The sequence below is a fragment of the Microtus oregoni genome, unplaced genomic scaffold (genome assembly GCF_018167655.1).
Source record: "Microtus oregoni isolate MIOR12 unplaced genomic scaffold, Mior012 000040F_ref0000088, whole genome shotgun sequence".
Classification (NCBI taxonomy): Eukaryota; Metazoa; Chordata; class Mammalia; order Rodentia; family Cricetidae; genus Microtus; species Microtus oregoni.
In genome coordinates, this window is record NW_024543207.1 from 20,391,919 (window position 1) to 20,464,007 (window position 72,089).

Genomic DNA, 72,089 nt, shown 5'->3' on the forward strand with positions numbered 1-72,089 from the left:
CAAGCAGGGACTTGCAGAGCATTGAAATTCTGTCAGCACAAAAACAACAGGATAGGCCTTTATTGTATTCATTAGCGGATGCACGGGGCTTCCAGCCAGTCCCAGCCTTCAAAACATTGTTTTTCAAAAAGCTATTATTTGGAAATGAGGATACCAAATTGCTCAAATGAAAACCACTACTGCTCCGTGCACAAGGTCATGTGAAGGAGTAAATTGTGTCCAGAGTACTGGTTCTGGTTTTCATGCTCAGAGACGACAATGTGAGTTTCCTGAGGGTCTCTGACAAATTAAAACAGTTGCTTTTGTAAATGTTCTGGGTTACAGTTTCCCCATTTCTTTTATTGAACAAGTAATACATAACAGGTTCGCATTTCATCCGAGCCGTGCTCACGGTCAGCATTTTAGCAGAGGCTTTAGACTTGGCCCCCTAGGAAAGGCTTTCAAAGCAAATTCTTTCATTGTGCCCTCATTGTACCCTTGCCCGCTTAGCTACTCATTTCTTTCCTTAGTTCATAAAGTGCTTTGGGCTTAAATAGACAAATTGTATTACACAATTTGAGCTGTGAGGAAAGCCTGAAGTTTAAAAATGCTTTTAGCCTTTCTAGAATGGTGCTGGAGACTCCAGACCCTGGGCTTGCACCTGCCTGCACCCCAGCCTCACCTTAGGTCCGTGAGCTAGACCATAATCAGGGAGGAAGGTCAATAATGGACCTATGAGAGACAGAATCAACCTCACAGAACACACATTTGGTTCCCCAATGTGTGGGTTACCCAACATTCCATACTGGTTTCCTTTTTTAGTCAGTGGCCAGGAAATAGTTGTTGCTTATCCCTGATGCCATTCTTGAAGTTGCGACTCAAAACCACAGCACTCGATAAAGAACACAGTATGGAAGAAATGTGGTTTCTATGCTGTCACTAAAGCTAGAAGCATATCCTTGAGGCACCTGGGGCTAGCTGGCCTCAGTGAGCCACCTCACTTACATCCACCAGCAACCAGGGAAGGCACAGGCAACACGGATCAATGAACCGTCAACAGACATGACGAGTCTGCCCAGGAAACGTGAGCCTTCCTCTTCTGTCACTCTGGGGAGAGAAAGGACCCAAAATCCATTCTGTGTTTGTTGACATCACAGCGTGCTCTCCTTTAGGAATGTTTCCATTTACATACACAACAGAGTCTAAGAAGGCAAATCATGGAAGCAAGAGCTGAGGTCTCTCAGTACAGCATACTTTGGCACCTCCCATCCAAGTAAGATTGACAGTTGAGTCTAACCTATTGCATGTCCTCATTTGTTTCTGGTTCACGGGTATAGGAGACTGCATCACCTTATTTTGGGGACACTGAGCTAATGGATGTTCAGAGTCAACCATACAAACCAACTTGCTTGTATGCTAGAGCTGTGGGTTAACATTGCACTGATTGCCACTATGGGAAGGTTTTGCCATCAGCCTCATACAGAATGTCTGGAGGATCTATTCAGTGATTTGCATCTGGAGTTTTTCTTATCCTTGGATATCAGGAGAGCATTGAGCATCATTCTGTGTCATTCTCCACCTTATTCATTGGAAGCAGGATCTTGCCTAGAGCCTAGAGCTTGTGGGTCTGTGGGTAGGTGTGTACTAACCAAGCGACAGTGACCATCCTGTCTCTTCCTCAGCTAGTGCTGGCTTGTGAAGGAGGTGTCCATATTTGAACTCAGATTCCTACCACTGTACAGTAAGTACGTTTAACCACTGAGTTATCTTAGGTGTTCACCTAGCTCTTTATGCGCATGGGCTTGCATGGAAGTAGGTTACTAGCTGAGTATCTCCCAGCTCCAAAGCTTTCTCATCCTTCTAGGCATCACCACACATAAGATTAGCACGTTTGCCTGTATTCATGGGTGTTGTAGTCAGTACTGTGGGTTATTTGGAGCAGTCCCTTGACACATAGCAGCAGTGTCCCATCCAGATGTGGCATCCATTAGGGTAGCTTGAGCACAACATGCTCAGCAGGTGCCTTGAGTGATGGTGTGAACTTTATTGCAGTCTATCAGAATTACTGTTTTGTTGTTGTTTGGTTTGGTTTGGTTTTTGGTTTTTAGAGACAGGGTTTCTCTGTAGCTTTGGAGCCTGTCCTTGAACTAGCTCTTGGAGACCAGGCTGGCCTAGAACTCACAGAGATCCACCTGCCTCTGCCTTCCAAGTTCTGGGATTAAAGGCGTGCACCGCCACTGCCCGGCAGAATTACTGGCTTCTTAAAGCATAAACAAGAAACCTAATCTGTAGTAGGTAATAACTGCAATAAGAACTCCAAATGTCCTTTTTAAAATGTTTTAATGTCCAAATTTATATTTCGGTTTTTATCCTTGGTCTAAAATTTATCTTCCATGCTTGTTGTTAATATTTAACAGAGAACCTGGCACGCATGGTGTCATTTACCCACACTGTTGATTTCTTTCTCCTTTTGCTAGCTCTAATGACTTTTCCTCAGGCTCAAAATCTGACAAGTTTTTATTTTGTTTTGGTTCTCTGCCAATGTAATAAAAGAGAAGGGCTCCACAATGTGGCGTCTTCCAGAATTCCTCTGCCTGGTAATTTCTGCGTTTGTCTTCCTACAGCTCAGCTCTTATTCCATCCAGGGCAGAGTGGATTATTGTAGGGCTTTCCAATGGCTCTCCAGCAGTTTTCTTACTCCCCCTCGATTAGCATTTTGAAAGTAACCCGGCTCAACCTTATTGTCTATTTAAAAGGTCTGGTGACACAGGAATTTGCGTTCCCTACTCTCATGCAGGTATCATCTTTTTCCAAACATAGGAGGTTGGGAATGATAGCTTGTGGGCAAAAGACATTGCATTAGAAAGTGTCTTATACGTCTTCTGTAAACATGGAGGGTCCTGAAGGCCAGAACAGAGGCCCAACACCCACATTTTGATCCCAGGACTTTCCAACAACTCTTTTAAGGTAGTCTCGCTGGTTGTTCTCTGCCAGAATTGCTGTCATCACACTGATGCTGAAGAATAATTTTTCGTACAGCTATTCCATTGTGCCAATAAGACCACCTGGAATCAAAGGATGGAGCCAGTGATTGACCAACTGGGATTAGTCAAAGAGTTCGTGGACATAGGAGGAGGTCTGTTGGAGAGGGAAGGATGAGAGGAGAGAGGATTTCTGGCTTATTTCCATGGATGGGTTGGTTCAGGAAAAATGTGGAGAGATGATTAGCCAACTGACTCTCTGCTCTCCTTGGATATATCAGGTCTTTATCCCAGTCTCTGACTCCTGAGTTGTTATTATACTGAACAATTTTGCTATACACTAAAGAAATTACAGGATAAAAGGGTAGATTATTTAATCTACTTTCAAACTAAAGAGGGAACTGCTAATCTCAAATATTTTACATTCGTATGGATTTTGTATAATGATTCAAATTTAAGCTTATTTTTGTCATACTGTATTTTATGTTTCTATTTCTTATTTAAAGTATTGTACCTATGTAACTCATTTAAAAATGTAATATAAACTTGTAGTCCTTGAAAACTATCTAGGATAATAGATAAATAAATGTTAGTAGCTCGTCTTCTATAACATACAAGCATACTCATATTATGTATAGTTTGAAGGTCAATCAGAGACATATTTTAAATATATAGATGGTCTTCAAACACTTCTGAGACCTACAGATTATGGTATTTTAATGTTTTAAAAACATAGGGCTTTTCATGACCGTGAGACATGTCTGTTCCTGGTAGCATCAATTTACTCCAAAAAAAAAAAAAATGGCGGCCATCAAAAAACCTCCATATGGAGTTTGCTTTCATTTGTGGCTGTGTTAGACACTGAACAAAAAAGCAGCCTTTGCCTCAATTGCAGACAGTATGATGTCCAAATTGGACAAGCAGGACACAGAAGGAGGCAACTGTCAAACTTTGTTAGTACAAGGCAGTCCTTCAAAATCTCTGCTTCACAGAAAAGTCTGTCAGATATTTCCGGCCCATAGTCTAAAGATGGATACCCCAGTGTTGCAGAGGAACCTTGGGGTGACTGTCCAGGCAGCCAAATATCTCTGTCATTTATTAGTTTTGGAATTGCTTGCTCTGTACTTCCTGTTCAAACCTTTCCTTTTTATTTAGAGAGGAAGGAAGAAATGCTGCAGGGCAATCATTCATGCATTCATTCCATTATGCCAATAAAGCTACCTTGAATCAAAGGATGGGGCCAGTGACTGGCTGACTGGCATTAACCATAGAGTCCTTGGAGTACTGAGGAGGTCTGCTAGAGAGGACAGGAAGAGAGAAGAGAGGATTTCTGAGGCATTTCCAGAGTCAGCCATTTGACTCTCCATCATCCTTGGATCTATCAGGTCTTTGCCTCAATTTCTAACTCCTGAGTTTTTGATGCTGGAGCCATTTAGGCATTCATTTCACACTGAGGCTTCTCCCCCTGAGATGCAGGCTTTGGGAAAGCATTCGCCATGTCTACAAGCACGATAAATCACCTCTGTCCACACCATCAGCATGTCCTCAGAGAGAAGGCAGCTGCTGAGCAAGTCATGGACTCCATGCATCAGTAACAATGCTTCAAACTCCTGGGCACAAGGCCAGTGTTGGGAAGGCTTCACTTCTGTCTGCTCAGAGGAACTTTCTGTGGGATGACTGTGTCTTCAAGGGGCAGAAACTTCAAGGGGAGTTATCTTTCCCCTTGTCTTTCCATTTTAAGTATTCTCTGAAGGGCTTCTAAAGAGGAAGCCAAAACCCATTTTTCCAATCAAGTAGTTGCCCAAGCATTTTTTTGCTTGCCATACGGTGAATTAATAAGAAAAGGGTAGGAGTGAGTCCAATAGTGCTGGAACACGTGATCACACCTGGAAAGAGAGTGGAGCATGCTGGAATGAAGGACATGGCTAGCTGGAGCTTGTCCTGGAACCCAGTCTGGTCCCATTGCCCCCAGCCTTTCAAATTCACAGGCAGTATTACCCAATCACGGATCTCTTGTCTTCACTCTGAACCTTCTTCTGAGCACTTTGTCCTGGCTCCAGCCTCTGATGTTGTGATGGGACACAAGAAATTCATCCCAGAGCTGAGGTGATATTGCTCAGAGATGGATTATGACATCAGCCCTGGCCCCGCCCGATGGTGACCACAGAGAGGGCTCTGCTGGGCTTTGCTCCTTCCTCAAGCAATGATTCCACTTCCAGCCTTATAAAAGGGAAGTACCTCATAAAAGGGAAGTTTCGTGAAACCTGCCCAGAAACTGCCTTCCCCACAGTGGCCCTCTGAAATCTGGTATATGACTCCCTTAGACACTGTGCTGCGAGATATGGTCGGCCTATCCCGCCATTGGCTGGATCACTGTCAGTCCTTATCAGAGCACTTGCTTACCTTGTCTTTATTCGGAAACACAGGCAGTGTCCTACGAGATGGTTTATGTGGTGTTTACACACACACACACACAACAGCACAGGAGGTTCTCCTTCCCGATCCTGCAGCCAGATGAGATCTGTGTCTCTATTATGCTCTATCCAGCATCTGCAAAAGTCTCACTAGCGTAGAAAAAAATCCAACACCAAATGTGGAGCATGACTCCATGGAATGAATAGGCTTTTGTACCATTGTAAATTTAAAAATAAAATTCTCAGTGGAACCACTGCAGGTCAGGCTGTCTGCATTTCTGTGGTCACCAGGACTCTTCCCTGTGATGGTACATTTGGCTCTCCACCAACAAGAGGAAGCAGAAGCATACAACCAGATCTTTTGGTCTGCACATCATAGTCAACACATCACTTTTGGGTCAAAAATATTGTTTGGGGTCTATCATTTAATAATAGCCACCAGGGCTGCAATCTCTGCTGTTTGGAAAAATGATACAGGAGGATTGCAAATTCAAGACTAGACTTGGCTACAGAGTGAGCGCCAAGCCAACCAGGACAGCTGAGTGAAGCTCTGCCTCTATAATTATACAGAAGACTGGGGTTGTGAAAACATGGGGAAATGCCTTCTGGGTCCTGAAGGAATGTATTCCCAAGATCCTGTAGCACCTTCGAGGCCAGGCAGTTCTCCGGACAAAACCAGTTGGTTCAGCCTTAGTTAGTCTGGTAATTTGGGGTGTAAAGGGGGTGAATATCCAGAATGGTATTTTGCCTTAAGGAACACAAATCATTCAGCATGAATGTGTGTTAACAATGTATTCTGAGCTGCATTCAAAAAGAGGATATGTGGCTGGTGGGATGGCTCAGAGAGTAAAGATACTTGCCCTGCAAGATTGACAAGCTGAGTTTGATCCCTGCAACTCATAAAAAGGTGGAAAGAAGAGAATTCATTTTAGTAAGTTCATAGGGCAAGAAAAAGAAGCTGTGCATGTGTGTGTATGTACACGTGTGTTTACATGTACCTGTGAACCTGCGTGCAAAACTCCATAGGAAATTATGATGCTTTACACCTTGATCTTCAGATTGACTGCTCCTTTCTGGTCTGCTCATTTCACTTTAACAAATTCCTGACATCCAGAAGACTTATTTTCTATTGAAAAAATCCTTTCCACTTTTATAAACATTGATAGAATTTTCTTTTTCTTTTTTTTTTCTTTTCTTTTTTTTTACTTAGGCAAAAACTCAAATGACAAAACAAAAGGTAAGCTTTCCAAACCCAGAAAATGGCTAAATCCATCAATGTCCCTTCCATTATGAGTACTATTAAGTCAAACCTTAATTAGGGTGCCCTATTTATTTTTCTTGGCTTATTTACCTCCATCCAGGGGAATTCATCACTGAACAAGTAATTACATCTTAAAAGTTTTACACACTGATGATATTTCCTAGAGGAAACGGAGGCTGATAAGGTGGTGCCTCCCGTGCTTAGGGCCCAGATTCTAGTGCAGCTTTACCTCTGTGTTTTATTATGGTTTTATGCACATGAAATATTTTAAAGTCTCTGCATCTCCAAGCTTCTACTCTGAAGGCAGGAGGAAACTAAGCAGGGTAAGGAGAGAACATGTCTCGTTTTGGCATCAGAGAGGATGGTGAATTTAACAGGTAGTGAATATCAAGTCCAAGGCCAGGCTTGGAAGAGCAGTTGAGCATGGGATGCTTGGTTAATATGTCCTGATAAAACATGAACATTTCCATGATCCAGCATGCGATCCCTGTGAAGTAGACCCACACAAACTGTGGGTTCCAGGCTTTAATTTAAATTTTGGTTGTTGGCTGAAGGGACTCCTCTCTCTGAATGAAGACTTCAGGATGAGACTCTCTGCTTCCAAAGCAGTGAGAAGACCCAGCTTTGCCTAGTGAAATATTGATAAGTTTCTGATTTGCAATGATTTTCTGTCTTTGCTGATTTCCTCTGCCTGTGGTCAACTTCCATTTCACCGTGATTTCCACTCATCCAAAGTCAGATGAAATTAGGCCAGAGTTCCCTCACCAGTTCCTGTGGTGACAGCGATGTCCCAAGATGTAGGAACCTGCCATTACCTGGCTCCTTTATTTGGCCCACCATAAATATTTCATTCACTCTTTAAATAAGGCGACTACTTGAATAGTCACGAGGACCTGCTTGTGTATGTGAGGCACAGAGAGTTCACAGTTCTTTGAGAACATGGTGAGTTTAAGAAGTCGGTAAAATGTTCACTTCCAATAATTAATTAACAAGTTTGAAAGAGACGGCCCTGCCCTCAAAAAATACACATGAAGGTAAACCACATGAAATTGCTGGTATAAACCTTTTGGCATTTTGGAAGGCAACCACCCACGGTTTAATCTAAACAACATGTCCTCGCATAACAGGGATTCATTTTTAAATAATCAGAAGATTCTGTGATGGACCTTAGAGTTTTAATGAAACAAATATCAGTACTTGATACTTGTTTCAGTTACATCGGAATTAATGAGATTTCATACATGGGATATTGAAATTATTCTTTTCAACAAGAATATAGTGGTCCAGAGGGAAGCATTGTATGTTCATTCTCAAAGATTTTAAATACATGGGCTGAATGACTTCCATCATCAAACTATAATGAAATCCCAATGGACATGAGTTATTGAATTAAAAAATCACTCATCTGCATGAAGTCTTTCCAAAGTCTGGGAAACTGTGCAGAAACAGTAATGCGGATATCCATGCTTCTAGTAATTATTATCATTGTGTATATTTACATATACAGATTTATGAGCACCAAACAGGATGCAGGCCTTGTAGTCTCATAACCCCTCATTCACTGGGTGGCTTCAGCATAGCAACATTAATCTTGTCACCACCCCCAGCTGAAAATTTCATGGCTGGTCAAAGGCAAAGCAGATACAAGCCACCACTAGCCAGTGCCAAGTTCTGTGATGCAGCAAGCTTGCGATTACAATGCAGAAATATATGTGCATTACAAATTGCAATATAAATATATATTATATAAAAGATTACACTAAATTTAAAATATCTATTTATGTGCTATAAATTTATATTATAATTCATTATGTTTTATTATATAATCTCATAATTTTATATAGCATATGATTATCTTTAAATCATTCAAAGCAATGGTTATTTTACTACAACTTTTATAGGGAGTTTTTTCTCTGTGCCACACTTATAAATCTCCAAGATTATCCTATGACATGGGAAGTTTAAATAACCTAAAAGAATAAAAGAACTCAAAGTAGGTGAAGAAAGAAGGGGTTAGACAGTATTCTTGCTACGGTCCTAGTTCATCCCTGAAGGGTGCGGTAGCCGAGCTCCATCCTGGAAAGCTTACACTCACAGAAGTGTATTCCCCACAGCTCCAGAACTGGGGAGGCCAAAGCCAAGGCACATCTGACTCAGTGAGCATATGGGAGTGGTTCATGGTTTGCACCTCTCGCTCTCTCCTTTGTGGTAAAGAGGCTGGAGATCTCTCTGGGGCTCATCAATCTTACTCAAGAGTACTCTAACCTCTTGTCCTGACCACCTCCCCAGTGTCTCATCCCCCAGCATCAACCCAAGTTGGCACTTAGGACTTCAATATATGAGTTTTGGGGTGGACAAACATTCAGTCTGTAACAAACATTATTATAAGAAAGAGGTATGAGAACAAATGAGAGGTGTGTGCTTGGGGTCTGTTTCAATCTACACATCAGGGTGTGTGATTACCCACAGAGGAGCTGCACCTTGCTGCCAGTTCCATGAGTGATACCTGGTCACCTTGCTGGTTGGGAACACAACTAGAGCGAGTCCCTCTCACACCACGGGGACTAATACTGCAGAGCTCAAACCGGACCATATAGCCCTATGTCATTGAGAATGAGGGTGACAGAAGCTCTGTAAGAATAAAAGCTTACTTTTGCCTTCTTTAAATCTCCAATGACCAAACATTAATTCAAAATCAAATGCTTAATGAATCTAAGGTGTTGCTGACAGGGCTCACCTGTGCTGTCTCGAATGGCTGCATTGTAGCCTTGGTTTGAATGTACGACATGTACCTTTGTCATGGGGAGTGGTGTCACCCCACACAGCACCACTGACTCTACCGGGAACCCCTTGGCTCGGATTCCAGATGGCTGCACGCTCTGTATGACGGGTCTCGACAGCACACACACTTTCCTGGTCTCACGGAGACACAGACTGAGGCTTTCTGATCATCGCTTTTCAGCATCTGAGCATCACATAGCATTTTTTTTTGTTGTTTTAAATTTTATTACGTTTGTTATTTGAGTTGCTGGCTGGAGTTTCATGAAAAGGAGAAAGAAAAACAAGTAAAACATTAAATGGAGTTTGGCTTGGAATCCCTAATAATTTATTAAATAACCCTAAACATACTTCTGCCACTTTGAACGACCTATTTGCACCAAGAGATCTTCTCAGTATTGAAGATTAAATAATCAAAATAACAACCAACCCTGGAAAACACTGATGGTGTTCTGTGTCCTACTACATCCAACATTCAGCTAAGATTTAATTCTTCTTGTAAAAATAAACAGATGCGTGAATCCTATTGGTGTGTCTATTAGCTTTCATTTTAAATGAAAGTTTCAAGATTATTAAGGGCTGTTTCAAAATGAATTCCTTTGTGATTTATTTTCAGCAAATGTTTGATTTGTGTGCTTATTTTTATACACCCACCTATTCAGGTCATATGAAATGTTATCATTTGGAAGGAGAAGTGATCAGGAAAAGCCCAAGGAAACCTGATCTTCCGCACTGATGCGTCCTCAAGACTTGGTGCAGAGAAACAGAAAGAGTCTGAGCTGGTGTGAGGAGGTGAGATGCCACAGAGCAAGCGACTGGCCTGACTGTGGATCTAGAGGAAGGGCAGAGTGCGTGGGATCCTCTCAGACTGGCTGGTGTACCCACAGGATCCCCGTGTTATCCAACCAGGGCAAGAAAGCATCTTAGGATGGTGAGCATTTGCTGGTTTACTTTTTGTTAAATTGTTCCAGGGTCTTAACCAAAAGTTGTTCCTTGCTATGTGCTTGAGGAGGTGAGAATCCATTGCCCTATTAGGTGGATTGCTGGCTACAGGGTTCAAGAAGGACCATTGTCATGCTAACCTGACATTATCAGTATATCCATCCTTCACACATTCTGGAGAGACTCTTGACACTTGGTCAGTTGGGGTGGACTTGGAAACTGGCCAAGAAGTTGTTCAGTGACTGCTGTCTCCAGTAGCCGTGCTTGGAAGTCCCGGCCTGGCTGTGCTTTGAGAGTTGGCACACTCTAGGTCATGTTGTGGTCAAGGATGTACCAGGTCTCATTCTCCCATCCAACAACCATGTGGAATATCACAGAAAGCCACGAAGCTCTTTATTGTTGAGCCTCCTGCAAGACAGGCATGGAAGGAGGGAGAAGCAATGGCAAGGCAGGCTGTGACTCGGGGACACATGGACAAGCAGTGCTATTCCACTTGGCCCAATGAGAAGGTGTCCTGGTAGTTTTCAGGGAAGACTTGGTGCTACTATACCTTCCAGCGAGATCTTGGAAGCAGATGAACTGTGCAAGGCACCCTCTGCAAGCAGGGAGGTCTGGACAGTCATTCTCCATGTCTGTAAGTAATATGTTAGGACTTTTTAAACACTTAGGACTTCCTGACTCGTTTGCGAATTTATTTGTCTATCTTTTTCATTGTACCTTCTTCCCACATTGAGAGGGGCCTCTGCTTCTCCTTGTTCTCCATCTTGCCTGGTGCAGGCCCCTTGAACACAGATTCCACCTCTACTTTGTATCCATTATCAAGGCCTAATATTTGTCAGTGGAATCGACTTGAGTTTGAGCCACCAGCAAATCAAGTAGCTTAACAATTGTGTCAGGGTGGCCAGCGAGGCCTTCACCCAAATTCTGATCCTACAGAGGCCAACAGGATTTCAAGGTTCTCTCTTAGAAGATGTGAGAGCCGGTGACCAACGGCTTTATTTCTTTCCCTTTTCCTTTCCCTCCTTTTAGTTGAAGTCAGCAGGTATAAAAAGCAAATAAAACCCTTGCAGCCCCAACACTGTTGCCTCAAGCCCCGTGGCAGCCCTGAGCTTTTAGAGATTGGTACAGTCTTTGAGATCCAATTTTTTTCACAGGCCACACATTTCCATAATCGCTCCTCCCTGCCTGTCCCCGCCCGCTGCGTTTCCCATTGCCATTTTATAACTGCGCGCCTAAGCTCCGTCAATATTCAAGTTAGTGCTCTAAAATGAAACTATAAATTTCAATTTGGAGGAAATAAGCCCTCATTTGGGTTCATAAGTTTGAAATAACACATTACCATGGGCTGCAGCTAGGTTGCATTCCTGGTGGGGTTTTTTTTTATGCCTTTGACAATGGATGATCCACTCTGCAGAGGAGAGCCAAAGTGGGTGAGAGGAAAGGCTGCTTTCAAAGCAGCATTTATTAGATCCCTCAGTCAGTGCTGCTTCTGAGATTCTTACTAAAGAAATCTGACACCTTCGCCGGCATGTCATTGCTGCAGCTTCAAGCTTTGGTCACTGTCTTTTAAGGGCCAGCAGAACAAAACAGAGACTAATTTAAACATTAGGAACATGGCCGTAGAAACCAAACCATGCTCAAAACTGGGAGAGAGACAAAGGCGCAAGTGGGGTGCTCAGGCAAGGAGAACAGGACAGCCACTGTGATTCCGGTGACAGCCACCCCATCCCACGATTGATTTTTGCATCATCCTGAGGTCCATATCTATACTGGGCATGCGTGAGAAAGCACCTGTGGGCTTTCTTTTACCCACAAAGTATTTGATCTTCTGCTGAACTGGAAGTATCAGAACACTGAGTAAAGATGCAGTGCATATAACCATCTCAAGGGAGAAATTGCTCATGACTAGGGCATAGCCAAGGCTTCAATCCCAGACTCCTTGTGGAACAGTCACCCCGGAAAGCAAGAGGGGTGACAATACAGTCTTCTAAGGAAGTAGCTGAGCTGATGTGTGTTCTATTGAATGGCTTTCATTTTGACCACAGCAGCGTAAGTCAGATCAAGGGGCTTTGCAGGCTGCTGAACTACGATCGATGCTCTGGAGTCTGGAGATATTTGTTCCACCATGAGAGGCTGATACCCGTCACCAATACCATGATAACTAGCATTCACTATGATTATATACTAAACTGGATGGAGACAGGAATGGAGTTTAGCTGATGGAGTGTCTGCCGACCATGCATTGAGTTCTGGGTTTGGACCCCAGCACTGTGCGTATTGGGCATATTGTTAAGATTTCTCTGGCTTTTACCTTTCTGAACCTTCTTCCTGAGCCTTGTGTTGAAATGCATCCGCTGGGCCTCACCACATGGCTAGCTGTGCTCTGCAGGTGAGCCTGTGGGTCTCCATCTGCTTCAGGAAGGATGTTCACAGTTTTTTTTCCCCCTGCTACTGCTGAATTAGGAAAAACTCTCTTAAAGGAGCCACAGCATGCCGCCAGCAAGCAAAGCCCAGTCGGGGAAATATTCTGGCTAAACTTTGTTCTTTAGTGTCTAGAACTCCTTTCCAAGCCCTCTCAGGTTTTAAGTGGATTTTAGCTGGCCACATGGGTGTCTATTTGTAGTGAGGACGGGCCACTTGTCTGTTCCTGACTGCTTCACCCCCCCCCCCAAATAATCACACAGAGACTGTATTAATTAAATCACTGCTTGGCTCATTAGCTCTTGCTTCTTATTGGCTAACTCTTACATATTAATTTAACTCATTTCTATTAATCTGTTTATTGCCTTGTGGCTGTGGCTTACCAGCTAAAGGTCTCTTGTAGGCTACATGGCTTCTTTCTACTTCAGCCCTTATTTCTCCCAGCATTCAGTTCCATCTTCCCTGCCTACCTCTACTCCACCCTGCCATAGGCTCAACCCAGCTTTCTTTATTAACCAATTGTATTCACAGCATACAGATGGGAATCCTATATCACTCAAGTGTTATACCCTGGCCTGGAACTTGCCAATTAAACTATATGCTGGTTGACCAGTGAGCCCACTGTCACCCACCAGTCAGCATCTCTCCAATGCTGGTCTTACAAGTGCACCATCACACCCTGCACAGGCCCTGGGAGTGGAAGTGAAGTCCTCAGGCTTGCAAAGCAATGCTGTGTTGACCGAGCTGTCTCCTGTGCCCTGAGCTTGCTTATACTCCTGCTTTCCTTGCAGTGTGTTTATGCCTTTTCTGAGCTTCGCTACATCTTCCTCATAGCTGGTCCAGATGTCTGAGCTGCTCTGGATGTGGTTGTACGGAGGTATAGAGTCTAGTCCCGTAAGAAGCATTTTTACAGAGTAACCACTTCTCCATCACGATGCCAAGACTTACCCTGGGTGGGTCCCTGGAGGGATTCTGCACTTTCATTGACCCTAATGCTGTAACAACTGTCTAGACACTTCTAGGCATGGGACCAAAGCAAAGAAGAACCTCATGGAGCAAGCCAATGGGATGGTCCCAAGGCAATTCTGGATCTGATTCCTGGGTCTGAATTAGACCTGACACATCTCGGTGTGATTGACAACAAAGGTCAAACACTCTTAGAATTTCTAAGAACAGGGCGCAGCTGGGTCTGATCTCTACTAAGCAACCGTAGACCAAAGACCCTGGTTACCGGGCTGCTGGTGCTGTTGTTTGCATGCTGTGATATTTTGCCTGGTTCTTTTCAACACTCTCCAGCTTGGCAATTTGTCTCAGCTTTAAGCAGGTGTTTGTTATGACTGGGAACACAGGACCGGGTTGGTCTTTCGAGCCTGCTGGCTGAGCAAACGAATGTTGCCTACAAACTTTCCCCAGGCTATCTGATGACTACCGAGCCTGCTTCCAGCTACTCTAATCTAGCTCAGGGACATGCAGGCACATGAAAGCCTTTGTATCTCCTGCCTCACACTTTTTAATTGATATATTCTGCCCACTGCAGACTCCCTCTGTGTTTGATGCAATGGTTTGATTATGCACAGTATGAATCTATTGGGGCCGGATAAATGAGCACAAAATCAAGGGGAGGAAAGGCTTGGAAATGTGATGAAGCAGAGGACACACTCATGGGCTCACCTTTGATTTGGAAATTTGAACTGATGGAAAAATGATCAACTTCACGTTGAAGACAAAGGAGAATAATGAGATTTTAATAATGTCACAGACACAATTAAATCCTGTGTGAATACATGTATGAACATAATATACATACATATACTTGATATCAATGTGCAATTCATAGATTATCAAGCTTGGCTTCAGAAATCTGTATTTCAAATTACTGGTTCTTTCCATTGCCCTCCCCAATGCTGATTTAGAGTTAATTTCCAGTAACAAGTGGGAGACCTATGGCTTCTTGTCTATGAAATTTTTCATGACATGGGGTCTGTAGATGTTTCTGAGCAGGGCAAGTCCTGGGAATACTACGAATTACATACTGATTTTATGACATTACAACTGTCCTTCCAAAAGGAGCCAGTTTCGCATTCTCCATTTTTTTTTTGGCTCCACATCTGTGTTGGGGGAGGTCAGTGTCCCCTCAGTTGGATGATTAAACCTCCGTGCCATATTAAGAAGCCTGATTGATAAAGTGATAAACAGGATAGAGATAACCAAGCTTGTGGTCTCGGGATAGGAGGTGTCAGATGTCATCTATGCACAGGGTTTGATCTAACTGTTGTTTCTGGACCATGGAGAAATTACTAGCAGCTCAGAAGCTATTCACTATCTCCAGGATTTCAGGGTCCATATCTCCATTGTGCTTTTCCACACTGGAAACAAATGGAACAAGCCAAAGAGACGTTAAGCAACAGCAGTGGACTAGATCTTAAAAAACACACACACACTAAGAAAAATGATTTTATATCAGAAGAGGGTGTCTGATCACCTGGAATTGGAATTACAGAGGCTTGTGAGCTACCTTGTGGGTGCTGGGACTAGAATCCTGGCCCTCTGAGACGAGCACAGGTGCTCTTAATCACTCTAACAGTTCCCAAGCCTCTTGACTTACTTAATGAGAGACGTCTGTACCTGCTTAAATTCTCTCTCCAGAGAAGAGTTTAATGAGATGGAAGAGTTCAATAGATCAGGAAAGCCACAGACCACTTGGCTGTAGGGAAAATGAAGTCACAGACTTGGATCATAAAATTCTATGTGTTTTCTGATTTAGCTTCCAGAGCTATCTTATAGAGATGCTGTAGAATCTGATCTGTCCTGGTATCAACAAGATAAGGAATTTTACGTAGTTATGTGCCTCAAACTTGTCAAAATATCTAAAATGTCTTTGAACCCCTATTTAAATGTTTCAGCAACATAAGACAATGCATTATCTTTAGGGGCAATTTTGACATGGCTGATATCACACAGGTCTGTGTGTGATATCCACTCTGTACAAATGCTGCTTTTCTTTACATAGTTTCAATCATACATGAATACACATGTATGTGGTATTCACAATCCCAGGCAAGTTCATTCATATTGTAGGCATCTGACCTCTTGAAGAGATGAAAGCACAGTTTTTTAGGATAGTAGATTTAAACTCCACCAAGGGAGAATATGTGATGTGGCCTCTGTTTGCCCCATGGACTCAAGGCACTGAATACTGTAGGTCTAGTAGTAGCAATGTGCTGTAGCAGACTTTGGGAGTCAATAGAATGAAGTGAAGCTTAAAATGGTGAAATCTTAGATAAGCTTGAACTCTTAGGCATTCCAGGATTCCATTTTCTTATCAACAGCCCCTGAATGCTCTCTGGAAAGTGAAAGTTATCTCTATTGTAAAGTTTTATCTTTATTGTCTTCTCAGGGGGAGGAGGATTTTGAATCATCATGGAAACATATACATCCAGGTGTATCTATGAGTATATTTCTAGAAGTATTTAACTGAAGAGGAAGGAGCCATCTGGAATACAGGTGGCTTTATTCCATGGGACAGGACACAGTGATGTGAGCCCCAGCATCCACTCCTGTTTCAGGACTACTGATGCCACGTGAACACTTGCCTCTGCCTCCTGTCACCAAGCCTTTGCAGCCATGATAGATTGTACCCACACACTGTGAGCCAAAACAAAGCTTTCCTTTACCAAATTGCTTTGGCTGGGTGTTTTGTCAGACAATCAGAAAACCAGTGGATCCAGAAAATGCATGGTGTCTTTTCATCACAGAGTATGGGTGGGAAATTGCCAGGACACCATGAGGAGAGTCCTCATGTCTAAAGACTTTAGAGGAATCTATGGCTTGGATCTTACATGTCCTCTTCCAAAGAGTTGGCCATCAACCTGTGGTGATGTGGTAATGTAGGATATCCTTTAAAGGTGGGGCCTAGTGGGCGACCACGGGCTCTTCCTGTCTCTCTCTGCTTCTGGGACACTGTAGCTGCACAGCATTGCTCTACCACATATTCCAGACAGGAAAAAAAATCCTTAGTACATGGGTGTACACTGGTCATGGAGGTACAAGGTTCATGCAACTGGAAGCTCCCTCAGTGAGTAGACAGGCTCTTCAATAAGAGTCTTTCTGGAAGGTGACCCTTGTCAGGGGAAGATTTTAGCATGGAAGGTTTCTGGAATGTGGTTCAGAAGAATGGCAAACATACCGATGGATGAGGGAAGCAGGGTGAGGGGTTTGGGTGGGAGAACGCTGAAGAGCAATTTATCACTCCTTCTCCAAAGAAAGACACAAATTCCTGACATCCAACAATGTCCCTGGCACCAGTCCTGCAGAGCACTAGGCCCTACCAGAAAGCATTTTGCTGTCCTGGTGCAACAGAGTCCTTGGTGCAAAGTCTGGCAAATATCAGCAAGGGTGGCTGAGTAAAACCCTTCATCTTGGGGAGGGGGCAGTTGCTCTGTAGGAATAACTCTTGCAGTTTGGCCCCATGCATTCTCAATCTCTTTTCAATGAGTTACTTATCTGTCTTCAACAGACAAGAGTGAGATAATGACTTCACTATAGAAGAGTCTGTCAAAGCAGCCATGTTGTAATGTTCCAGAGAGAGGGGCTAACACTGCAGGTGGTTCTGTAAATAGACCATGCTCTTAATTACTCTGCAAAGGACCCTTATTGGTGCAAAAGGTTATGGGGGCCAAGGGTGGAGTGCCCGGGGCTAATGTTAGGTTTGCCCAAGGCTTCCAGGACTTGTTCTCAGTATCCAGAACAGCGGCCCTCGAGTTCCTTGCATTCAGTGACAGAGTGCACAACGGGCAACCGTATTTACCTGCAAGAAGTGGGCAGAATCCTTCCCTCAGTGGCCTGCCAGGTCTTGTGGCACAAGGATACAGACCACCTACAGTTCTCTGAATGACTCATGTTGAAATAGGAGCGGAGGGGCTTGTGTCCCCGGCATGGCTATCTTTACCGGAAATAATTACACTGAAACTGTATTCTTTTAAACACTGCTTGGCCCATTATATCTAGCCTTTTCTCGGCTAACTCTCGCACCTGGACTAGCCCATTTCTTATAATCTGTGTAGCCCACGAGCTGGCTTACCAGGAATGATCTTAACCTGCGTCTGCCTGGAGTGGGAAAATCGTGGCGACTCCTGACTCAGCTTCTTTCTCCCAGCATTCTGTTCTGTTTACTCCACCCACCTAAGGGTTGGCCTATCAAGGGGCCTAGGCAGTTTCTTTATTCCTTAACCAATGAAATCAACAGATTGATATATGACACTTCCACATCAGACTCAGACCCTAAGTGTCTGCTCATCGCCACTCCTCAAAGCCAAGGAAGTCAAGAGTCCTAGGTGGAGGAGCTGCCCCAGCATTGGATTGAAAATGGAGCTGCATGTTCTGACAGCCCCCTCCACAACAAGGACCAGCTCTGGGTTAGGAATTTGCAAGTCTAGGACCTGGATTAGGAGGGCTGTCCCCATTATAAGACTGTGTGGAAACTCTTGGCAGACTCAGCATGAAGCCAAGACTCCCAAAGGGTCAAGGAAGTAAGAATGGGGGGGGGGGTGTCTTGTGTGAAAGGACTTTGCTGTCTAAACTTTTTTGATGTTTTTTGAGCAAAATGTGACAGGAACTAAATATGGACATGCCTGGGGCTTCTATTGCAGTCAGTGGGGTGTCCTGACTGGGGTGGGCAGGCAGAAGGTGATGCACATGGGTAAGCAGACTCTATTCCTCCGTCTTTCACCTCTCAGTAAAGGTCAGATACGGCAGGGCTCAAATGCTGGCAGCAACTAACAAGCAAACAGCAACAAATAACGTCTTTGAAACAAGGGAGGAAGCAGTTGAACCCGTGTCAAACCATGTCCCCATCTGAGTGGCACCAGTCAGCAGCAGTTAACAGCTGTTATATAAACACGATGGAATGCACTCGCTGCTCTGAGCAGTGGAAAAAGGTTGGTCATTGGCCACTGGGGATGCCCAGTGCCCATGCAGCTCTCCAGCTGCGGTGCAAGTGTGTTTGAATAAAATCTTAGCCCTCATAACAGGGAGCTTGATAGAGTGTTAACAATCCTCAGCTCCAGGCCGAGCTGTTAACCAACAAAGTCGTCATTAACTGCTGGTAATAAGTGCGTTTGGGGGGATTATTGCTTAATTACGAATGAGAGCGCCAAAGCCGGGCCTCCAACAGTGAAGTCGTTTGCTTGGGAGCTGTTTAACCACAACCTCCTTTGTCATCGTCTGTCTCTGCCACTGGAAGCTATAGAAGGTTCTGGATCCCTGCGTGGCCGGGCACTTCACACAACTTCAGGTTGCTTTAGGCTTCCCCTCGACCGTGCTTTGTGGCATTAAGGAAGCATGATAGAGCTGAGGGTAGCAAATGACTTCTTGGGAACTGTTGGTTCATCATAAACAGAAAGAAATCACTCTGATTGGGGAGATTCTGAATCTCAACTACAGCCAGAATATGTCCTTTCATGCACAAGTGACATTCACACACACACACACACACACACACACACACACACACACGACATGCACATACTTGTACATACATAGCTGCATATGAGTACATCTCACACATGCTCTTCTGTGTTCTCACTGCTCAGATCAGAACCTAGGCCTTGCTTACACTATGGCTCTGTCTCCATAGGCTCCACCTGGGGACAGACTGAGGCTGTCATTCCCAGGCTGTGAAGGGTGTGTGCTCTTTAGAAGAGTTCAAATTTGGGGAAGAAGCTGTACAGAAGAGGCCTGGTGGGAACATTGTAGTCTAAGGGATTCATCACAGGGATTTGAGAAAGGTATGTCAGCCAGCCTTTGTGCTAGAGGACCTCTGGTCACAAAATTCTACAGGAGATGTGCCAGTGTGGGCAGGAGGGGGCTGGCACTGGTGGACAAAGGTTTGACAAGGACAGAGGGCAGAGCATAGTCCCAGGACCCCAGTCTCGGGGTATACAATCCACCCAACATTAAAAAGTAGTCTCTTGGGGTTGTCAGCTCTCAATGGCCTGGAAAGTGGAAAGAGGGGCTGGACCTTGTGTAGTGAAGCCACAGCCTCACCTCAGGACAGCCTGGAAACACTTAACCAACTCTGGTTTTCATCAGTGGACAGGTAGAGACCGGGTTGGGGGACAGAGTAAAGAAACTGACATCTTTTGGCAGACGATCAGGTTGCTCATCCAGTCACAGGCCTTTGACCTCATTGTGTAGAACCCGTGCATTTATGTGTCCTTAGTATGACTTTCTAAATCTGTCTCTGGTCTCTTCTTAGAATATGAAAGGCATCGTTGGCATTCTTCTTCATCTCCACCCCTTGTTTGTAAGAAGCTACGAATGCAGATTTAGGGGAAATTTTTGCAGACACGTTTGTCCTTGCCAGAATTAAATTAAAACAATATTAAAAATGCCTTTGAACATGTTGCAAAATTTTGAAAGAATATTTATAAACTGTGCTTGAGAACAGACACTCCTCTGTCCTCCTGTGAACAGCATGCAGGATTCATCTGGCTGTAACAAGGGCAGCTTCAGGCACACAGCACCTCCGAGAAGCTGGGCCCCACCCTGCTGCCTGCAGCTGGGGCTCCTCGGAGAGGACCAGACACTGCACAGGAAGGAACTTCAAGCAAACAGACAAGCAGAGTGCCAACAGGCAGTGTTCGGCACCACAGGCTCACAGGCGTGGTAGTGCTTAAACAATATCGAGGCTGGATAAACGTGCAAAACCTCCCCAGAGATGGTTTGATTTCTCTCTCCTTCCCTTTTGCCTCCTCGTCATTTTCCTTCTACCCCCTTCCCCGTCCTTGCCTTGGGCTGGACACAGTAATGTCACAGGTGTTTGCAGTTACAGGACTGTTTCATGACAACTTCTTATTTCTTACCGTAGGCTCCCAGAAATGCTAAGTTTAGGAATGAATTTCACAGGGCAAGTCAAGCTTCTTGCCACAGACAAGAATGTTAGGTCCCACAATACAGGGTGCAAAACATAGAGCCAAGCTATATCTGCCATCAACGATCTGTCCTTCGTCTAACTCCCTCTGTACACATCATATATCTACTTGTCCACCATCTGTCTGTTTATATGTTGTCTATCTATTGGCCCATCATCTATCCATCCATCTATAGATTATTTATCTACCTGTCCAATGTCTATCTTCCTGTACATACATCATTTAGTCACCAATAACTTGTATTATTTGCCCACAACTACAATGTATCTCTTTATCTTCTATAATCTATCTATCTATCTATCTATCTATCTATCTATCTATCTATCATCTGTCATTCAGCATCCACCCATCATCTACTACCTTCTATATATCTCCTATCTATAACTATCACTATCTATAATCATCTACCTATACGTATACATCCATCATATTTCTACCATATATCCTATATCTATATAGAATCTATTTCTATGTCCATCATCTACCTATCACCTGTCTATTCCTTACCTATCATTTATCTATATATCTGTTAATGATCTCTGGATCTATCTTTATGTCATCTATGCATACACATAGACACACATAAATATGTGTATATAGAAATACACATATACACATACATGTGCGGACATACACATGCATGCACACACACTTGCAGCTGCACCACTTCATACTGAAACATTAAGATTTTAGCAGACTAGAGAGCAGTCGCATTGATGCAGAAGACTCCTCACATTTCTTAGTCTGTTCTTTCTTTCTGACTGCTGTTCTAAATCAAGGTGGAATTTTCCTTCAAACTGTCCATGCCCAGCCCTGCTCATCCTCTGAAGCCATGGGAGAGGTCTCCAGTGAGCCTCTGGTTTACACAGCCTCTTCCATAGCATCCTTCACCTTAACCATAGTGGCTTCAGTCTGTTGCCCCCTGAGGCTAAAATTCCAGCAGGGAAGACAAGCCCACCACTCTGCCCTGGCCCTGTGCACTCCACTTTAGATATGAAGTAGACGGAATTGTGTGTGGATCACAACACCAGAAATAATCTGGATATTAAAAGTCACACGTGATGGATGTGACAGCTGCCTGGTCACAGCTGGAAACTTAGTTCCTTGGCATTTAGGGGAAGCTACGCTATCTGTAAAAATGAAATATTTCACACTTACAAACGCAGAACTATTCTACCTATAAAAGAGAAATATCAGTGTTTTCACTTCTTGATTTTATATTTGTTAATAATCCCACCAAGACAATTCCCAGTAATAAACCACATGGTGGTGGTCTTGTCTACAGCAAGAGGAAAAGCAGGATCAGCAATGTGACTTTCTGATTGATAGGAATGTTATTGAATAGTTTTATGATCGCTTAGATTCAATAACATTATGCTTTGTAAAATTATGGGTTTGCATAAATTTTAGATTTTAATGTTGAATTAATAAAGCCACAAACTGATGTTCACATTGAGGTTATGTGGTCATGGAATGTTCAAAACTACTGGTTTTTTTGTTTGTTTGTTTGTTTTTTGTTTTTTTTTTTGCAAATTAAGAAACAGAAAAAATAGTCATCCTAGCTGGTGGAAAAATCTGTCTGCAGTTTCATTTTTCCTTTAACTCTTTACCAGCTCCTATGATTTTCAAACTTTTCTTTAAATTTGCTCTACACTCAATAATTTTCTAAGCAAGAAAATGTACCCTAGGCAGAGAAGGGTAAACCCCAGAGATATCAGGATAGATCTTAGCGAGAGCAAGGTAGACCCCATGGACAGCAGGGTAGAACCCAGAGAGAGAAGTGTAAACCCCAAGGAGATCAGGGTAGAACCCAGAGAGAGAATGGTTGACCCCAGGGAGAGCAGGGTAGATCCTAGGAAGAGCATGATAGCTCTCAGCAAGAGCAAGGTAGACCCCATGGACAGCAGGGTAGACCCCAGAGAGAGAATGGTTGACCCTAGGGAGAGCAGAGCAGACCCCAGAGAGAGAAGGGTTAAATCTGAAGAACTCAAACTTGAGGAGTCATTTCTTTCTTAAAGGACCTGGTTGAGAAATTGTGTTTTAGGCAGAAATCTCAGACAATGACTGAAGAGAGACAATGACTGTAGAAGCTGAGTGCACTCTAGACCTAGAAGAAATGTCCAGGTCTGTTTATAGAGTAGACACATTTGGGCTGAATGGGTTGTACCACAGAGGTAGAGTAAAATTTGTTCCAGTGCCAGCTTCAATGTGACATTTCCTGGCCTCCCCCTAACCTCTCGCAAGGTTTGTGTACCACTCTATGTCCAGACACTCAGCAGATGAATAACTGATGGCCTTCCAGGCTTTCCATAGAGACATCACCCAGCCTCGTGGGGCTTGAGGTAGAGATCCCTGCCATCTCCTGCATGCCCCACTGGGACTTGACTCAAACTAGCACCATCTGGAAGAAGGAACCTCACCTGGAGGACTATCTCCTCCAGACTGGTCTGTGTGTGTGTGTCTCTGGAGCATTTTCTCTGCTGACATTTGATGTGGGAGGGCCCGGTGCACTGTGGAGATGCTATCTTTAGGCAGAGGGGCTGGATGAGCAAATCAGCTGAGCAAGTCAGGAAGCAGCCCTCCTCCATTTCCCCTGCTTCAGTTCCTACTCTTACTTCTCTGTGAACTGAAAGAAACCCTTCACGCCAGAGTTGTTCCTGATGTCCAACACAGCAAAGGAAAGTAACCTCATGTCTCTGTCCTGTCTTCATGCCGGGTCTCCAGGTAAACTCAGCTCCTGATGTCCTAGGAACAGGTTATAGAGTCTTCTCCTATCCCCATTAGCCAGCTGCATTCCTCTCTTTGTCTTCCTGCCACTTGTGAATGTCCCTGTAGCTCTTCCTCGGTGTCCTCCATTCCCTGATGGTTTTTTTCCTGTGAAACTTACACTTAGGCCATGCTGCTATTCCTTCTGGCCTCCCTGATATCTGCTAGTCGTTCCTCTTTAAACCTGAGTGGCTGGTTTTCTTTCTTTCTTTCTTTCTTTCTTCTTCTTCTTCTTCTTCTTCTTCTTCTTCTTCTTCTTCTTCTTCTTCTTCTTTTTGTGGCGATACACAGATCAAAGGAGATAGGTTAAATTAATATGTAAGAGCTAGCCAATAAGAAGCTAGAGCTAGTAGGCCAAACAGTATTGCAAATAATATGGTTTCTGTGTAGTTATTTCTGGAGTCTGGGCTGCCGGGAAATGAACAAGCAGCCCCCCACAACAGGATTTCCGGAGTGGAAGGAGCCACCATGCTTGCCTTATGCTGTGCTAGGGATCGGGTCTCTCAACGATGCTGGGCACATCCACTCCAAACTGAGTAGTTTCCTAGCCTTTTGATTTTTTTTTTTGCCTTGTTTTGGGAGAAATTGAAACTTATTTTAAATTGCCTCAAGAAATCACACAATGTTTAGCCTATTGAGAAGATTTCAGATTAAAGGGCTCTATGGACATAGCTTTGTTTTTGTTAAAGATATCCCCAGTCCCCTGGAAAATAAAGCAAATATTTTTAATGATATCTCCTAGATAACCACCTCTTATCCTGCAACTCTATTATTGTATTAGTCGGCGCTCTCTAGAGAAATAGAAATATCAGGTGTGAATATATATGTGTTAGATCCACTTACATGAGAGTCTAGGCTGTCTCATACCGAAGAAGCTGAGAACTCTCAGCTGCTCAATCCAAAAGGCTGGGTGTCTCAGTAGGCCTAGTGTGCTACTGAAGGTCTGGAGGGTCCCTAGGGAGATACTTTTCTTCAGCCTGTGTTGGAAGGCTGAGGAATCTGGATTCTAATGTCATCCAAGACAACAACAGCAATAATATCTGCAAACTGGGTAGCTGCTGTGAACAGAGTAGATTGACGTGCCAGCTGTCATGAAGACAGGCAGGCAAATAGAAAGCCTTTTCCTCAGACTTCCTCATAGCTGGCTGTCACAAGAAGATGCTGTCCACATTTCAGGTGGGTACTTCCACTTCAAATAAACTTGTCAAGAAGGCCTTGGTTTGTTTCCAGGGACTTGCAATTTAGTTGATTGCATGTTCGGTCAAGTTGACAACCGAGATTAACCATCACAGGTACCACCTAAGGTGTATCCATATCGATGGGGGTCAGTGGCAGAGCACTTTCCTGGCGGCATGTGACCTTGACTGTGACCTTGAGCATAAAGCTATGCTAATAATAAATAAAGAGATGAATCAGACAACCGTTTAACATCATAAGCTTTTCAATGTCCACAGGTAACACCAAAGACTCAAACTTGTTTGGGGGAGGGACTTAGATGCATTATCAAGGGGTTAAAGAATTTCACAGGTCACTTGAGGGGCAGAAGAAGAAATGAGCCTGTGAACTGCATTGAGTCATAAACATTGGTGTCTCCTGGTTCTGCATGAAATGACATACAAGGTGGTAACATATAGTCTTCTGCCTGTGCCTCTGCACATGACTGGGGCAGCTAATCTGTGAGAACGGAAATAGTAGGTACATGTCAGAAGTATTGGTGGGAAAGACATGTGATGGCTCAGGAACCCAAGGAAGGTAAGGCGGCTGAGCCAGTGACACACGAAAAGACAGTGTGTGTCTTTCAGGGAATATTTATGAATGGAAGTGATGAACTGTGCCTGGACTTTTTGATTCCGGCTTCTGTCCCCACATCAGACTAACTCCAGTCAAGCAACAGCAACACAGGAGCAGCGGAGGCATCTTCCTCTTTCAGTTTGATAAAGAGTAGCGTCATGTGACAGGTCCTGGGAAGTTTGTGGGATGGTCCCTAAGATGATAGGTACTCTATGATGTCTTCTACATCTCTACTGGTCCCGTGGGCTTCCCAAGGTTGGCAGTTCCTTTGGGAGGACCAGCCAGTGGTTGTAAAAGTTGCTTGAAAGGACGCCCTCCTGAACACTATGCGTGGACTCATCTACCTAGGGCTGTTTTAAATACCTGTGCCCTGCAAATGACTTGACAGTCTCACGTAGCCAATCATTCCAGATTTTGAGATAATTTATTTCGATATTAACTTGTAGTTTTCACACGGCCAAAAGTCCTTCCAAGATGTGCAGAATTTGTATAGGCTTGGAAGTCTAGACAGTGTGGATGTCCCTTCCACGGGTATTTCCCAGTCCCATTTCTCAGCTTTACGTATAATTTCTTTCAGTTTCCCTAAAGCTCTGTTCCTGCTCTCTGCACATTGTCTGGTCCAGACTCTTGCTTTTCTTTCTTTTTCATTTTGTTCATTGTACGAAGAGTTTTCATAATGACAGCTTTTAAGTCTATCTCTTCTTTGGCAATCTTCACCCTCCATTATCTCTTCTTGTCCTTCTCAAGTCCTGCTTATCCCCGTCCTCATGCCAGATGGCAGTCTATTTTTCTTTTTCCATATGTGTGTGCACATCTATCATCCGGGTATCTGTCACCATCATCTATCATCTATCTTCCGTCATCTTTCATCTATCTGTATTTATCTATTAGCTATCTGCCATCTATCTATCACTTATTCATCTCGCCTATCTATATCATTTATCATCTATTGCCTATTTATCTATCTACCAATCATATCTATCTATCTATCTATCTATCTATCTATCTATCTATCTACTTACCTACCTGTCTGTCATCTGCTCTCTACATCCGAAAGAAATGTGTTATTTGTCTTTCTGGGTCTGACATATTTCATTTACTATGACAATCTCCGGTTCCATTCTATTTCATTTTTCTTGAATATAACATAATTTTATTCCACTTTATGGCTGAATAAAGCTCCGTTGTATATGCATTCTTTATGCACCCACTTGCTGATGGGCCCCCACACTGATTCCGTGAGCCGGCATTAGTGAATAGTGCAGCAACAAACAGGGATAAGTCAGTAACTCTGCAGTTCACTGACTGGGATTCCTAAGCCAGGTTCCCAGAAGCAATATAGCTAGAATGCATGGTATATCTTTTTTTTAAGTTTTGAGGAACCTTCTCGCTGATTTACCATGGCTGCACAAGTTGACATTCTCACCAGCAGCTTATAAGGCTCTCCTTCTACCATCCTAGCAAACATTTACCAGTTCTCTCCCATGATGGCTGTTTTGACAGAGAGAGGCAGGTTCTCAGTGGCATTTGATTTGCATTTTTGTGGTGGCTGAGGATGCTGAACACTTTGCTCAAGTGTCTGCTAGCTATTGAGTTTGTCTTTTGAGAACGGTTTGCTCATTAACCTATTTACTGACTGAATGCTTAATCGTTATTTATGTTTAGAATTTGGACTTCTTTATAGATCTCAGATATTACTACTCTGTCAGATGAACAACCAGCACAGATCCCCACCACCACAGTGTCTGTGATGTTTTCCCACTGTGAGCTGTTTTTCTTGTTGTGTGAGCCATGTCATGTTAGGTTTCAGGATGAGTCCCAAGCTGGCTGTGTTTCCACAGTTCTCCTGTTTTCAGTATCCACTAGGCTGTGCTAAGTGCCTGCTAACCTGTGAGTATGTATCCTTTGAAGAGAAAGATGGAAGTTACTAGAAAAAAAAATAAGCAGACTGGATTCATAACAACAAAATATTTCAGAAAGGAGAGGAACTCAGCTGAGCGGCCTCCTCTGCTCCTAATTACTTGACATCATACTTCTTCCTTCTGTACATATTTTCCAAAATTAAACACCACATTGCTGCTGGCAATGAGTAGTCATTTATTGATCTTTAACCACGGGCATTTGAACATTTGCTGCTTTAATTGAGCAATTGCTCTCTCCCTACCGTCGCTGCCAGTCATAAAGTTGGAAGTGCTCTGCAGGTGTTTCCAGCCAGCAGCTACATTTCATACCCAGAAGCACACGGGGGAAGCCCGAGGTCATAAGAGGGATCTGCCCACTACAGAAAGCTGCTACATCTGGCCATACTCAAAGCAGGCTAATCCAATTATACAGAAATAGGAGTTTTGAAAGGAAACAAAACTCATACTGCGTTTTGGCAGAGGTCTTAGCAAGGTGGGTGAGGGGCTGCCTTTCAGAAATCCCTGGCCCTGATCTTATAAATAATTAAGTTTAAATAAGCTGGTGACTTGGAGGTGAGAAGTTCAGCTGGCCAAACGCTCTTTCCCACAGGTCATCCCTGTAATTGGGGAGGGCACACCTCTGCAAACACTCCCACGGCCTCCAGACTCACAGCAGCTTGCTCTGTGCAGAGTAGAATTTCTGCTGCAATTCTACTCTGAGTGCTTGGGGGCTGGTATCTAGGGCCAGGGCCTGACATATGTATTTGATGCAACCGTATAGAGACATTGCTGAAAGAAGCAATAACTCACCTTACAACGGTGATGGATTACATCACAATGAAGCAGAATTGACTTCTGCCAGGTAAAACTCCTACGCTGAGCCAAATAAGAATGCTGGTCGAGTTCAAGCTGTGGAAAGATGGGTAAGCACACGCTTTGTTACCCTGAAAACTAGCAGGGTCGAGGTTTGTGCTGGCTCATGGTTGTTGAGGCTCCCATCTGTATCCACCTGTCCTTTGACTCAGAACCTTTGTTAGTACAGTGCTTTACAGAAGGAAGATGTAGGAAAGGAGGCCTCTTCATCTTGTGACCACCAGAATGCAAAGAAAGGGACGGGGTGACAGAACTCTTCCCATCCTCATTCCCAAAGTTATGGCCCCCTCATACTTTCTAAAGGATCCATTGGTTTCTGACCTTTCATCAGCTGGGACTAGGCCCGTGCTGATTAAAGGATTTAGACCCACCATGGCAACACCCTTCTGAAGGTATTTACAAGAAGGTTTAACTGAAAGTTTAAACCCTGAATGTGGATGGCATCATCCATGCTATGAAGGCTCGGAATGAATGAAAAAGAGCAAGTGGGCTGGGAAGCAACTTTCCTCCCACTCTGCTTCCTGACTGTGGATGCCATGTGACCAGGTGCGGCCATCCAGCCATCCTACCATAACGGTAGGTGCTGTCAAAGTGTGAATCAGGCTGAGCCATTCCTTTTTTAAGTTACTGTCCTGAAGGACATTGTTAATCAATGAGAAAATCATCTGTATCTTTAGGGCATAGTCCAGATATAGACTCTCTACAGCAGACAACTTTAATGTCGCTGAAAAAAGAAAAACCACATGATGACAGTAACTTAAAGGTGGAGAGGATTTTTTTTTTTTTCGAGACAGGGTTTCTCTGTGGTTTTGGAGCCTGTCCTGGAACTAGCTCTTGTAGACCAGGCTGGTCTCGAACTCACAGAGATCCGCCTGCCTCTGCCTCCCAAGTACTGGGATTAAAGGCGTGCGCCACCACTGCCCAGCTAGGTGGAGAGAATTTTATTCTGACTCACAGATTCATGCCCAACTGGACTTGTTGCAGCTAGATAGAGAGAAAGTTGGAGGAGGGCAGAAAAAAGAGAGAGAATAGGAGACACACACACACACACACACACACACACACAGACAGACAGAGACAGAGAGCAGGGTTGAGGTTCACATAGAAAAGGTACCTTCACAATAGCTACACACCTATGCTCTGCAAAGGAGGCACAACCTCTTAGTTTGTATCACCTCAATATCAAATTATAAACCCATTCATAGATGATTCATTAACTAGGTCACAGCCATAGGAGTCAGTCATTTCCCAGATTCCAATACTCTGAGCACAGTCTTAAATATTGCTCTTTCAAAACATGGGTCTTTGGAAACAACCTAAATGCCTCTTGACCAAAGAATGGATAAGAAAAATGTGGTACATTTACACAGTGGAGTACTACACAGCAGAAAAAAATGACATCTTGAATTTTGCAGGAAAATGGATGGAGCTAGAAAACATTATTTTGTGTAAGGTAACCCAGACACAGAAAGACAATTATCCTATGTATTCATTCATAAGTGGTTTTTAAACATAAAGTAAAGAACACCAGCCTACAAACCACAATCACAGAAAACTTAGACAACAATGAGGACCCTAAGAGAGACGTACATAGAGTTAATCTACATGAGAAGTAGAAAAAGACAAGATCTCCTGAGTAAATTGGGAGCATGGGGACCTTGGGGAGGGTTGAAGAGGGGGAGAGGAAGGCGGAGCAGAGAAAAATGTAGAGCTCAATAAAAATCAATAAAAAAATGAACAAATTTATATTTTAATTTACATTATACTTAGGCATACAGAAAAAGTGAAATGATAAGACAGATGGTCCCCATATGCCCACACTACAAGTCATTTATAGTAACATTTTATCCTAGTGTGTGACACCTTCCAAGGATGCCCTGACTTCTTTTCACATCCTGTAACACCACAACACAATTAGTGGAGACACCTTGTGAGTGTTCTCTTCACTGTGAGTTTCTCAGCATCCCTTGTCTTTGATGCTCTCATGGCTCTGAGGAGCAATGGTCATTCACTTCCATTGCCCCCCGTGTATTGTACCTGACTCTGCTGAGGTAGCCATTGTGATGTGGTTACAGAGCCAGTGCTGTTCCCTTTGTCCACCCAGGCTGCCATTGGCATCACTACTCAGTGACTTTGGTTAGTTTCCTCACAGTGAGGCTGCTCTCAATGCCCCCTACTTTTCATACTGCATCATTTTAATAAAGTTGTTACGGACAGCCAGGACCTCAGAAATGAGACTTAGCTCTCGTTCTGTGTGGTGAAGCCTGCATGAACTCTTTGGGATCCTTCTATACAGGAGATAACTCTGTTTTCTTAGATCTATTGATTTATATATACAATAAATTATGTTCATCATTGCGAGACCATACACATTCTTCTCATACTTTGAGATACAATTCAAAACTCTTTTGTGTGTTGCTCAAGTGAATCCACTCCAGCTGTTGTGATGTTTTCCCCTTAGCTCTGAGTCCCTTTGATGTACCTACCCCTGTCTTGTGTGTGTCGGGGTGGGGAGCATGTGTGTCCATTGCACACTTCTGTATTTTCTTGCACTACAATGAACTCAGGGTTCATTTGGAATATTGCCTGCCACGATGCTAAAATAAGTTGGCCATTTCTCCAAGAAGCTTTGACCCCTTTCATTGTATGGACCCAGAAAACAGGAACCAGTGTGAAGGGTGGTCATTGCTTCTGGACATATATGGCTTCCCAGCTCCCAGAGCTGGAGGAATGAACGAGTTCATCCACAACAGCATGTACAAATCCTTGAACACATGCTACAGAAGTGCTCTCCATATGTGATCCATATGTATCAAGCTAAGCATGAATTCATGCTGACTTCTCCATCCCTAATTCAATATCACACAGGCTGTCTAACCCTTTTCTCTCCACCTCGGCCTTGTGGTTGGCCATCCACTATGGGTATCACCTTCACCCAGGTGACACTGGCCATTCAGAAGCCATTGCTTATGCCAGGCTTTGCTGCCCGTAATCTGACTATGCCCAGCCATTTAGAAAGAGTCTCACATCAGCATGATTTCAGTAGAGCTACTCCGTATGTCTGAAATAGTTCTGCTACCCAGTTTGTACCCTCACATAGTGATTTCTTGCCTCCAAGGTGGTCATTTGCCTGTGCCAGGCTTTACCTTCTGAGCTGTAAGGAGACAGGTGTGGCATTTGTCCACTGGGGCACTATGCTGAATATGAATGGCACTCACAAATTTTCCTCCCGCAAAGCTTCCCTGAAAACTGGGATAAATAATTATGTGTTATATTTCTTTCTTTTACTAGCCCATGTTAATTGAAAGATGACCCAGGCCTTGACATGGGTTTTCACTGATGTATGTCATTCCATTGCTCTTATTGACCAGAAGCCCATTGGTCATTCATGAATTGCTGAAGGACACAAAGTTTGTTTCTTCCAGATTGGGATAATTAGTTTTTTTTTTTTTTTTTTGGTTTTTTGGTTTTTTGGAGACAAGGTTTCTCTGTGGTTTTGGATCCTGTCCTGGAACGGGATAATTAGTTTTTAAATTGTCTAGTGTGCATACATCCTCAAGTGAGTATCTGTGTGAATGCAAGTCTCCAAATCAGATGCATGACTGTGCAGGTGACCTTGCCATTGGGATTGGAATTCCAATGTTTGCCTTTCTGTAACTAATACTACCAAACTCCCTAGAAGCCACAAATGAAAGCTGTCAAGGCTTCCATGCTTTATTTGCATGGGAAACTTCTTTCTGATAGGTGTGTGATTAAGTATATGTATATTTGTATGCAGGTTCCTCTGTGTGTGTTGAAGTCACTGTGAATTTCTTCTGTAGTTCTTCCCACTTCTTCTGTTTGAGACAGGATCTCTCATTAAACGTGGAGCTCACCCACTGTCCTGAGTGGCTGCCCAACACACTCCAAGGATCCCGCTGTCGTCATTACTGCAGCACTGGGATTCAAGTCCGGTCCCTACATTCTTGGCGTGGGTAAAACTCAAGCCCTCACAATTATATACAAATGCTTTACCACCTGAGTCATTTCATGGCCCTGACTCTACACTTTAAGTTGAAGTTCACCAGCTAAAGCTTATACTCTGCTTTTCATCTATATACCTTCTCTGGGGAGATTTTGTTCCTATACAATGCTCATTTTCAAGAACTTCAAAAATTCTATCTGCTTGATAGATAGAAATACTTCAGCAAACAGTGTCTTATAGTTACTTCCACCCAGTCTATTTATACAAATGCTTTTACAGAGCAGAAGTTAAAATTAAATTAATGAATTAATTGCAGTACTTGGGGATTGGCATATGGTCTCTCAGAAGTTTGGCAAGCATCCTGCCGCTGATCTAGATAGCCATTCATTTTTGCCTTTTGTTCTGAGAGTCTAACACGCCAAGCTGGCTTTGAACTTGGCATTCTCCCTGGTCTGCCTTTCTGGTAGCTGGGATTAAAGACTTGTGCTACCAGTGCTAACCAGAGTAGAAGTTTCTAATTTTAATGGAATCTAACTTATTTTTTTTTCTTTCATGGGTATTTTTTCTATTTGTGTCTAAGAATTTATGGCCAGCGTCTTAGATGTTCTCATTTTCCCCTCTGGAAGTGTTGTGTAACATAGATGTGTAAGTCTGCATTCTATTTTGGGTTTTCTTGGACACTGAAATTCGTCTGGGTTCCTGCTTTGCATAAAAATATCCAACCCCTCCAACATATTGTGGAAAAGGCATCCCTTTCTCTATTGTACTGCCCTCTCAATATCATTTTACCATGTCTGTCTGGGTGTTCTTAACTCTTCCAGGGCCCCGTTGGTCTATATCTCTATGTTATTCCCAAAGCAAGGCTGTCTCACACCAAGGCTTTGAAATAAGACTAGATATCAGACGTTGGGGTGATTGGGCTACCCAGCTTTTCCATGTTCCTTCAGTATTGTACTGGCTCTTTTGATTTATTGCATTACATGCAAACTTTGGGTAGAGTTTGTCAATATTTCCAGAACAGCTAACCAGGACCTTATTGGTATTGCATTGAAAATGAATCTGCGAATCAATTGAGTTGGGCAGAATTGATACCCTAGCAATACTGAGTCTTCCTGTGTATAGCCACAGGTTTGCTCTCTACTAACATAGGAATTCTTTGTTTTCTCTCATTATGTATTGCAGGTTTTCACACACCCATTCTTATTGTTTTTTTTTTATGGAGCAGTTACCATTTTATTGCTCTTGGAGTCAATTCTATTTAAATTTATTTATTTATTAAGGATTTCTGCCTCGTCCCCGCAATCACTTCCCATTTCCCTCCCCCTCCCCCGATCAAGTCCCCCTCCCTCATCTGCTCGAAGAGCAATCAGGGTTCCCTGACCTGTGGGAAGCCCAAGGACTGCCCACCTCTATCCAGGTCTCCTAAGGTGAGCATCCAAACTGCCTAGGCTCCCACAAAGCCAGTACGTGCAGTAGGATCAAAAACCCACTGCAATTGTCCTTGAATTCTCAGTATTCCTCATTGTCCGCTATGTTCAGCTAGTCCGGATTTATCCCATGCTTTTTCAGACCTAGGCCAGCTGGCCTTGGTGAGATCCCAATAGAACATCCCCCATTGTTTGCATATGTATTTATTTACACAATACCATGCTTTTAATTTCAGTTAAATTCTAGTTTTTCAATGATGACATACAGAAAACAACTGAATTTATGTACTTAGCAAATTTGCTCTAATTACATGATGTTTGGTGTGCGTGTGTGTGTGTGTGTGTGTGTGTATGATTTTTGAAGCATATAGTCGACAGCCATGTAAACTGCAAATCACAACATTTTCCTGTTCCTTTGTCATCTGTGGACTCACTAACTGCACAATATACGAAAAGGCACTGGCCATTCCTTTGGAAAATGAACTATAATGTTGTAAATTGTGATCTTGACATTATTTTGAGTGAGATAGATATGGGGACTTTCAGAGGTAGTGCCTGATGAGAAGTCCTTGGGCCATTGGAGTTATGATTTGAAAAGGTTTGGGACACCTCATGCGTTCTTCTCTGTCTCTCTCTCTCTCTGTCTCTGTTTCTCTCTCTGTCTCTGTGTGTGTCTCTCTGTTTCTCTCTGTCTCTGTTTCTCTGTCTCTCTGTGTGTATCTCTCTCTGTCTCTCTGTCTCTCTGTGTGTCTGTCTCTCTGTCTCTGTGTGTGTCTCTCTGTCTCTCTCCGTTTCTGTCTCTCTCTGTCTCTCTGTGTGTATCTCTCTCTGTCTCTCTGTCTCTGTGTGTGTCTTTCTGTCTCTCTCTGTTTCTGTCTCTCTCTGTCTCTGTGTGTGTCTCTGTCTCTCTGTCTCTGTGTGTGTCTCTGTCTCTCTCCCTGTCTCTCTGTCTCTGTCTCTCTGTTTCTGTCTCTCTCTGTCTCTGTGTGTGTCTCTGTCTCTCTCCCTGTCTCTCTGTCTCTCTGTGTGTCTGTCTCTCTGTCTCTGTCTCTCTCCCTGTCTCTGTGTGTCTCTCTCTGTCTCTCTCCCTGTCTCTCTCTCTGTCTGTCTCTCTGTCTCTGTCTCTCCCCCTCCCTCCTCAGACTTGACTATTGGCAGTGACGTATACCCCCACCATACTGCAGTGACTACCAGAAGTTTCCCAGTTGTGCCTTTGAATCTCCACAATCATAGCTCAAATCAACCTCCTTTACTTTTCAGGTCTCCCATGTAAAGCCTTTCATTACAGTGTGAGGAAACTGACCAGTGCACAGCAACTCTTTCCCCTCATCCTTACACTGGAGAGTATTATCTACTTAGCATATCTAGGAAGCTAGGCATTTAAGTTCATGTGTATGGTCAAATTGAAAAGGCTTTCTTCTAATTGTAATATGCTGAGAGGTTATATTTTAAATGGATAATGAATTTACCACATGTCTTCCCCCACACACTTGTTCTTTAAACTATTGGTTTTAGAGATTATAGTCATCATTTTTACTTATGTCAATCCAGCAAACCTGGAATAAATCTTATGTGTTTAAGCCACACTATCTTCATTATACATTTAAGGGTTTTGTTTGTTAACCTTCACTGCCAATTCCACACACAGCTTTGTTCATGAGAGACACGAGTCCATAATTTGCCTTTTTTATGAAGTTGGGTGAAGTTTCTCTCATAGACTCAAAGGAAAAGCACTTCCAGTCTTGACATCATAGAAAACAGTGGGGAAATTTTTTTGTTTGTGTTTAGTGGGATCCTTCAGCAAGCATTCCACTAGTGTGTTTTCCCCTTCTCAAATATTTTAATTAATAATTTGACTAGATATTAATAGGTATCTACTGTATCTGCAATTTCTGTTAATAGGGCACAGGGCAATTATTCAGGTCCTGCAGCTCTCCAGGAATTATGCCTCCTCGTCTGCATTATCAAATTTCTGAGTTCCTGTTCCTCAATTGTTTTATTTATATACTAATTTTCTACAGTGCTGAAGATGGAATAAAAGGCGTTGAGAATTGTCCGCAAAGACTCTGATGCTGAGCTCATCTTCAGTTCTGTTTTGCTTTTTATTTTGAAGCAGTTCTTTCTAAGTTGCGCGTCCTGGTATTAAGCTCACTCTATACCCGAAGCAGATTTGGGATCTAGCACTTTAGGCTCCTGAGGTGCTGGGTTCAAATCTGTGCCACTGGGTCCAGCATCTTCATCTCTGCTCTTTACTCCTGTTGCTTCAGGAGTCATGACCTATGGTGATCGACCTCACATAAGTACTTACTGCAGTCGTAGGTTTATACTTTTCTATTTCTCATGGCTCCAACTGCTGCAATTATTCATGTTACTGATTTTCTCAAAAAAGTCTTAGGTTTTCTTGACAGTCTTTCTTGTTTTCAGTTTGATTGTTTTCTGCTTTGGCTGTTTTGATTTCCACCATTCTTCCTTCTTGATTTACACCTCTGTTTCTCTGGTTGCTTAGGTGAAATAAAGGGTTGCTTCTTTGGACATTTCTCAGTTTGTGCCACCAACTTCTAAAACCGGTTCTGCTCCTGTGACTTATTAGTTATTTGTATTTTTACATTGATTTAGTTAAAATAAAATTTTCCTAAGACTTTATATGAATCAGAAATTACTTAATGTGTTGATATTTTTATTAAGTATTTCAAACGATGTATTTTGATCAAGCTTTTCTGTTTATCAACTACTCCCAGATTCTTTCCACATTGCTACCTACCAAACTTTACTATCTACCTGTCTATCTGTCTGCCTGTCTTTCTGTCTTCCTATCTATGTGTTTATCATTTATCTATTCGTCATCTATCTATCTATCTATTTATCTATCTATGCTCCCCCATCAAGGCATATCTTTCATTACTCTCCCTGTCCATCCTGTCCCCAACCTGCCCAACCCAATCCAGAAGTCAGATCAGGACCTACCCCTAACACTTAAAATGGCTTTTAGTAACCTAGTCCCCATATTGGGTTGCCTCGCCCAGTCTTAATAAAAAGAGTGTAGATTAATTCTACCTTACCTTGATATGCATGCTTTGTTGACACCCATGGGAGGCCTTCTTTTTTCTGAACAGAAACAGCAGAGGAAGGGAGACTTGGGGGAGGAAATGTGAGGAGAGGAGGGAGGAGAATTGTGTTTGGGATGTAAAGTAAATGAAAAAAAAAATAAAATTTAAAAAACCTTAAAAAATAAATAAAGGAAAAGAAACAAAGAATAAAAGTGCATGGAAACCAAACAACAACAACAACAAAAACCCTGTAACTCACTTCATTGGCTGGCTACTCCTTGGCATGTGTTTCTAAATTTCTGAAAAAATAGAAATGCCTATCCATTTTAGTGCCATTTCATTCCAAATGATTCCATTGTGTTGTGAGAATGATCTCTGTAGGCTGTGTCTCCTTTAAGTCACGTAGGGTGAGCTTTATGGCATAGCAGGTAGTTTCCTGCGGTCCATCTTAGCATGAGAAGAGAGTGTGTCCTGGTCTTGATGGACAGGGCAATCCTCACAAGCCAATTAAAGCGAGTGAATTAGTAGGGTAGTTTAGATTCTACCCCCCCCCCCCCCATCAGTAGCTTTCTGAGAGAGGGCTGTGGATGTTTTAGGTGTAACTCTCACAACATCTGTGCTTGCCATTCCGGTCTAGGAATCGTTGCTTCCTACACTTTGATAATCTGACTTTTGGTGTGAAGATTATAGATGCTGTTCTTTCTTAGAGAAGTAACCACCTCATAGTTGAGGAACACGTCCCTGCTCCTCTCTAAATTCCCATGCTCTGAAGTTTCTGCATAAAATTAACACAGTTGCTTCAGCTTCTTTCAACTACTGTTAAAGTGTCTCTTTCTGTTTCTGGTTTTAATTTCTGTATCATTTAATTTTATCACTTTATAATTTACTAGAGTGAGGTTGGGCTTGAGGCAAGGTCTCATTCTGTGTCCCAGTCTGGCCTCAAATTCTGAGTCTCTGGCTCCTGATACGTGGAATTTCTGTGTGTGCTGCCATACCTGACTTTCTCACATCATATGTAAAGAATATTCAGTGTGATGAAAACAGGCAGGTTTCCAGTGCCTGAGGAGAGGGCTTAGTTGGAAACCTTTTAAGCTTGAAGACCTGAGCACCTATGAAAAAGTCAGCCATGATGCTACATACCAGTCATCCAAGCAACTGGAGGTACAGAAGCAGATAGATCCTTGGGGGTTCTCCATTGGACACAAGGCCACTCTTTTGCATTTGGCATAGACTCAGAGGCAGGTGAAGACTAGAAATCTCCATGTTTGAAAGAAAAGGCCCAGGTGACTCCGGGGAAGCTGTGTGCTCAGGGAAGACAGAACGTGCACCTGTGACCTGTGAGATTAGGTAGGCAGTGTTTGCTCGGTTCTGCAGCTGATTCCGAGCTGTGGCTGGGTTTCCTGCACTTGCCCTGCTGCTCTAGACTGGCTGCAGCTGAGGATGTAAACAGCTCTGCAGTCATCTGTGTGTATGCATGTGTGCCACCATAGGAGTTGCATCCTACTTGCAGAGCTCTGGTGTTCTGGGCAGTGTGTTGTCTCCTGCAGGAAGGCAACATGGCAAACACGGAACACACAGTTGTAGCTCAGAGACACTGGGCTTCCAGAAAGACCAGCTTCAGGGTCAGGAAGCCCATCTTGCTTCCACTAGGGTTGCTAGTCACCTTGACTGACAGTTTTTCCATCCACAAGAGCAAATAAAAATTGCTAGTGACCTTGACCAGAGGTCCTCAATCACAGTAACAAAAACTCTGCCTTCATCCCTGGTCTTCAGTCTATGGCTTCCCTCTGGTCTGGGAAATCTCAGGAGAGAAGGTAGCTCTTTACTCATGATAGAAGTGACATTGTGGTCCCATTATTGAGAGGCTATGGAGAATGCACTGCCTCCCTGCACTGATGCTGGTGTTTCACAGAGGCAGATTGTACCTTTTAAATACCCACTGGGGCAGAAAAGGCTCATGACAAGGGAAAGTTCGCTGTCTCGATTAATTCTGCTGCTAATCAGCTGTGGAATGGCATGCTGTTAACCCAAGTGCCCCTGTAATGGCTTCATAAGCTATGTAATCTCTAAAGAAAGGAGTAGCGCAGACACTTCTACATAAATCACACTCAAACATGTCTGTCTTTTCATGTTAACTGAAACCCATAGGCACCGCATGCAAACTGGTCCCCGTTACAGGCACACAGTCTAACAGGTGTATTTAAAAGCCAGTTTTCATTGTTGTATCTAACTCACAGGCATGGAAGAGAAATAATTTTAAGATGTATAGCCCTTGTACAGATGCAGAGGGAGGAGGTAAAAGAAGAGGAGGATTCAGAGGCCAACGTGGCTGGGTTCACAGGATGACTGGGTGCTGGACCACAGAGCCATCAGCTCTAGAAAGTTCCAGTCAGGGTACACATTTCCCTGTCACAATTTAGGCCTCACTCATGAGATTTTCAAGGACAGTGGGACAGGGAAGATATGTGGAGGGTTTCCAGAGATATCCTCACAGGGCAACAAAAGAACAAATATAGTCTTTGCATCTTGAATGCATAGAGTTCTCTTGGATGGCAAATAGAGAGAAAAATGGAATGGAAAGCCCATCACCATGTCAGCTCTTCCTTCCCGTTTCTGATGTCAGGGACTGCATGGGAGTGAACCCTACTAGCAGCTGGCTCTGGTACACAAGCAGAGCCTGCATCAATGACTGCACACCCCTAGGAGCTGAGCACTCCCTCTGTCTGAACATAAATATGCCCATTCAGGTGAGTGAGGGGAACTTGGTAACAGAATGGCTTAAGAGCTGTTAGTAGGCAGAGAGTGTCTGGAAAAACAGATATTCTTGAGGAGAAGCACAGGATCCAGTCACCACGTCACTGTCCTTAGCAGAGTTCCCCTCCCTACCTGAAGTCCTCAGTGGAACTGAGAAGCAAGCTCTAGGATCTGGTGAGCAACTTTACCTGGCTAAAGCTGGGAGATAGCTGCCTACACATAGCTCTGAGTCACTTGCAAAAGAGCTCTCCTGTGTGCAGTGCCCAGCAGCTCTGAAGGGGCAGGGGTTGCCTGGAACCCTCAGGACCTTCTTCATCTGACTCTGATGAAGGCTCCAAGGGCCCCTTCAGTGAGAAGCTGTACAGGACCCCAGGTCTTCATTCAGATGCACCAAGAATATGCCAGTATAAAAGATATGTCTAACCCTTCTCAGGTCTGAAATGAATTCTCTTACTGATGAAAAATAAATATTTTATCCTGCGTAGTTTTTGTTTTCTACTTGGAATAACCTGGAGTCAACTTGGGAATAGCAAAGCTCAAGAAGCAGATTGGCCAGTAGCCGTGTCTGTGAGAGATTATCCTAACTGAGGATTGATATGGAAGGTTCCAACCTATTGTGGGTGGCACCATCCCTTAGGCTGTGGGACTAGGCTGTCTCAGAATGTAAGCTGAGTAAGCCAGGGAGTGAGCTTAGAAAAGGTGGTTTCTACTTCAGTTCTTGTCCCAACTTCTTTCAGTAATGAACTAAGGTCTAGAAGTGTAGGGTGAATTACCCTCTTTCTTCAACTAAGTTGTGCTTGGTCATGACATTTCTCACAGCAGCAGAAAACAAACTAAGGTACGGTTCCCGTTTCTGCATATGGCACGTTTCCATCGGGCTGAAGAATCTAGACAACTGAGCAAAACAATCTTCATGGCAAAGCATTTAATCACTGGGCGTGAATCTGTCCTCTGTGGTTGCAGTATGGCATGTAGCAGCTGTTACAAGATGCAAGTTATAAAGACTTCTTAATGACTTCTAAACAAGATATATTCAGCAGCTCTAGCTAAGTTTCAAACCCACATGACCTGAAGGATTACCTTGTATTAATTTTAAGAAGTACAAAACTGCATTGCTAATATTATTACCATTAAAAGATTTCTAATGAATATATAAATATATCTTAATATTTATAGCGGTTATCTTTTTAAATTTTTAATACTGTCTTAAAATATTTAAAGTGGTTAGTTTTTATGTTTTATTTTTAATATCATGTGTGTGTATGTGTGTGTGTGTGTGTTTGTGTGTGTGTGTGTGAGAGAGAGAGAGAGAGAGAGAGAGAGAGAGAGAGAGAGAGACTGTCACATGAAGCAGAGACCAGAGGCATGTGTTGTCTTGGAGCTGGAGGTATATCTATATCCAGCATACACCCAGCCACCAGAGGTGCATGCTGGGAACTGAATCCTGGTCATCTGGAAGACCAATACATACTTTTACCTGCTGACCCATTTTCCAGCCTTTATTATTTATTTTGTGTTTATGTCCGTGTGTTTGAACAGGTCACTCACTGTCCTTGGGTTTACCAACTAGGCTATTCTGGCTGGTCAGCATGCTACAGGGTTCCTTTCTTCTCCACCTACCCAGAGCTGGGATTATAGACTCTGCCTGGGGACGGAACTTGGGTCTTCTTCCTGCCTATACAGTGTCCATTTTTACCACTGAGCCGTTTCCTCAGCAATGGTGTTTATATTAATTAAAGACAGCAGGATCGAGGCTCTGCATGCCTCTGGTCCTATGCTGTCAAATGACAGGTGGGGATTGCTTTCCAGCTGGGCTTCGTGCAACTCTTGGGCCTAACTGGGCACCTCTGTCGCAGTGTTTGCTTTCAGCACCACAGAGCACCAAACCCCACCTCCCTGACCTTCATATTTGACTTTGATTCGACATCAGCCATTTAAATAGGAAAGCAGTAAGCTGTGTGCAGATAAAGCTGCAAGGTGCAGATGTGTAAAATGGGAAGCCATGTGCGTTTGCCACAGGCATGAGAAAGAGATAAAAAAGAGATAAAAAAGCCTTTTTAAAAACAGAAAATAATGAGGAAAAGAAAGGGGGAAAGTAAAAGGGTTTTGTGTTTTTAAGTGTAAAGGAAAAGTTTCTTCAAGTAATGTAAACACACACGCGCGCGCACACACACGCCCCTGCTCTGGAGAATATCTGGTTTGCTCTTTCGAGGTTAATGGAGTGCAGACGTGCAGGCTCCTGGCATTTTGTAGTGGGCTGAGACCGAAAAGGTTCACCTCTGGCATTGGGCTCTTTGCGATGAATTTTTGTGTTTAATGGGATGCAGGGCCATTTCCCAAGAGCTATTTAGGGGAGCTTTGCAGCTTCAAAATGTGATTCCCCCTCAGAAGTGCCTACAGCTGATTACTAACCACAATCCCTGCATTCTTCCTGGCTGATCAAGTTATTCGCACGCATTCACGAGCCTTGGAGCTCTTTCTCTCCAGCTGTAAGGACCCCAGACTGGCAGGCATTTTCAGACTGTTTGCTCCTTTATTTTCTTCTATTCGCACAACATTCTTAAGAGAATATATATGCTCATATATATACATACATACACACAAACATATATGTGTATGTGTTTCATTGTATGCATTTAAGTTTGAAAAGGAGAGACTATAATTAAACTATAAGGATGGCAGCTGGCTGCACACACCAGCTCTGAAATTCTCCTCTATCACATTCTAGTACCTGCCATTACTTTTCTTCTTCAGCCTCTGCCTGAGCAAGATGGTGGAGAGTCAAAGAAGGGGAGTCTGCCGTTCCCGGGCCAAGCACATAAGGAGAGGCACTTGTCAAAGTCTGAGTAAAACAGGCAATGGTTTCTGTGCTTGGCACAGGGAATGGTCACTGGAGTCTGGTATATTACCTAGGGTTAGGAGGGATCAAACATGGAGGGACCAAGATGGCAGATCGCTGGCCAGACTAGATGACAGCAGACTCTCTCATTCGCCTACCTGTAAAGACAAATGATTCGATCTTGTTTTATTATAAAACTACCAGTTTTGACTAGATGCCATGATTTGTGACTGAGCCCTCTACAGGTCAAGAAGCCAGAGAATCCACACATTCAAATTTAAAGTGGTATTCATTAGTGTGAAACCCGTCTCTGGCCTTCTGTTGCTCCCCTTGAGATACTGAGGAGAGAAACTCATTCTATTCTGCTTGTTTGTAAAGATCTTTCTGTGTGGATGAGGCTGGTCTCAGCCTTCCTGCCTCAGCAGACCAAGTGCCTGGGTTAGAATCGTGTTATACGAAGAGAAGCCCTACTTAATTTAGGACAAGACTGCGACTTTAGCAGAGAAGTCACACTGAAGGGAGACTTTCTGAGCTTGTGATTTACAGCATAGCTGCTGTTCCAGTCTTCAGGCTGGATGATTTTACCTAGAGAGAGATCTACCTGATGAATTACCAAGTCTAAGAAAACACACTATTACATGGATTTCTTTCTGTAGAGTCCTTTGTTTATATGAACCCTTTCCCTTCCCAGTGTTCTTTGCAACTCAAGCTCCACTAGAAATAGTACCTGACTGGCAAGGAAACACTGTAAGTTCTAGATTTTTTGCTACCACAGGTATAACAGTGTGCTTAGAGAAAATAGCATCTTCTATGGGAGGCACTGGAAAAGGAGACGGAACATTTCACTTTGACACTATATTCTGTTGGATCCCGAGCCCAGCACTGTTCCACACATTTATGTTAGAATATCAAGTTGACATGGTGACTTGATTCATTATTCTGTCTGGCAATGGATTTTGAAAAGAATTATGACTGCATTGTTGGAATTACCCAGGTACCTCTGTTTAATGGCCTAGAAAGACACTCCTTGCTCTCCAGGGCACTGCCCACGATTTATATACCAATATCCTGAGCCCCATCTAAGTGTGGCTGTGTTTGGTAGCAGATTCTTTAAAGAAACAAGTAATTTAAACTGACTTTGCACAGTATATACTAATCCAATATGAGAAGAAATTTGGAGGCAGGCATGTCATAAGGGAAGGCCCCTTGAAGAATCTGGGAGAACATAACTTCTGAATGTCAAAGACATCTGGAAAAACCAGGCTGTCACATCTTGATCTCACATTTGCAAAGCCCAAGCAATGAGAGGATGGTGTTATACTGGCTAAGCTGGTTGATCTGTAGTATTTTCTCATGAGAATATTAGGGAGCACATTGCCAGTACGTGGGACTTTCACCTTCCCTGGTGGATTACAGTTAGCATTTCTATCTAACCTGAGGTAAAATGGAAACGTGGTGAGGGCTTACCACCTAGGCATGCATTTTCAGCAATACAGCTGGAGAAGGGGCAACAGCTGCTGCAGTTAACAAACCACTACCAGTCTTTGTGTACAGGCGGACAACAGGTGGCATTGCACTTCTGTGTCCCTCAGAAATGTGGGCCACGACTGGAAGGGAGATGGGCAGACATCATTCCTCATCACGACTGCATCCCTGACAAACAGGACCACGGTTGCAGCCTGATCACAAACTCTGCAGGACAGAATTCTTCTTTCCAGGGCACTGTGAGTCTGTTTTATGGCACAGAGTGTCTGTTTTAATATTGAGTTATGTTATGGGTAATGAATCTGACAGTTATTTACAAACAAAGGCCAGGATCATTCTCCAGTTGTTCACAATGATGAAATATCAGTCTTTTTTTTATTTTTTTGAATGCTTCTTTCAAAGCCATATTTTAATGACCCAGGGTATGGATGTTTCATTTTGTGTGCCATGACAACACATCCCTGTAGCTCCCTAAGCATCTCGCATCCCTGGTTTTCTCAGTTTCTCTAGTTCTGACCTCATCTGGGTGTCTACTGACTGCGGCTGCATGAGTGTTCACTGCTTCCTTCTCCCCAGTAGGGAGTTGGTCAGAGAAGTAAGGCCTTGCCTTTGGAAACTGAAAAGGAGCAGGTGTGCTCGTGACTATCCCAGGCCTGAACCATTTAGGTAGAGTCTTACTCAAGAAGAGTTAAACATGGCTGTAGGAAAGCAGTCAGCAATTTCAGTATGTTGTTAACTTCTGATAGCAAAGTATCCTGTCTACTCTCAGAAGCCATTTAACTATCAATCAGAGTCTGGTCTTAACTTCTGGAACAGATGTTCGTGTGACCAGAGTGCTGGAGTTCTTGCGTCAATACAGAAATCAGCATAGTGATCTGGAGCAGTGTTTTGGTTGTGAAGGGCATACCACTCTTGCAGAGGACCTGAGTTCCTAGCACCAGGTCAGGTTTTTCATAGGTGTCTGGAACTCTAGTTCCAGGGGACCTGACACCTTCTTATGGGCCCTGCAAGCACCTGTACTCACATGCAAATACCCACAGACAAGCAAATACACATATGCATAAATAAAAATTAAAAAGTAAATAAAAATAAAAACTGCTTGGGGTGAGATAACGTCGTAGGTAAAGGTGATTACTGCCAAGCCTGACTACCTGGGTGTGAGGTTCAGGATTCACACAGTGGAGGAAGAGAACCAATTCATTGATTCATGAAAGTTGCTCTTTGACCTCCACCCCGCCTCCACATACACACACACAAACATACATATACAAACACAACCATACATATACACACAAGCACATATATGCATACACACCTATACATACACATACACACACACATACAAATACATACACAAACACACACAAGCATACATACACACACAAACACACATACACACAAACGCACACAGGCACACAAACACACATACATTGAAACACACACATACAGATATAAACACATGCACAGACACACACAATAAGTAAGCAAATGCAACTCTCCTTAAAGTCAGAGCAGTGAAATCTGTGCTTAGAGCAGCTGGTCCAGCAACATCCTGAGCATTGGATGAACCTCTGCTCCTCTGTGGACCTTTAGCCTCGTCTTTCATCCCTTAACTCCTAGATAGTAAGATCAGAATCTTTTGCAGTTATTAAAATAAGCTCTGAGCCTCAGGATAGTCCCAACACATCTTCTTGGGATCCAACAAAAAGGGAAAACTGGAGACAGATGAAAATAAGCTGTGTAGAAAGTGAGGAACCATATTGGCGTAGTCCGGTGAAAAATAGCTTTTCTTTAAGTACTGTGATAAACTGTGTCCCTGAAGACTATGGATAAAAAGATACACATTTCTTCCTAAGCCTCTGAAAGGACACTCCATGTCACCTGGTAAGCACTTCTTTTTTTTTTTATTGAGGGGGACATGAGGGTGCAGACACACGAGGGCTTCCCCTTCTGTATTGGTACCAATTGTCTTCTATCTAAAGACCCCTACATCTTATAATTTAATAAGTGCCACTGGAGTGAGCTGCCTCTGTGTTGATCCTGATATTAATAAACTTTGATCCAAAGCTAAAATTCTGAGAGGATGGAGAGGAATGCCGTCTCTTTTGTCCCCTCTTAATGCTGGATGTAAATTGACCTCCTGTGCACTTGAGGATCAAGTGAGGGGCTCAATTTAGATTTGTGCACATTGAAAGTTCTTAAAGACCCAAGTTCTATTCAAATGCAAGGTTTTCACTGCGCACACAGCCTTAATCAAAGGGAGAGATGCATAGAGTGGTTTAAATTTAATCCAAATCTCAGCGAATTTCATGAATCTGCCTACTCAAGCTTCACGCCAGTGGGCTCATAAATGCTCTTTCTGCTTCGTGCATGGTGGCAGAAGGCCATCTGTGCTCTAGGCACCACAGAAACTGCACAAGCAGGGCTTCCTTCTGCTGTCATGGGGCTATGAGAGTATCTGAAAGACAAAATCCATTTATTAATTGATGAAATTATCAATGTGTGACTTTTCCCCAAATAGGCTTCAGTTGTTTCTAGAGTGATCCACAGATCCACAGCCACACAGGACTAGAAATACAATCTGTAAAACAGTATCTGTTCAAAAACAATGGAGTGTGTGTGTGTGTGTGTGTGTGTGTGTGTGTGTGTGTGTGTGATTATGTGCAAGCACAAGGATTGTGGGGCTATGGGCTTGAGATGAGAAGGAAAGAGAAGAAATGACATATTTATTGAATGACTTTGGATTGTTATTTCACCCTAGAGTAGAATGGTTCATCTCACACTGGTAAAGAGAATTCTGAAATTTATCAAAGTTTAAAATCTTTAAAGACAAACCACATAGTGTGTGCAACTTCTGAGGTTCGTTGTTAGATTATACATGCTACTATATTTCCTTCCAGTGCAATAGTTTTAAGTAAAAAAGAAAAAAGAGCTATTCAGAAAATAGCTATATTTAAAAAAAAAAAAAAGCTGAGCATCCATTAATTCTTTGGGGTCTATGAAACTCTGAACACTCCAGAATCAGGGAATACATATTTTCAGGAATAAACCAATTTTTAAGGAAAGACATCTGAAACAACTGTGGAAAGACAGGAAAACAAGGCTGCTTTTCCACATATCCCCCATCCCATAGCAGCTGTGAAATGTCACCAACTCCCCAGCTGGCTGTCTTTAGACGGAGTCTTCTGCCACCACCCCCTGCCAAACTCAGCCTTTCTCCTCTCCACCTTGGTACTACAGCCCAAGAAATGAAGGCTAGAAAAAAATAAAATCTGTTCTACCAAAAGGAGCATCCTCTGCCTTTGGTGGAACTCCATCTTTAGTCATTTCTATTAAGGCACAATCAACATGAAGCCAATTCCTCCCAGCTGTTCTGAATTTTGACGAGTGTTTGCAATGAAGTTCTCACCACCACATTCACGACAGATTACCTCCATCAAATAGATACGGTCCCCCGTGCCTCTTCTGTCGTCTCTGCCCTCCATGCCGGCTTCTGACAACCACTGCTGTGATTCTTGCACCCTCTGTGCCAATGTCAAGTCCCTGACAAGTCCTCTCAGTGAAATTTCACACTTGCTATTCCAAGACTGTATTGAGGGTTGCTCTCTCTGTTGTAGTTCATTTGACACTGTGCCTTTGGGATCACCCATGTTGTGTGTCAGTGTGGATGACTGGAGTCTTGGTGAGGGTCGCATACTGTGTGAGTCCTGGGTGCCCAAGTATCCTTACCCAGTCACCTTTTGATGAGCCCTTGCGTAGATGTCAGATGCTGGCTGCTATGAATCATGCTATATCATTTGTATTTGTGTCAACATATGTTTTACAGCTCCTGGGTGGAGACACAAGGGCTACATGACTGGGTCACATTGTTGTTTCATGGTCAGGAACCCACCAGACCCTTCTGGATGAGCCCTTAGAGTCGGCGAGGCTGACCCAGGCATCACTGACTCTCAACATTGTTTCTGTCTCAGTTTCAAATGCTGTGCTTGTCACTTTGTGGCTGTAGCTCCATGTAGTCTTCCTGCCTCTGTCAGTTGCTAGGGCTTTGGGTCATCTTGTCATGGCCTTAGTGGGTATTGTTGTAACTTTCTTACAAGTTATCAGTTCGGTTTTTCTACTGATTTTTCAAGAGTCTTAGATTGATGGCAAAATTAAATAGAAAATTCAAGTCTCCCACATTTGCTCTTCCGCTGTCAACATTCCCACAGACTTGGCACTTGTGGGAATCCAGCACTGGGGAAGACCTGCTGAGGTTCCTGTCTGGCCACCTGTTGCAGTTTGACATATAAAATATCCTCCCAAAGGCTCCCCTCTTCAAATTTTGATCCTCAGTTAGTGGTTTTGGGGGATGTTGTGGAACTTTTTGCTGACAGAGAAGGACCTTAGCACTGAAGAGGCAGCATCTATAGGTAATAGTCAAACCCCAGTTCCTCCCCAAACCTCTCTCTTCTTCCTGGTCCCAGGAGACACAGGACTCCCATGACTATACACTTACACCATGAGCCTGGTGTTCATCTTTTCCTATGTTGTCTCTTGTTAGGTATTTGATGACAGGAATGAGAAAAGTAAAGAGCATAGGGCCCCTTACCCTGTTTTCTTTAATTCCAATGCTTTTATCTTGTCTTAATATTGTTGTTACAATATATATGCATATATAAATACATACATATAAATCTTATATGTTATTGTCATTAGCCAGAAATTTTCCTTAAGATTTCAAATATACCTTCTGGACTATGGCTTTTCTATTTCATGTCATTAACAGTTATTCTCTCTCTCTCTCTCGAAGCTGATGGCACATGAATCTTTATTTCTACATCAATATCAATCTTTGTGTTGACACACCACCAACTAGGCATTTCGAAAGAGAAGTAAACCTGAGTTACAGATGTATTTATCCTCAGGAAAGTTTTATTTGGAGGAATTGTTGTATGGGTAACACACCTGGACATTTTGGTTTATGCTGTGCTTGTTGGGGTTCTCCGTGTAGATTCTTTACTCCAGGACTGGCATAGCGTGACAAGCGTGTTCACTCTCACAAACTCTGGCACCCGGAGCTGGGGTCCAGGGTCAGCAGATAGCGCTGTACCATCCTGGCCATCGTACATTCTCAGACACCTCAGTCTGTATGGCTCATAGTACAGAGGAGGGGCTGGCCCGCAGCTTGGTGCTGGAAAGGAGGAAGAAGTGGGGGTGAAGTGAACTCTGTGGTAAAACAGCTTTACCTCTCAGAAAGAGAAGACACCAGAAGGAGGCCCAAGGGAGCATGAGCCCATTACATGGTTATGACTGCGGTGGTGGAGATGGCACTAATTCCCTCCCAGAGGGCCAGTTAGCAGTTGGCACAGTCAAAATCTTTATATAGCACATCATTGGTACTTACGCATGCCGCTTGAGCTGTCATTTAAATAGACAACTAAATGATTCAGAGTCACACTCTCCTAGGCTAGCTTCGAAGAGCTCTGTAAATTTGAAATATGCACCCCATGATTTCACATTATCATCTTTCTAATCTAGTTTTTCCCTAAACCCTGAACCTAATACGGTTTCTTATAAATAACACTGGCGATGATCTATGATACGGACACCTCATTTTAACTATTTTGAGAGTCTAGGCCAATGGCCTGGAGACAGCTGCCCACACCACCACCATCTATCTATCTCAGCGTCTGCTTTATCTTCCACATCTGAGGCCCTGTACCCACCGAAGCACTGGCGCCTCACCCCAGCTCTTCCTAGTCCATAACGCCCTACTATGTTTCCGCTCTGAATTTGACCACCCTACCTGCCCCATAGCCATGGAGCCATCTAGAACATCTCCTTTTGTGTCTTGATTAACTTTTCATGGTGTCTTCAGAGTGTTACACATCCATCCTGTGGCATGATTCAGCTTTTTTCCTGTATTAAGACTGGAAGGAGGTGAGGTCTGACTCAGTGGATACATTGTTGCCTAGAATACACAAAACTTACCCTAGCATCACATAAGGCAGATAAGGAGGTGAACACTTAAAATTCCAACCTTTAGGAGGTTGACCCTTGCTAGCCTGGGCTGCATATAAACTATCTCTGTCTGCCTCTACCAATAAAGACTGATACAGTATGTTTCTAATGTGCGTGTTTCTTCACATTTTAGACCACAGTCTGTTTCCCTTGTGTAGATACTAAAAATAATTTTACAATAAACAGAGGCTATGCAAATGGCTGCTTAAGTGCCAGCATCAAAATCTCACCTCCAGTGAGCTGCCATACCATTTCCCCCAGTGACAGCCTGCAGTGTTTGACCTTCCCCACCAGCAACCCACAGGAGTTTCAACCTCTCTATGTCTTGTCAACATTGGTCACATGTATTTGGCAGTGAGCATCTAATGGTATGACAGGAACTCAGTAAGGACCAAAGATGCTAGATTTCTTTACATGTCCTGCCTCACCCTTGTATCTTCTTCTTCTTTGGATACTGTTAAGTTCTTTGCTATTTTAAAATTGGATCTATGTTTGGATTTATGTTTTTAAGCTGTTGAGACATAAATAATAACTTTCCTGTTCATTTCCAAACCTACAACTCTCCTCTAAGATCTGGAACTGTGACAGTTCATATTTGAAATGTCTAAGGAACACGGTATCCCTTCTTCTGCTCTTGCATAGAACTGGGGTGGGATAAAAAAAAATCTCCTCGTTTTTGAAGAAATGTGTTATCTAGTACATGGAAGGTATTCAATTAATTCTAGTTGGATCTGAATCTGAACCTTTCCTAGATATGATGTGAGAGGACTGTATTTCTGAGAAGGGAAGAAAAAGTAAGTACAATTATCCGACACAAACTATGTTAGAAGTGCTTGTTATTCTGTAATTTAATAACAAAGTTAGAGGGCAAGATAAGTGAATTTAATAAAACATTGAACAACATAGAGTGTTTGTATATATTAATGGTATACTTAATGCCTAGAATATTGTGTATGTGGCAAATTGAGATAATTAATTTCATTTCTTGCAAGAATCTGCTAGACTGCTCTTGGCTATGGGTGTTGCACTAGGCAAGTGCCAGTTCCTCATTGTGGACGAGGTAACCCACTGGAAATGTATCCTGTTTTTCCAAAGAAAATGGGATCAGCATACTCCTTTGCCGAGTTTTTTTTTCTATTACTTGAAAAATTTAGAAAAGAAAACCTCAACTGAGTGCTATAATTCATCCCTGAGATTATTTTAGAGTTTCACATTTGGAGAGATGGTAGCTCAGAGGCAATCGGGATGTATATGAGGCTTCCACAATCCCACGGTAACTACAGAAGGCTTTGTGGTGAACAGAATTATCAACAACTATCATGTGAGCGGTGGGAGAGAATTAGATTTTATCTATCTATCTTTCTATCTATCTATCTCAGGATCTCACTGTGTAGCCCTGGCTGTCCTGAAACTCACTATGGAAACCAGACTGGCCCAGAACTCACAGAGATCTACCTGAACCTGCCTCCTGTGCTGGAATTAAAGGTGTGTGCCTCCATGCCTGGCTAGAAATGTTTTTGCAAATTTGTTATTTGGGAGTTTATAGATAAAGCATGTATGTATTGGCATGCACATACACTGATAAATGTAATTCATTACACTCTTGGTACTATTACTATAAGCCAACTGTTAATTGCTAGAATAATAACAAGTATGGAAAAAAGGCAGATTAGCTATCTTTTCTATGATTCTACCAATATGAACATACAACACACACACACCACCACCATAGATTTGGGAAGAGCATCTGTAGTGTGCTAGTTAATTTAAAACACCACTCTTCCCACCCCATGGGTCTCAACACAGTGCACAACACACGATGTATAAAAAAGCACAAGGCATCATATTGGTACATCGGGAAATGGTCTTTGAGTCAAGTCTCTGACAAGAACTGGAGGTGTGATCTGCCAGTAGATGGCTTATCTAATGCACAAAGCCCTGGGTTAATCTCCAACGCTGCACAAAATGGGTATACTGGCCCACATTGGTCCCCTCGGTCGTAGGAGGCAGGAAATGAAGAAGGATACACTGAAGCTCTACCTTGGCTATACGTCAAGTCCAAGGCCTCTCTGGGATACCTGGCACTCTATCTCAGAAACAAAGCAACCCATAAAGTGTCTGCAATACAACTCTGCTTGCAGCCAGCCTTCCCCATGTCTCCTGCTGTGGGCTGACTGCAGTGCCTCTCTGGTCTTCAGACTTCTCAGCCTTCCTCTTTGGTGTCCAGGGGTTCTGCCTTCATAAGCCCCCTTTAGCAGAAATGTTCCAGTCCCCAACAGCACCTCTAGTGCTGCTCCAAAGCCTGAGTATTAGTGTAGAATGTGGGAGCATTATGCTTTTCAGGTAATTTCAACAGAAGCAACAGCCTAACAAAAAAGTGTCCAGTGCTGCGTGCAATTAAAAGGATACCATTAAGGACTGTATTGTGTCTGTCAAATATCAAACTCTCAACCCCTATCTGCAATATGCTATCAGTAGGTTTCTGAAATAATCAAGGTTAAATGAGATCATGGGGTGGGGCCCTAACTCAGTGGTACCTGCGTCCTTCATTATAATCAGAGAGCACAGTGATTTCTTCCTAACCCTCTGAGCACACAACTAGAAAGTGGCGATCTAGATCCAGAAAGATGCCCTTTGCAATATCCCTGCCCTTTCCATATCTTGACCTTGGACATTTTCCCCTTCAGAACTGTGAAGAGAACAGCATTGTGTGCTGTTTAAGCCGCCGTCTTCGGCATTTTCATTATGGCAGCCTCAGCTGACTAAGATGGATCTTACTTAGTTCTTAGAAAGTCCCTGTGTGCATTGAAGGTAATTCTAGAAGAGCTGATGATTCATTTGGATGCCATTGTTAGGTAACTGAAATGTTCTCCCTCCTCCCCACAGCCCTGGGTTGCACCTTTTGTATATACAATGCACTGATGTGTATCTAAACACAATAAAACCCTCAACCGTTAAAGGAAGAAATCACTATACATAACGCATTTTAAAGCAGAGCCAATTTTGTATCAGACAGTTTTGTTCCAGACACACAATTATGGTGAGGTCTGATTTTTCTTCCTTCAAAAATAAATGTGCATTTTAATTTGAAGCAAAGTTTGGCTTAAATTGTTTTCTTTTCTTTATCTAAGCCGACCGACTGTGGTCCTTTCTGCCACAGTAGAGTTCTTTGCTGTAATATTGCGTTTTATTCGCTAGACCGCCTTCTTTCAAGAGAGCAAAGCTTGATTTAATATTTTCCATTTTTGCTGCAGACATCCGGAATAGGAAGAACATTTGGTACTGTGATTGCTTTGGGGACAAAATGTCCCTAGTAGGTAATTAGGCAAATGTCCTTAAAGAAAGGTTCTACACAAGATTTGTTTTCATTAGCTCAGATATATAAAAACCAGCTCACCTCAAAGCCATGTCCTGGCATTAGCTCCATCCCAGGGCACAAACAGCAGAGTAAGGCAGACAAGAGCCCCCCTCCACACGTACACACACAAAGCAGAAGCATGCAGGACCTTGGGAGACACTGTTTGTCTGCCTGTTTCTTCAGGAGAGACCTCAAGTCTGGTAGTGTGGCTCTTGCCATCTTGAGAATGTTTCTACATGCCTCTCTGCATGACCTTGAGTCGTTAACTCTGAGATTCTTTCTTTAGGTGTAGAAAATTAGGTCCAGACCCTGCTTTTAGGGTATCAGGCTCAAATGAATTTACAGGCAGAACCTGCTCTGAGTAGAGCATCATGGCTATCCTACTATAGTCTTAGTAATTACCTCAGTTCTATCTTAATTTGGTATTCTGATTGTACGCATAGGACTTAGAGTGAGGGGTGGGTTCTTGATGATTGTCTGGACCTTTCTGACCTGGTTCCTCTCACATCTTGACCTTTCAGCAGGTTCAGCTCATATTTAAAAACCAGGTGCTATGAATGCACTGAGCTATGATGAGGTGTTTTCACAATAGGCCTGCCTGTTATCCAGCCGGACTGATAGCATATAATTCCCACACCACTTTACTTTAGTATTTAAACTGATACATACATTTAGTGATACCCATGGTAGTTCAGTAAAGTTCCTCTCTGTCATTATAAGTAAAAGTCTTGCAACCTGAGCTTGGATGGTCTAGAACAGAGCTGTTCAGTTCTGGGAGAGTGCAGCGTTCAGCAAGGGTAGTGTGAGAGGGTCTACACTGGCCACATCCTCAGCTCCCACACCTGCCATTCCACGATCTTAGCCAAGATGCACATGAGTCCCAGCCACCTCCCAGTATGTTATTTGTGCAAAAACAACGAGACTGCCAAAATCCTTAAAAGTCACTAATACATGAGTTTTAAACATAAACAACGAGCTTCATTATAGAGAAGGAAATGCATGTGGGTAGAACTCAGTTTCCTGTCTTAGAGTTTCATCAGGGAGAGACTTGGCACGCTGCATTCTCTTCTGATACACACCTAAGACATTCGGGTGCCTGCCTTTCCCGTCTTCCCGAAATGTCAGGGAGCAGCCTGGCATCTGATTCCTGGTCAGAATGTAGCAAAGACACCCGAAAGAGCCCCAGGCTCTAACTATCAACATCTGTCTCCACATCTGCTGAGGGGAGCCTAGTCATACACCAGCAATTGCTGCATAAGGAATATGGGGCCGTGGGGGCAAGCTGCTGAGCTCCAGTCTCTTCTCCGAAGGCTGAAACAAGTGAACTCACCTGAGTGACTTCATTAGGCAAGCAGAGCAAATGGCTGAGTCCCAGGGGTACCCCCGTGCTCAATAATTTCCAGCTTCTGTTGGTTTACTGTTTGCAGCACTGCCTGGCATCCTGTCTACCTGAAAACAAAGAAACAACAGTCTCTTCTGGCCCTTCGCCAGGCAGCTGTGTGTGCATCTCTCCTTATCCTCACGTGTGAAGTATAGTCTCTGTCCTCTGGAGACCAGGCTCCAGGAAATCTCCACTGAATTAGGCCCATCAGCTACTTCTCCATCCTCCTCTTCTTTGGCCCACAAGAAGTATTGCCAGGAGTATCCCTCCTTATGACTCCTGCCTTGCTCCCTAGTTTGGTGATTCCTGGCTCAGACTGCCTCAGTGGGTCTCTTTTCCTTCACGTTAGAGCTACCCTTCTCCTGGGTTCCTCTTCTGTATCCAGTCTCCCCTAGTGACTTCATCAGCGTTGGTGACTGCCTCCTCTGTTCAGGTGCTGTCATTCCCAGCTATGTGGGTCTAATTAGTCTGCATTTAATTGTCAGAAACACTGGGTGGTGGCGGAGCACCCGCCTCACACACCTGGAGCAGGAGTTCTGAGGACACTGGGCTCCGACTAAACCTGATTTCCCTCCACCCCCTCCCAATCTGCAAGAACTCTACTGTGTTTTCCTGATCCTCAGGCTGCTGATTTGCTGATCCCTGGGTCCTTACGCTGTCCTTCAGGGAAAACACTTCACTGCCTTCCTCTGCTGAGGAAGGACAATCCTGCCTCCTTACAGGTGGCTTACTAAGGAACCTCTGATAGCCTCCCTGTCTCTGCCTTCATATGCTTGGGTCAACCTTCAACTGAACAACTCAAGAACATCTAAGAAGGGGAAGATGGCTTCGACCTTCTAAAGAGCTCCTGTCAGCTAGTTACCATGTTATTGAAAAAGAGTCCTGCTCACCTAGCAGTGGTACTGCCCGGCCCTCCTGAGGCAGTGCACCTCAGGAATGAAACACAGTCCTTTCTTTCTTGCCTTCTCAAGTCTATGTTCCTAGCCACGATGACTGTGTCCTCTATTCACAACCCCCTGCTCTCAGTTGTCCAGGCTGTTGGTGTCCTAGATGCCTACACAGGCTCCTAGAATGAATGATAGGCTTTCAGTAAGAACTCTGGATCACACCCCCCTCTAAGGTGCTATTCCTTCCAGAACCTCAACTTCTCTCGCTCTGTTCCAGTGATCCCTCAACCTACAGTGTTATCCACTGTTAAGTTATAGCGAATGTTGATTGGCTCCTTCTTCTGGCATGAAGGCACAGTGAGGCTCAGAAGCATCATCTGGTTATTAAACCGATATGTGGTTTAGATAGCGAGTCTTTCCAAAGGCCCCTGTGTTTAAGGCATGCCACAGTAAAATGTCCAGACATGGGGTTCGATGGTGAAGGTTCTGACCTTATTAATAAGTTAAGCATGGGTGTGGTCATTCTATGGCATCATTAGTAAATAGTAGAAAGTAAACATGGGGCTGTTTTGAGGAAGTGGGTCAATGAAGTATCCCAGCGAAGAAGAATATATAGAATATATATTATCCTTGGCATAGTGTTCTCTCTCTCTCTCTCTCTCTCTCTCTCTCTCTCTCTCTCTCTCTCTCACTCACACACACACACACACACACACACACACAGCTGTTCTGATGTTTCCTTCACCTTATGCCCACTAACAATGAAGCCAGTCATTTTAACATTTAAACCTCTGAAGCCTTGGCTTAGAATACATCCTTCTATACTTTGTTTATTCATTTCAGACGATTCCATACATTGAGAAATGTTGACTAACAAAGTTAATTGTCACAGGGAACATTTGCCACAGGGCCCTTTGAAAGTAGCTGTGTTAGGTGTCAGGGGCCAGATCACATCTGCCCCTAACTTTTAATGGATAATATTGCTGATTCTAGAAATAGAGAAAATGTTTTCTTTTAAACTTTATAAAGGTTATGTAACTTAAATATATGTGTATCAACTTCCATATATAAATACCAATATGTATATTAATAAACATATCACTATCTACTATATCCCCAACTAAAATTCACCTCTCAATTCCAGTATATTAAAACAAACAAAACAATATACCCTGAATAGAATTTTTCCTGTCTTTAACACACATTGTGGTGACATCCTACAACCTCCTCTTTTTAAGCACAAGGTCATGTAGCTCCTCCACAACAAACATCCAAGTGCCTCACTTCTCCACCACTCCAGAGATAGGAGACAACATGAATGCCTACAACCTCATGAGTGTTCTCTGTATCTTCTGCCATCTGGAGCGGGTGTGCACCGTGGGGTGCACTGTGCTTGAGAGGAGAAAGGAAGCTGCCAGCTTTGTCCCTGGAGACGCCATATGGGCAAATCAGTCAAGAGCTGCTGTAGACGCCCCCGTTCTGATGTCCCTATGCGTCCTTCTCCACCAGGGTGGACGCCCCGGTCTGGCGTCCCTATGCTCCTTCTCCACCAGGGCTTAGTACTCTGAGGCCCAGTGCTGAGTTACATACCAGACACTATGGAGCTGTGTGTTCCACTCCAATTAAAATCAGAGCAGCCAGCTTCTCTGAGGGAGCCAGGGGATGGGCCCTGGTGCCTGTGGAGGACCCCTGTACTCCCCAAGTCCAGTGCCTCTTACCTCTCCTAGGTCCCATCTAAACAAAGAGCCAGCCCGGGTGTGCTTTCCTGGCAGTGGGCTCCACTGTTTATGAAGGCTGGGCAAATCCAATTAGCCTGTGGCCTTGCTCCACACCTTATTAACGTGCTCAGCCGTGAGCCACCAAACAGCCCCTGCCAATATCTCATTTCTCTTGCGACAGATAACATCAGCTGAGGACATTCAACAGTCTCCTTTCTCTGCAGCTCACATCCTGTCCCAGGCACCGGCATCCTAGCCGCAGTGGCTGGATCTTATTTTCCCACATGAAACAGGATGGCAGCTGCAGGCCGGTACAGCTGCTGGGTCGCAGTGACGGCCGGTCGCATGGTGACAGGGCAGCCTGATTCCCCTTATCGCTGCTGGCCCACAAAGGCCAGGCCAGCCCCGGTGATTAGCATTCCTTGGTGAGGAGCGCTGGGCCTATTTCTGTCACCCAGACGGATTGGGCCTTTCACTCAGCCTCACGAGTGAGTGACACATGGCCCGACCGGGAGGACAACATTGTTATTTGAGTTAAGAAATCAATTTGTATCAAATGTACACTGTAATTTATTTGTTGGCTTTGAAGGGAACCGAGCTGAGATAAATGGGATCCGGCTGCTTTCTTTCCCCCTATGCCTCGCTGATAAAGTTCGTGCGAAGCCCCAGATAGCTGCAGTCAGAGGGAAAGTGACAAACACGTTTCAAGTTGCACAGTGATCTTTAAATCTCAAAAAGAACACCTTGTCGGACATGATAGAACATCCCTTACCTTTTCCCGCTATCTGTCAGGAAGCCGCTGTGACACATGGCTTTAGTATTTTTGCTGACATTTTCTTTATCAAGCACATCTGTTTGTGGTCGCAAGATGCTTATTTCTATTTTCTTCAATCTACAGCCGGCCGAGATTCTGCCAAAAGCAAGGGGGAAACCGAGCGACGCGGCCAGGCCTCCCGCTTGGCATACCAGGAGGTGGCTGTTGGTTGACTCTCGGGAAGATGACAGAGTAGCATCCATCACTAAGCCCTCTCATCTCCGCCTGCCCTTCTATCTCCGTCCCCATCTTTTTATTTATAATGGCTTCTTAAATTTAAATGTGACTCGTCATACAGAACAACGGCAGAAGTCTCTACCTCCTGCTTGTCACTGCGGTTCCTGGGACCTTGACCTCTGTCAGGAGGGTGCCCACTGCTGTCTTCAACATTTCTGGAATTACACAGAAGCTGGATCCAGAGTCAAGCATTTGGCTGTCTTTATAATGACTGTGTGGGCAGAAATTAGGAGGCTATACTGGTTAGGCTCCTCTTTTCCCCCTTCTCTCCTTCTGTCCCTCCTTACCTCCCTCCTTATCTTTCTTTTTTCTCCTTCCTTCCTTCCTTCCTTCCTTTCTTCCTTCCTTCCTTCCTTCCTTCCTGGTTGTTCCTATCCTCAGTGTAGCAGTTATACTCAAAGGTAAAACTCTGGTTATTGTTCAGTATGTCTATGCTGTAGGCTAGGAGGAATGGACTCCATCTTGCCAAGAGGGGAGGCCAGTTATCTCACTAGTGGGGGCTTCCATCTTGGGCCTTTTCATCTGGTTTGATGGTTCTCACTAAGCATTTGCACCAATCAGCATGAGAGTTCCATTCTCTAGTGCTACAAGTCAGAATTAAAAAAAAAAAAAAAAACCCTACCACACATGTGTGTTCCAGCACCTCTCTGGAATATGTGCTATGAGACAGGGGTTTGAGAACCAGGCAATGGCTGAGCATGGCTTTCCCAAGGTGGGTGATGTGCTTTGTAGGAAGAATGTCTTCCTTTGCTGAGCATCTCACGGCAGAATTGGGACAGCTACGCAGTTATTTCTGATGACAAAATATCCCCTCTGAAAATGATCAGAATAGGATTTCAGAGTCCTTCAAATAGTCTCCCAACATTTACCAGCTGCCTTACTTTCTTCCTTGGGCTCTAGAAACCTTCTGGGTTGCAGCTATAACCAGAATTTCAGAGTCCTTCAAATAGTCTCCCAACATTTACCAGCTGCCTTCCTTTCTTCCTTGTGCTCTAGAAACCTTCTGGGTTGCAGCTATAACCAGAATTAGAAGGATCTCTTGGCAGAAGGAACCTGGGTATTCCAACCAAATGGTTCCTCAACTCTACCTTAGCCGTCCTGAAGGTGCACCCCAGCCTGTCCTTAGCGCTCTCCTGTCCTCTCAGCCAGTACCCTGCCGTCCTGAAGGTGCACCACAGCCTGTCCTTAGCGCGCTCCTGTCCTCTCAGCCAGGATCATCCTTGGCACGTAATCGTAACCACTCGGCCCACGTAGTCACCATGCTTTCAGGTGTGTCTCCAACCACTGGAGACTCTGCGAAACAGCAAATAACCTACTGACTCCCCAGAATCTGCAAGAGCAGGAAAGTAAGCTTGCAGAGCAACAATCTTAGACTGGGGACAACAGTATCACTGCTCCCCAAGCTCTGAGCTGCCACTCCCATGGAGAGGTTTCTCCTGTTGTTGGGGTTTGAACAGCAATCACAAACATCACTGTTGCAGGTCATAGGGGACGACACAGTGGCTTCTGAGTACTGACAGTGCTGGTCTTCTGAGTGGAGAACTCTGCCACACCACAGAGAAGCTCTGCCACCTCTGACTGCCCCACCATGGTCTTTTCATGGTCACACCCCCAGTCTCCAGGCTCCTCCCTCCCTCCCTCCTTCCCTCCCTTCCTCCCTCTCTCTGTCTCTGTCTCTCGCTGTCTCTCTCTGTCTCTGTCTCTCTCTCTCTCTCAATTTGCTTTTCTGGATATCTGTAGCAGAGTTCTTCTATGGCTGTCCTCTTTCACTCAGCGTGATGGTCCCAGGTTCCCTCCACGCTGCAGCACATGTCAGCACTTGGTCTTTCTGTAGGCGAGAGACCATCCACACTGAGGATCTTCCTTGATTACTTGGGTCCCCACTTGTCACCTGAAGGACAGTTGAGTTGTTTCATTTTGGTTAAATGCATATTACAAATATGCATGAAGATGATTGGGGGACTGCATGTTTAACATCTAGATAGACTTTCAAAGTAATGGTACATGCCTACAGTATTACCCACAATCCTGAGGGATAAATAAACTTTTTCCACCTGGCAGAAAGTTAGACGGTGCTAACTAATTCTAGCATCAGAGACACCACTAAGGAGTAAACAATGAAACTTAAGGGTGATGGAAAGAATGGGAAAATACTAAGGTGGGCAGTATAAACATTTAAACACACACAAAAAATAATTTAAAGGAGCAAGTAGAGTCCTGGCTGAGTCAATCAGCCTCTCTGTGTTTCTTATCAGGATAGGGCCTCTGTGGACCTGATATTTGAATAGCTTCCTGTTTGTCTTCTCCGGTGACCAAGGGGTCCTGTTTCCAGTATACACTTATTTGCATATAGTGTCACTAGTCAAGAGGTTCTCACAGACATAAATGTACGAGCAGCGTGGCAATGATTGCAAGCTAGCTTTGAGCATGAATACCTCAAGAAAGAATCACATACTTGACCCCATTTGTGTGATGATATTTTGTTTGTTTCTAACAAATGAAGCTTGCCTGGAGATCAGAGGGTGGAGCTAGCCACCAGTCAACCATTGAAGTCAGGCAGTGGTGACACACAACTTAATCCCAGCATTTGGAAGGATGAAGCAGAAAGATCAGGAGTTCAAGGCCAACCTGGGCTACACGAGATTGAATCAGTATAAAAGAGAAAGAGAGTCAAGTGGTTGAGATTCACCCTTTTAACCTCAGCACTAGGGAGGTGGAGAAGGGAATATAAGGTAGGTGGAGCCAGGATCTCGGTGCGTGTTCAGTCTGAGGATTCACAGAGACAGGATCTTGTCCCATTTGGTTTGAAGATGGTAGCGGTAAGAAGTTTCTCTGTGGCTATTGCTCTGCTTCTCTGATCTTTCTCCCTCTATACCTGACTCCCGGTTTTTATTAGTAAGACTAATTAGGATTTCACTGCATATTTACTTTCACTAATTTAGGATTTATTCATTGTGATCCGATAGACCCACGAACAGGACTGGCTATTGTTCTGGGTATCCTTCCAGAACTTGACAGCAAGCTCGTATGGCTAAAAACATCACACACTTAAATCATAAAACGCTGAGAAAACAGGTTGATACTGACTTGATAGCTTCCTTCCTACTGGCTATCTTCCATAGTAGCAGAAGATGTTATCTGTGCATGCAACCAGAGGGGAAGAGCCAGTCTCTTCCAGCAATGAACCCTGTGAGCTATGATAACAAACCATCTTTGCAGGGTATGCCCATAGGAGCCATAGTGGTATAAAAGCCATGGAAGTAACCAAACATTTTCTATTTGGGTGTAAAGGCCTTGTACCTGACACTGCTATCCAGCTTAGGAACCTGTACCCAGATCTGTCAAAGTCACCAGGACTTGACAACTCCTCTGCTAAATGGACCTAGGAATAAACCAAATTTCAATGGCTTATCACACGCTCACAAATTAGTGCATCTGTCAAACCTCATCAGAGAAGCAATTTGTACCACAGAAGGAGATTAACCGAGACCCTTACGTGGTCAATGAGCAGAGAGTCAGAGTCTTTGGGACATCCAGCACAGAGAGGAAACTCTGCAACACACTGTTGCCCTTAGGGTCTAGTGGTCATCCTCCAAGAGGCAGAAAGATTTTAAGAGGAGCCATAGTTGATGGATGACTTCAAGGAAATATGTTTTCCAGTCACAACACTTATACATGTAAACTAAAAGCAATGACAATGACATTCACGAAATCTGTGCAAGCCGAAGTCAGACAAAATCCTAGCATAGATACAAAGTCCCAGCCCTGGCTAAGCGGCTATTGGCCATGGTAGGTGCTAGAAGAGGGACAGTCAGTTTCCCTTAAGGTCTAACATACTTCAGGGCAGGCCCCCACCCAAGTACATTGGAAGACAAATTGGGATGGCATTTTCTGTTGTTTGTTTTGTTTTTTAAAAAGAAAGACCAAGTTGGGTGGGTAGGAAGGTAGAGAGGAATTCTGCAAAGAGTTGGGGGAGGCATGAAAATGACCAAACCACATTCTATGAATTTATCAAAGAATTACTCAAGTACTATAAAATATCCAATACCAAGTGACTTAAGAGAGGACCTGTCACTTGGCCCACAAGGTAAAGAAACGTCAGCGATTATGGCAGGAGAAAAATGGTGTCAGTGAAGGAAGGCATGGTAGCAGGGGCAGGAGCTGCTGCTCGCCTGGCATGTGCAGGCAGGGGGCAGAGTGTGGCCTGGACACAGCCTTATGCTTCATCCCAGTGATCTTCTTCCTGTAGCCAGGCTCCACCTCCCAGCTGCCCAGACAGTGCCACCATCAGACCAGGTTTTCAAACCACAACACCAAGTCAACACAGGGCCCAGAAACCCGTTGGAAATAACTCTCTACCTTCCCAACAAGACTTCCGCCTCTCGTTGACGGTGAAGCCTGCTAGTCTTTCCAGCTTGAAATTCCGTCCCACATATATTGGGTGGGCACCCGGGTCCTCCCTCTGTGCCGCAGCAGGCAAAGTGGCATCCATCTTCCCGAGGGCCTGTGCTGAACACATCCTAATCAGGAGTAATGGCGTGATAATCCAGAATTATGAAATATGTACTTAAATGCGGTTTTATTACTTTCATGTACTTTATCCACTACTAAGCAAGATATAAATCAGTATTACTACTAGGAGGTGAGTTAATGAAAAAAGTGCAGCATCGCGTAATGCATTATAATTATGAAATGCTCAGAGCATATGAAAGCTCATTGCTGTGCCCAGGACTGAAAATGCAGAGACGCTTTAACTTCCTTGTGCCTCGTTCTGAAATGGAGTTCTTGAAGCTCGAGTTTTAGGCTAATTAGCATCCCAAACATTTCCAGACATATTTTTTGAAATGCACAAATATCAGTCAAAATCACACATGCCAGGGAAGTGACAGAAGCACCTGAATCACGCAGCATTCAAGTCATTTAGTTCAGACAATATTTCAAAATTAGAATGCACCATCAAGGCAATTACAGAGGGATGTGTGGATGATGCATAGCGTGGGAGCAGCTGGGTAGGATTAAGGAAGGAACGAGCCCTCACAGAAATGCTATCATGATCTTTCAGTAGTTTACAGTATTTGCTATCCTTCGGAGGTTAATGAAGAGGTTTGCCTTTTCTCAAGTGCGGTTGTTAAGAACCGCTGGCAGGCATCTGTACATTAAGCAACTCTTTGTTCTCCAGCTGAGTCTAATCTTGAGAAGCAACAAAAATGGGAAGAGAGGGATGGGACGGCTAAGACTCTGTACCTTGGGCTGCAGTCCAGGGGTGCTCTTTCATGGAGGTGTACAGCAAGGCTGTGCTCCTGGTCTGTGAAGCATATCTTTCTAGAAATTGTTCCAGACTGAAGTGTTTACAAGAGGCCATTTGTAGGCTATAGACATCCTCTGACTGCTGGTGGTGATGGAAGCTGTGATCCAGGTTGACCTCAATGACATCAGAGCTTACTGTGTGTCTCCCAAAGGAGCACCTGAGTTACCACACTGTTACGTGGCATCAATCAAATCCAAGGAAACACTCCCTATCTGTTTGCTCTTTTCTGCATACACCTGCTTTGACAGGTCAGGGCATGCTCTTCAAGAATGACCACTAATATGTGTAGCCATTTATTCCAAATTATTGTATGGAGAGTGCGACAGACTTTGCTTGGCAGGAGGTGAACACGTCAGTAGTCAATGGCCGTGTCTGTGCAAGGCAAAGTGATGCTCGGGGTTTCTTAGGCCACAAGCCACAGCAAGAAGGAATCTACATGCAAGAAGACAAGCCTCCAGTGGTTGACCACCTCACCGGGCAGAAGCAAGATTCTGATGATGTCTGCAGTGGTTCCAGTTCACAGTGATGGTGCAGAATGGATATGAATTCTGCAAAACCAAAGTTAAAATTCTGGAATTTGAGCGTTTCCCTGGACATGACTCACGATCCTGGGCTGTAGTGGAGACAGCCACAACCTCCAGTTATTCTCCAAGTGTGAGGGAAGCAGACACATTCCAGAGTGGACAGCAGTGAGAGCCACTACTTGGCGGGCTACAGAACTGAATTTATGAGGGTGTTTAATGCAATTTTGGTTTACATTATTCTCAATTCATTATGACACTATGGATTAGCAGCTCCGTTTTAAGTTGTGCAACATCTGTGTTTGCCATCAACTTCAGACAGAACAGAAATGAAATATTCTACTGGTAAAAAAAAAACATGGCACATACTTCAGACACAGGAGTGGGAGGGTTCAAACAGACCTGGTCTGAAAATCTCCTCCCTGAGGATGACTCTCACAATACTGGAAGGTGGCAATCTGACAATGAAGGAGAAAGGCAGTTGTTATTTCTGCCCAGATGTGATGCCTGTGAACATCAAAGACCAGCACAACAAGATATCCACAAGGGTACAATTGTGGCACAGCTTGAGGGCAACCAAAAGTTGCCTAAATGAACCTATGGCCCATTCAGTAGGAGGGAATCCATGTCTAATATCATAAACCTGACAACAACCACCTTCTCCTAAGCAAGTGTCATTTCTAACTGCTTTCTAAATACCTACCCTTCTACCCACAGATAAAAGTCGTTCTCACTCCTCATAGAGGAGACTTCTTTTTACTGCAGAAAGACCCTTACAGAAAGCCACAGGTGACTAGCTACAATTGATACACCTACAACACAGTCATGCAAATGGCTGTCAAGATTGAATTTTATAGGGACCAAAGGTCCCTGGATTTCAGCAGCACTGATGTTCATTGTGATGACATCATTTGCTTTTTGGAAGTAAGATGGCTAAGTCCAGATCAAATGTTGAGAAGGTTTTGATCTGTGATATTGTCAGTCCGTCTATGGCGTCAGTACCAATGTTTGTGCCAGAACATAATAATGAAAACTGGCTTACAGATTTAGCATGTCGAGCCACTCATTTAAATGAGTTAAATTTGAATCTTCAAAGTGAAACTCGTTTTCTCGGTGTGATTGCCTACAATAAGAGCAGCATTCCAAACAGAACTGAAGCCACGGCGGAGTCAGAAAAAAAGAAGTGTTCACACACTGGCTTAGAACAGTCCAGAAAAAGGCAGAGTGGATGCCTAGCTTTGCATTTGATAGAGGAATGTGAAAACTAAGTTCAAGATTTGAGGAAAAATAATCGATTATGCCGTGTATTAAGGACTTCATTTTCAGTCAGCATAAATGTGTCACCTGCTAGTTCTCAATCAGGATGCGTAGAGCTGTGATTTTACATCAATTGATAACGGTTTAACTCACATTTCTTCGTCACGTTATTCAGGTCCTGACACACCCTCTTCATAATCAGGCTTCATCTGTACTTCTACCTTCTGCTAGCTCCTACATTTGGGAGTGACTGATTTCAAGAATGGAGTACAGTAAGGGTAAATAAAGAACTAAAATTTCTTACAAGAATTGTGAGACCACACAGAAGTGCCCTTGTTTCAACTGAGCCAGTTGTAGGTGCATTAGCCTCACAAAGCCAAGCCAAAGCCTCTGCTGTGGTATATTCCTTTACCCTGTGTGAATATATGTTGCTGTGATTGGTCTAATAAAGAAACTGATTGGCCAATAGCTGGACAGGTTAAGTTAGGCTTTAAAAAAAAAACAGACTAGAAAAAAAAAAAAACAGACTAACAACAGGGAAGAAGACCAAAGTCTGGGGAGACACTAGCCAATTGGCGAAGGAAGTAAGAGAAGCTAGAGGGCAGGTAAAGTCATGAGCCCTGCAGCAATACATAAATTGTTAGAAATGGGTTAATTTAAATGTAAGAATTAGCTAGTAGCAAGCCTGAGCTATTGGCCAAACATTTTCAGTTAATATAAGCATCTGTGTGGTAATTTGGAAGAAGCTCCCAGGACTGGAAAACTGCCTACAGGTGTCAATGGTTTTATGTTGGTTTCTTGCCTTTTGTTTAGAAACTAGAATTCTGAGAGTTCTTTTTACTTAGATATGTGTTCATTGTTAGTGATTTCAAACTTGAAACCCTGCAGGTGATTTTTAAAGAAACCCCAAGTATTGTGCTACATAATTAGATTATGTGAGGAGCTTTACACTTAACTGTTGCAGTAGATATCATACAACTTCACATTAACACTCTTATTTTCTTCAGCAGGTTTTTCACTTCCTTGTCAAAGCAGTAGGCATGCTTTTGACAGGGGAGCTTTTCACCAGGCAAGGAGATCAACAAGCTGCCTTTGGTAGATGTAGTGTCGTCACCCAGACATGGGAACTTTGACAGCAAGGTCTATCGTGAGCTACTCAAGGGACATCAGACTTTCTCCAGGAACCCTAGTATGGCCTTTAGATGGAAATGTGTTGTGTTGGACTTGGTTAGTTTTTGCTGCATTTATGATATCTGGGAGCTGATTAATAGTCCCATCCCTGAGGAAATAGCTTTGGGAGCCCCCTGTGCATCATCTTGGTCAAATGGCCCCTAGCAGAAGGCCTCTAGGAATCAGTCTAACAACACAATAGCAGAAGCTGTTTCTAACTTCAGTGACTCTGCATACATGACACCCTGAGTTCCTTGCTTGGCTTTGAACAAACTAGCAAATCTATAGACACATTCATACTCAATATGCTGTGGTCTAAGGTGCCATAGTCACAATCACACTGGTGGAGAGCCAAGAGCCAGGCTGGGCCTGGGAATAAGGCCTAACACTTCCCAAGCTAACAGAGATTGTTATGTGATGATGGACTAATTAATTGCAGAACAATTTCACCCAACTCCAAAACTGTCAACATTTATCCACATTTACTAACTTTTTAAAACCGCAACAGAGCAGTAAAATAATTTCAAGAATAAATACATAGAGAAGGGAAAATGAGTGTATAAATACAAAGAAAAAAACCCTTCCGAGGTTAGAATGAGCTCAGTGGATGGCAATCCCACTCTTGGTTGCATTGAGTGTTCAATTTCTAGCTAAAAAGTAACGTGAATTACAAGAATGTACATTACTTCCTAAAGCAAGATCCCTTGTTCATCATTTGTGTGTTACATTTAAGGACATTGCCTCCCAGGAGAATCACCTAGCTGATCCATAAGTCCTCAAAAAGGAAGTAAAGAGGTCCCTGGGAATATGCTGGGGAGTCACAACCCATTGTCTCCATGGATAATTTGAATGGAACAACATCAACACAGTGTCTTTTTACACTTACAAATTAAGGTTGCTTTTGTTGCTCAAAACTGAGAAGTACGTATGTGTAAAATGAGCAAAGTCTTGGCTGGCACCATCCCTGCGTGGAGCATAGAAAGGGCCCCTTCCGATTCTCAGTAAGGAAAAGCACCATGAAAGGAGGCATGAGTAAAAAAGGGATCAGTAAGGTGTGAGAGAGTGTGGAAGAGACACACAATCTAAGAGTTAGTACTTAGAGAAGATAAAATTGGCAGAACCTGGATCCAACTAACCAAAAGAAGGAAAGAGAGGGCACAAGTTAATTAGAATCAGGAATGAAGGCAGAAACATGGTAAGAGACACCGAAGTTTTCAGAGTATTATAAGGGCAAAATTTAAAACCCAGATGCAGCTATATAGGGAATACTAAAAGAAATGGATAAAGTTCTAGACTCAGCCAAACCAACAAATTAAACCCAGAAGAAGTCAATAACTAAACACACTTAAAACAAGTAGGTATATTGAAATTAGTAATTAAAATAAACCTTCCCATTAAAAAATAAAAGCCAGAATCAAATGGATTCCCAGCAGAATTGTACAAGACCTTCAAAGACCTGCAGCAAATGATTATCAAACTACCAAAATCAAAAGCAAAGACACTGAAATAGCACTTCCAAATTCTTTGTCAGAAGCCAGCATCACCCTAACTCCAAAACCAGGAAAAGGCACAGCTTCAACAACAGCTAAGGAAACACCAAGACCAGGGAAAGACACAGCTTCAACAGCAAAGGAAACTAATGGTTGATTCTCTGATGCACAGATATTTTAAAAGGTTTCCTAAAACACTTGAAAAACAAATAAACATATAGATCAAAAAGATAATCCACCACGTTGAAGCTGGCTTCATCCTTGGGATGTAGGGATGATTCAACATACACAAGTCAGTACATGTAAGGAACCACATAAATGGGCTTGATAAAAATTCACACAATCATCTCAATAGATGCAGAAAAAGTCTTTGACAAAATCCAACTTACCTTGTTGATGAAAAATCCCACATAGCAGGACTAGAGGGAACGTACCTCAACACAATAAAAACTATATGTGAGAAGCTGACAGTAAGTGCCATCCTAAATGGAGACCAACTTGAAGCAATACCTCTGAAGTCAGGAATGAACGCAGCTGTCCATGGCCCCTACTCCTTTTCAATACTGTGTTTGAAGCCCTAGCTAGAACAACAAAACTATAAAGTGAAATTATAGAAATATAAATAGTCAAAGAAGGAGTCAAACTGCCCCTATTTGTAGATAACATGCCGTTACCCAGGAGACCCAAAAACTCTGCCAGAAAACTTGTAGAGATGATAAACAAATTTAGAATGTGTCAGGATACAGAACCAACTTGTAAAATTGTTATATACACAAATTCCAAACAAACAGACAAAGAGACTGTGGACACACTCCCAATCACAATAACCCCAAAGAAAATAAAAGAGAAATAAAGCTAACTAAGGAGAGGAAGGATAACTACAATGAAAATTTGAAAACCTCGAAGAAAGACAGAAAGCCGAAAAAATAGAAGGAATCCTATGCTTACGGGTTGGTGGGATTGATGTTGTGAAATGCATGAGGAACCACAAGAAACCCTGGAGAGCTAAAACAGTCCGGAACAAAAAGAACATTTTTGTTTCTGGGGGTTTCCATTCTGGCAAGGAGGGGCATATAGGCAGGTCTGGAGGGAGGAAAGGCAAGAGAGAAATGTTACAATTATACTATATTCTCAAAAAATGTAAAATGGCGGGGGGGGGGGGGGAGCAGGAAGTGTTCAAGAGCCAGTGGATTGAGGATTTGGTCTTTGCGATGTCAGAAGCTACACTCATAAAGTCTCGCCAATATTACTGTCCAAACGTAAGGAGAACAAAGACGATACTTATGAGAACAGGGTCCAGAATGAAGGATTCTGAGCACTTGGGAGAAAACGCCAAGAAAACAAGAAATGAGCCTTGTGACCTCTTAAAAAGCAAACAAACAAAAACCACAGGATTGTTCCTGGATCATGCTTTAGTGCCCCTCCCAGGGGTAGCAGATAGGAGTGAGTTTACTTCCGGTTGCTCATTACAGCTGGCTACTGTTGTTTAAATGCCTATGTGGGAAAACATGTGTCTGCCTTGCTCAGTTTTTCAGCCGTGTGCGGCTTGCCTATCATGTTCAGCCTGTCCTTGTGATAGTACATTTTACTCATGTGACTCTCTTAACCTTCAAAGTATAAACTGTCTGAGGCTCTGAATACAGTCGGCAGTTGCATAATCAGTTCCAGTCTCCCAGGTCTCAATGTCCTTTAAGGAGTAAACAGACACCAATGCTCATACTAACAGAGGTGGGATGGAGGTGGGGAAAACTCCGAAGCTCTCAACCATAGACAAAGGATACAGGCAACTTAAGGAGTGCAGCCAGCAGGAGAAATAACCTTCCTCAGGAAAGAGCACACCAACAGGCTACCCAATACCATATGGTCAACCCTGAAAACATACATATGACTTGCATTATATAGACTGAGAAGTTAGTATTTATGTATTTAGGAATACACACACACACACACACAAACACACACACACACAAACACACACACACGCACACACACACAAACACACAAATACACACACACACATGCACACACACACAAATACACACACACACACACACACACAAACACCACTGCCACCACTACCACCACCACCACAACAACAATTAAGGAAAAATAAGTCATAAATTTGATAGAGAGTAAGGAGGGGTGCATAGGAGGGGTTGAAGGGAGGTAAGGAAGAGGGGAAATGATTTAATTATCTCAAAACATTAAAAAGAAATCTTTTGAAAAAAACCCAATCAGGGTAGTTTTGGACAAATAGCCCCCAACATTCATATTCTATAGATCCAAGCGTGAGTTCTAAGAAAGCGGTTGGCATTGCATTATGGGTATGGCTTCATGGCCTGAATTCTGAAGCAGATTTGTCATAGCAGCAGTCAGGTGTTAACAGCAAGCGCTCCCTAAACCCCCTAACATGGGAACTCTAAGTGTGGTGTGTTCTGGGTCTCCTCAGGGCACTGATGAGGTCAATCACTACCGCTCCCAGTCTCCTTCACGCTGGCATCTCTTCTTCCCACCTGTTTGTCGAAGTAGGGCCAGGGCTTTTCCTCGGAACCCAGACAGGTAGAAGTTTGCTGTAAGGACAATCTGTGTGTGTTCCCCCATGCTTCTCACTCCCTCCCCCGGCCCCCTTCAGGCTGTCCTCCCTTCACCCCCATCCTGTTCATATTCATAAGGAAGAGTGTTTAGCATGACTGAGCTTTCCCACGGCCGCCACAGATGTGTACCTCGCCCTTGACTGAGTCCAGGTCAGAGTTAGATTACACTGGTGGCTGACTGCCCTTTAATAATTGGTCCCATTAAAATTCAACATGTTCTGCAGAGACTTTTATGGGACCATGAAATTCTTGCAGTGACCCAGTGCCCACTGAAGTTCTGTGGATTCTGTGGAGAACTGAGTGGCTCATGCAGCCAGTTCATGGGTGTGAAGGGTTCATTCTGTCAACCACTTTTAACCATGACAGAGTTCCATAAACCTCATTGTTCAGTAATTTGTTACCATGAAGACATGTTACTTAGGGGAGGGAGGACCCCATTCTTAAGAGGTCCCCATGGAAATGGATGCTGGCTATCCTGAGCCACAAAGTTTAATAACCAGAGGTAGGGCTGAGGAATTTCTAGAGTCATGTTTACAATGAGAAGATTTAAATAAAGTTGTATCTACCCCAATCTGGCACACTCACAGTGGTGTTTGCCACAGAACAGTGGCATTGTCCTCACGCGTGAATGCAGACATTTACTGTAGAATATGCACATTCAAGTCAAGTTTTTCAAACACTCTGTCTTCTTTTCCAATATAGCACAGTTAGGGCACTTCCTGGCGGCTCCATATTGCTTATATTTCCAATCGGTAGTTCCTGTGAGCTCGCACATGTGTCCTGCAGAAGGAAGTCAACTTTCATTATCAGGGAAAATGCCCATGACTTTAAGTGTCTTTTTATAGGGGTAATGTTTGGTTTTAATATTTAATAAGCACAAACCACCATAAAGAAACACAGCACTCTGTCCCATCCCTGCAAAGACGGCAAGAGCTGAGGTTGTACAGGTAAAGCTTTATCTGATGAAACAGGAAGGCTTTGGATACACTTCAAACCCTGATCCGGAGCCCAGATGTCTGGTCTGCAGCCCCAGCTAAGCCAGTGCCAGATGACAGTGGCTACAGAACGCCTGCCTTGAAGAATGAAGATTCCAGGAACCAAGAGCTCTCAACTGTTGGGAAGCAATTCATGGGTCTCAAGTCTGTAGACGAAGGAGCAACTCATTTTGTGGATAAAACAAATCTTAAGGCACAGGTAGAGAGCACAAGTGGCTTTAACTGGAATCAGCATCAGCCAGTACAGTTTGGAAACCTAATGCTCAGAAACTGAAGACAGTTAAGTAAATGACGATACTGTTGAGCAAAGGGTCCTCAACTTGCTGAAGAGCCTCACGGGGCTCAATGTAACTTTGGAGAAAGGAAAATCTCATTACGAAGTGGCTCAGAGAAGGGGGGTCAAAGGCTGCTTATTCTTATTTGAAAAGCCTTTCCCTCTCCTGACTCTTACAGCTGTCAAGTGACAGAGATTTATAGCAATCAATTCCAGAACCTACAGGGCTCACGGGTTTGTGGGTTCTGTCTTTTTTCCAGTCCTGATTTGGCTGGGAAGTAAAGTTGGGAACAGATGGACACTGACATTAAAGATGGTAATGAAAGGCATCCTGTGAGAAGCTGAGTTTTGGGAAATAAGTCAGAGAAGCAAAATAGAATAAAAAGAGAAGTGGAATCTAGATCACCCAGAGAGCATTGAGTAGGACTCACTGTTAGATTATATCTGATACCTAATTATATCCACTTCATTTGTATGTCACAACAATTACACAGCCAGGGGACTCCTCCAAGTGTATCTGCTGCTCTCCTT